The sequence below is a fragment of the Simochromis diagramma genome, unplaced genomic scaffold (assembly GCF_900408965.1).
Source record: "Simochromis diagramma unplaced genomic scaffold, fSimDia1.1 OVJJ01000386.1, whole genome shotgun sequence".
Lineage (NCBI taxonomy): Eukaryota > Metazoa > Chordata > Actinopteri > Cichliformes > Cichlidae > Simochromis > Simochromis diagramma.
In genome coordinates this window covers 525977-581386 of record NW_024387210.1, presented here as the reverse complement: position 1 = coordinate 581386, position 55410 = coordinate 525977, and the positions used below count along the sequence as shown (strand labels likewise).

The 55410-nt window shown below is 39.4% G+C and overlaps 1 protein-coding gene across 3 annotated transcripts; it reads right to left on the bottom strand.

The window, feature by feature from the left end:
• Positions 1 to 20396: 20396 nt before the first annotated feature.
• On the bottom strand, positions 20397 to 55130 carry LOC120746460 (adhesion G-protein coupled receptor G7-like). Of its 3 annotated transcripts, none has more exons than XM_040051869.1 (15): positions 54784 to 55130; positions 48114 to 48218; positions 47918 to 48027; positions 47609 to 47749; positions 47394 to 47482; positions 46108 to 46256; positions 34016 to 34129; positions 33645 to 33835; positions 30683 to 30835; positions 30444 to 30556; positions 29450 to 29808; positions 26022 to 26103; positions 25579 to 25737; positions 24981 to 25140; positions 20397 to 24273 (listed from the first exon to the last, which is right to left on the bottom strand). In XM_040051869.1, the coding sequence occupies exons 1-15, from the start codon at positions 54923 to 54925 to the stop codon at positions 24064 to 24066; spliced, it is 2277 nt and encodes a 758-aa protein (XP_039907803.1). In that variant the 5' UTR covers positions 54926 to 55130; the 3' UTR covers positions 20397 to 24063. The 3 variants fall into 3 exon arrangements, with proteins under 3 accessions (XP_039907803.1, XP_039907804.1, XP_039907802.1); XM_040051870.1 differs by lacking the exon at positions 54784 to 55130 and adding an exon at positions 48898 to 49016 and having other exon boundaries at positions 48114 to 48271; XM_040051868.1 differs by lacking the exon at positions 54784 to 55130 and adding an exon at positions 48898 to 52186 and having other exon boundaries at positions 20400 to 24273.
• Positions 55131 to 55410: the final 280 nt, after the last annotated feature.

Genomic DNA, 55410 nt, shown 5'->3' with positions numbered 1-55410 from the left:
CACACCTGTTCGCGCGATCTGAACCCTTATCGTAAGGGGAGCTACCAGTCCTTCTGTGGACGAGCTACTTTCTATTTTAAATTCCCTGAATTTAAAATACTCTCTAGACCCAGTCTAGACCCAGCTGGGGAGCTACCCAGAGCTCTAAACCCACTTAACAAACAGACAAACAAACAAAACAGTATATAAAATCAAAACAGATAAAATCAGAACAGTAGATAAAATCAGTAGTTAATGCAAGTTTTGAAGTTTAAGCTTAACTAATTAACAAACAAACAAAACAGTATATAAAATCAAAACAGATAAAATCAGAAATAGATAAGATCAGTAGTTAGTGTAAGTTTTGAAATTTAAGCTTAAAAGTGTGGATTTGGTGCTTTATTCAAATGCAGCTGAGAATAGGTGAGTCTTCAACCTGGATTTAAATAAACTGAGTGTTTCAGCTGATCTGAGGCTTTCTGGGAGTTTGTTCCAGATATAAGGAGCATAAAAGCTGAATGCAGCTTCTCCGTGTCTGGTTCTGACTCTGGGAACTGATAAAAGACCGGATCCAGATGACCTGAGGGATCTGGATGGTTCATACTGGGTTAGGAGGTCACTGATGTATTTTGGTCCTAAACCATTCAGAGCTTTATAGGCCAGCATCAGAACTTTAAAGTCTATCCTCTGACGGACAGGCAGCCAGTGTAAAGACCTCAGAGCTGGACTGATGTGGTCCACTTTTTTGGCCTTAGTGAGTACTCGAGCAGCAGAGCTCTGAATGAGCTGTAATTGTCTGACTGATTTTTTAGGTAGACCTGTAAAGATGCTGTTACAGTAATCAAGCCTGCTAAAGATGAATGCATGGACTAGTTTTTCCAGGTCCTGTTGAGACATCAGATCTTTTATCCTTGAAATATTCTTGAGGTGATAGTAAGCTGATTTTGTTATTGCCTTAATGTGTTTTTCTAAGTTTAGGTCTGCATCCATCACTACACCCAAATTTCTCGCCTGGTTTGTGGTTTTTAGATGTATAGATTGAAGTTCTCTGGTGACCGGTAATCGTTTTTCTTTGGCGCCAAAGACTATTACTTCAGTTTTGTTTTTGTTTAGTTGGAGAAAATTGTGGCACAACCAGTCATTAATTTCCTCAATGCATTTACCAAGAGCCTGTACAGGGCCTTGGTCTCCTGGTGACATTGTGATATATATTTGTGTGTCATCTGCATAGCTGTGGTAGTTTATTTTGTTGTTCTTTATAATCTGTGCCAGTGGGAGCATGTAAATGTTAAACAGAAGGGGTCCCAAGATGGAACCTTGGGGAACTCCACATGTGATACTTGTCTGCTCGGATGTGAAGTTACCTATTGATACAAAGTATTTCCTGTTTTCTAAGTATGTTTTGAACCAGTTTAGTTACAGTTCCTGAAAGACCTGCCCAGTTCTCCAGTCGTTTGAGTAATATGTTGTGGTCAACTGTATCAAATGCTGCACTGAGATCCAGTAAAACTAGGACTGACATTTTTCCACTGTCTGTGTTCAGACATATGTCATTAAACACTTTTGTCAGAGCGGTTTCAGTGCTGTGGTTCTGTCTAAAACCTGACTGGAAGGCATCGTAGCAGTTATTCTGTTTTAAGAAGTAATTGAGCTGTTGAGAAACTGCTTTTTCAATGATCTTACTTAAAAATGGGAGATTTGAGATCGGCCTGTAGTTTTTCATTTGTGTCTTGTCAAGATTGTCCTTTTTCAGTATAGGTTTGATTACAGCAGTTTTTAGTGGTTCTGGAAACACACCTGACATTAAGGAAAAGTTGACGATCTGTAACAGGTCTGACTCTAAAGTCTTTGAGACCTTTTTGAAAAAACTTGTTGGCAGGACATCTAAACAGCAAGAGGAGGAGTTCAGTTGACCTAAGATGTCCTCCAGGTCTTTGCTGTTAATCGGGTGAAACTGTTTGATGGTGTTTAAACAGTTTTTCGGTGGACACAGTACATATCCTGGATCTGCTGTTGATGTACCAACTGCTTGTCTAATCTTTTGGATTTTGTTTGTGAAGAATTTGGCAAAGTCATTGCAGGCCATGGTTGAATTAAGTTCAGCTGCCACTGGCACAGGAGGGTTTGTTAGCCTGTCAACTGTAGAAAATAAGACCCGAGCATTATGGCTGTTTTTAGTGATGATGTCAGAGAAGTAGGACCTTCTTGCACTCCTCAGTTGTAAATTATAATTGTGAAGTTTCTCTTTATAGATGTCATAATGAACCTGGAGGTTTGTTTTTCTCCATCTGTGCTCAGCTTTGCTACACTCTCTTTTTTCATTTTTCACTAGTGTGGAGTTTCTCCATGGAGACTTTTTCCTTCCAGAGATAACCTTCACCTTAATGGGGGCAATAGTATCCATTACATTTAACATTTTTGCATTAAAGCTATTGACGAGCTATTTTGAATGAAAGCGTTTCATTCAAAATAGTCAACAGGGTCGCAAGAAGCGTGTGGAAAAACCAAGGCGCAAAATAACTGCCCATGAACTGAAAAAAGTCAAGCATGCAGCTGCCAAGATGCCACTTGCCACCAGTTTGGCCATATTTCAGAGCTGCAACATCACTGGAGTGCCCAAAAGCACAAGGTGTGCAATACTCAGAGACATGGCCAAGGTAAGAAAGGCTGAAAGACGACCACCACTGAACAAGACACACAAGCTGAAACGTCAAGACTGGGCCAAGAAATATCTCAAGACTGATTTTTCTAAGGTTTTATGGACTGATGAAATGAGAGTGAGTCTTGATGGGCCAGATGGATGGGCCCGTGGCTGGATTGGTAAAGGGCAGAGAGCTCCAGTCCGACTCAGACGCCAGCAAGGTGGAGGTGGAGTACTGGTTTGGGCTGGTATCATCAAAGATGAGCTTGTGGGGCCTTTTCGGGTTGAGGATGGAGTCAAGCTCAACTCCCAGTCCTACTGCCAGTTTCTGGAAGACACCTTCTTCAAGCAGTGGTACAGGAAGAAGTCTGCATCCTTCAAGAAAAACATGATTTTCATGCAGGACAATGCTCCATCACACGCGTCCAAGTACTCCACAGCGTGGCTGGCAAGAAAGGGTATGAAAGAAGAAAAACTAATGACATGGCCACCTTGTTCACCTGATCTGAACCCCATTGAGAACCTGTGGTCCATCATCAAATGTGAGATTTACAAGGAGGGAAAACAGTACACCTCTCTGAACAGTGTCTGGGAGGCTGTGGTTGCTGCTGCACGCAATGTTGATGGTGAACAGATCAAAACACTGACAGAATCCATGGATGGCAGGCTTTTGAGTGTCTTTGCAAAGAAAGGTGGCTATATTGGTCGCTGATTTGTTTTTGTTTTGTTTTTGAATGTCAGAAATGTATATTTGTGAATGTGGAGATGTTATATTGGTTTCACTGGTAAAAATAAATAATTGAAATGGATATATATTTGTTTTTTGTTAAGTTGCCTAATAATTATGCACAGTAATAGTCACCTGCACACACAGATATCCCCCTAAAATAGCTAAAACTGAAAACAAACTAAAAACTACTTCCAAAAACATTCAGCTTTGATATTAATGAGTTTTTTGGGTTCATTGAGAACATGGTTGTTGTTCAATAATGAAATTATTCCTCAAAAATACAACTTGCCTAATAATTCTGCACTCCCTGTACATATAGGATCTTGGGGGTGGGCACGATACACGGAATCCAAATTACCATCAGGGTGTACACCTCACCCCTGGCGTCATTGCCCACCTCTCAATTTTAAATACACGTAGACATTGAGGGCTAGCAGGAGGGACTATGCGCTTACCTGCTGCTCTCTGGCAGGTAGCTCCATGCCCTCCTGGGTTTTAAATGCATCTTAGAACACACATGCATCAACACTACAATGAGCGGGTGGAGGGAGGTTTGGAGTCTTCTCTCACCCCCGTTCTCTGCGGCCTGCTGGAGCGGGGGGGCTAGGAGGAGTTGGCCGTCGACTGCGGTCTGGAGTGTGGGGCCTCCCTGCTGCTGCGGAGTCGGGGCGGTCTGCCTCTCCCCACCGCAGGGAAAAGGGTAACACCACCTGGGTCTGGGTGCAGTTCCCCCCTCCAGGGGCAAGGGTACCTAGACCCGGTTTGTAGAGTACGCTTGGGGAGTGTGATCGTGTGTACAGCGTCTCTTTATGTCTGTCTCCACGTTGGTTGAGTGTGGAGTAAGTGTATATGAGAGCATGAGGGTGGGAATGGATGTTTGTATCTGTGTGTGCCTGTATGTCTGTGTCTATATGTCAGGTTGGGTGTCAGACGACACCTCTCTAGGGACATCTCAGGCCCTCCAAGGTTTGGAGGCCTATCTCCCCCCACCACCACTTCCCCTGCCAGTGGCGGACTCCCTCAGACATCGGTGCATTGGTGGTTCTTTGTGTCCGGGGATGGGCGTCCAGGTACACACCGGCTCACTCCTTGGCGGCCACTTATCGGGGCCTGGAGCCTGGGGCTCGCTCGGACCACTTCGGAGGTGGGGTGCCCCCGGCCTCTCGGCCTGGGGCTCGGTCACTCAGGCACAGCTGGCTGCCGGCGGAGCTCACGGGCGCGTCACTGCAACCCCCCCTGGCTTCTGCTCCGCGGCTGCTGAGTGAGCCCTCATCTGAGACTCTCCTCAGCTCTTTCTGGGACAGTGGCGCGGCTGCCCCTCTGTTAGTCTTCCTTGGTCTCTTGTGTTCTGAGGGCCTCTGGATGTCTGGAGTTTTGATCTCCTCCATACCTGCTTCATGCCCTGGAGGACGGGGCAGTGGCCCCCCCACACCCTCTAGCAGATCATTACATGAAGGAACCTTTTAAAAAAACAAGCGCGTCCATGCTCACAGGTGTACACACGGGTGATCACACCCACAAACTACACCCTTTTTGGCTCCTACCTCAAAGCACACTGTGTTCTGTTGATCTTATGTGCTGCACAATAATGTTTAATATTTATTATTTACTGTCATATTCCCATATATCATTGTGATGTTGTTTATTCTATTACTCTTGTTCTCTTCTGCTTGTTTTCTTTTTTCTTTCGCAACAGGTGATCCAGGTGATTGATATATGCATTTTCTTTTTCTTTTTTTTTCTGCCCATTCTGTTGGTTTTTGTTTTTTGCCCTTCTCCCCCGTCCCTCTTCTCAGCTGTTTCTCTTTCCCTCTTTCTTTCTCCCCTTCTTTCCCCCAGTCAAGTCTGTCCTGTATTCAGCAAGTGAAAATAAAATATGTTCATTTTATTTTCACTTGCTGAATACAGGACAGACTTGACTGGGGGTGAATAAAAGATGAATCAAATGGACCATTATGGCAAGGCTGGGATGGTCAATTTGGTAAAGTAAATCCGTTGGGCATCTTTCTTTGCCTTTAGACAATAATTCTGATGGCAAAAGAGCCAAACGGGACAGGCAAAAAAAAAAAAAAAAAAAATCAATAAAGAAAAAACAACCATATGTGCTGTTAAAGATTTATCTGGGAATACAATATATGACCTTAAAAAATAAACAAAATTTTTAGGGATTTGTATGAAACTTTATATACACCACAAATAAACCCATCTAAAAACGAAAGTGATCAATATCTCGACAAGTAACTCTTCCAAAATTATTAGACACCCAAGCAATGGCACTGGATTCGCCACTGACGCCAGTTACTGGTGAACTCCAGGAAGCCCTGATAAGTATGCCCAATAATAAGGCTCCAGGTCCAGACGGCTTTCCAGCAGAATTTTACAAAGAATTCTTGACAATTCTAGCACCAGTTTTTCACAGAATGTTGCAGGAAATCAAAGAAAATGACAGACTTCCACCAAATATGAACTCTGCAAATATCAGTCTCTTACTAAAATCAGGCAAAGACCCTGTATATCCTTCAAGCTATCATCAAATATCCCTTATAAATGAAGACCTTAAAATAATCTGCAAAGCTCTCTCAAAGAGATTAGAGAAAATAATCCCCCTTTTAATTCATCCTGACCAAACTGGTTTCATAAAAGGTAGGAACTCATCAACAAATACACGTAGATTACTTAATTTGATAGACTACTCATGCAGTAAAAACATTGAAACCATAATATTGTCTCTTGATGCAGAAAAAGCGTTTGACAGAGTTAACTGGAAATTTCTATTTGGAACTTTACACAAATTTGGTTTTGGAAACTCTTTCGTAAGCTGGTTAAAAATATTATACAATTCCCCAACAGCTTGTGTCATAACAAATGACCAAACATCCTCCAGCTTCTCTCTCCTGAGGGGCACCAGGCAGGGATGCCCACTCTCCCCTTCACTGTTTGCAATTTTTATTGAGCCACTAGCAGCAGCAATTAGAGAGGCTACAACAATTAAGGGCATAAAATGCAACAACGCGGAAAATAAAATCAGCCTTTATGCGGATGATGTGTTACTTTTCCACAAACCAATCTCTCTGTGGTAATTGCATTGATAAACTCTTTCTCAAGAGTCTCAGATTATTCAATTAACTGGTCAAAATCTACAGTTCTTCCGATTAATTGCTCCTTCCACAATTCTTCATATACCCGACTGCAATCTGGAAATATTTAATATTTAGTTATCAATATCTCTCCTAAGCTTGCAGAATTAACTAAATTAAACCACATCCCACTTTTAAAGACAGTAGAAGGCGATCTGGCTAGATGGAAATCTCTACCCATATCACTCATGAAAAGGCATGATGGTTTTGCCAAAAATAAACTATTTATTTTCAAGCCATCACAAGATTGGTTCAGATCTCTAGACTTGTATATTTCTAAATTCCTTTGGAAAGATAAACCCCCACGTATCAGCTTAAAAACACTACAAAGGACCAAGGATAAAGGAGGACTAGATCTGCCTAACTCTAATCACTACTTTTTAGCCAACAGACTTCAGTTCATCTCTAGATGGTTAAAACACTGCTTCTTAGATGAACCCTGGATAGATGTAGATCAGGCACTATGTAATAATCTAGAAAATTCAGACCTACCATTTATCAGCTCAAACATCAAATGACATGTATGCTTTAAAAGCTTTCTTGGCCTTCAGACAACAATTCTGATGGCTACAGATCCAAACGGGACAGGCAAAAAAAAAAAAAAAAACCAAAAAACAAACAATTTCTTTGTATGGCTGGCAGCAATCTCCACAACTGTTTCACTATCCTTCCTGAGGAGGACCAACCTCTACACTTTCACTCTACAGCTACTGTCATCTGGTATTGACTGAGGAGAAACTCCAGCGTTTTGTTGTCAGGACCAAATCAGCTCAACAGTGTGCAAGTGGTTGAGTCACAGCGCAGACCAATGAAACAGAGGACACAGACATGTCCGACAAAACACATACACTGTGTTTTTTACTTCCTGGAAGCAAGATGACGCTAGTGTGCTTAGCGAGCCGTCTCTTTGAGCTTTTCCTACTATTTTCTCAGTGTTATCCTGATGCCTTTGCGCTTCTTTTACCAGTCAGTGGTTGCTGGAGTACTTTTCTATGCTGTGGTGTGCTGGGGGAGCAGCACAGCAAAGAAGGACTCATCCAGGCTGGAGAAACTGATCAGGAAGGCTGGCTCTGTGGTTGGCATGAAGCTGGACACTCTGGTGACAGTGGCAGAGAAAAGGACACTAAAAAAACTGCTGGACATTATGAACAATGCTGGGCATCCTCCGCACACGGCCATTAACAACCAGAAGAGTCTGTTCAGTGACAGGTTGCTTCTCCCCAAGACAAGAACTAACAGACTTAAAAACTCCTTTGTCCCACACGCCATCAAACTGTTTAACTCCTCTCTGGAGGGGAGAGGGAGGGGAAACAGGAGGACAAAGGAGGGGGGAACAACTAAGCTGTAGTGCCTCTTCACCTCACTGTGCAATACCTTTTGTGCAATACTTTTGTTAATAGTCAACGGTGCAATAGACTCCATACTTGAAATGTGCATTTCACTTGTATTTTTATTCCTATTTATTCTATTTATCCCCTTCGTATATTTTATTTATATATGTCTCTGTATTTATATATGTGTGTGTGTGTATATATATATATATATATATAATATTCTGTAACTGTAACTTCTGTCGGTGCTGTGCTTTTGGAAACCGAATTTCCCAGAGGAACCCACCCGAGGGATTAATAAAGTTTTATCTTATCTTATCTTCTTACCTATGATCGTCATTCTGAATCTCCAGCCACTGAGTCATCAAATGCCTGATTTAAAGTGGCAATTTTTTCTCCATTCCAACGGACATCCCTGATTACATACGCAGCCTCCCAGTTACCCTAACACCTAGGAAATGCCAAAGGTGATGGGGCAATTGGGGTGTTATACGTGTTCGCCTCAAGGGTTACTTAAACTCACTGGATGTGAGCAGCTATTATGTATTTTTAAATACCCTGCACCTTCCCATGCTCTCTGGGGCCACTTCTGCTATAGATTGCCTAGCCATCGCTGGATATGGCCTGAGTTTTCACCTGTTCAGAGCTGGGTGCAGCCTTCCAGAGGTGGCACGAACTACAGCAATCTTTGCCTGCTGGGATCTGCGCAAATCAGCAACGATCTGATTATACTCTGGATGGCCCTGCTAAATATTAGCTCGCTGGCTAACAAGACTTTTATTTTAAACAACATTTTCCTCTCCTCTGGACTGGATTTCCTATTTCTGATGGAAACCTGACTACTTCCCGCGGAGTCTTCTTTTTCAGAGCTTCTTCCTCCGGATTGTGCCTTCATCAGCTCCTCTAGGACCTCTGGCGGAGGTGGAGGATTAGCTTTGATTTTTAAACATAAATTTCGGTGCCGGGAACTACCACCTGTCTTTTACACCAGCTTCGAGGTGCAACTACTGGAATTAAACTGTGCCCCCTTGATTCTTTGGGCCATGGTGTATCGACCCCCGAAATTTGTTAAGGATTTTATTCTCCAATTTACTGACTTACTAGGGAGGCTGTTTCTACGCTATGACCATGCTATAATTGTTGGTGATTTTAATATAAATGTCTGTTGTGAGGCAAATACACAAGCAAAGGATTTTCTTACTCTTATTGACACTTTCTATCTCACTCAGTGGGTAAGTGAACCAACACACTCAAAAGGTCACTCGCTTGATTAAGTTTTGTCTTATGTTCTGGATATTCATATTAGGGAAATCAAGGACTCTGGGATTTCATTTTTTGGTTATGTTTGATGTTATGCAACGACATATGGAGCTGAACGGTGAGGGCACCTTGCATCAGATGCACTCAATTACTTCTGTTACCACTGCTAATTTCGACGCTCTTTTTACCAACTCTGCCCTTTATGACTCCAACCAACTCGTGGATTTATCGGTTGATGGGCTTACCAATCTTTTTAATTCCACACGCTCTTATATTTTTTTTATTTATATTTTATATTATATTTTATTTATATTTTATATTCCTCCTCTTTTGCCCCCTTTCACTGTGGGGTGCCTCGGGGGTCTGTTATTCTCTCTGTACATGTTGCCCTTGGAATCTATTCAAATCCATTCAAAATATATAATATTTCTTTCAATTGCTATGCCAATGACATTCAAATATATTTTCCTTTGAGCCTGAATGTCTTAGATTCATTGCACACATTGTCTTCTTGATGTCAGAGTCTGCTTATCTCAAAATTCTCTTACTTTGAATGAGAGTAAAACCGAAGTTATTGTCTTTGATAGCCATATCCCTCTGAACTGACTAAATGATACCCTCGGCCCCCTTGCTAGCAACCTCTCCCACAGTATAACAACCCCAGGGGTATTCTTGGAAAGCTCCTTTGCATTAGAGGAACAAGTATCTACAGTGGTTAAATCAAGTTTCTATCAGTTAAGTCAAATTTCTAAAGCCAAATGTCTGTGAAGGTTCTCAGTCATCCAGCTCATCGTAGTCTAAGGAGCTTGGAAAGACTTCTAAAGCCAAGCCTTTTCTTTCCCCCCAAGAACCCTGAAAAACTTTTTCATGCATTCATTACTTCAAGACTAGACTACTGTAACTCCCTTTATTTTGGCCTTCCGCACTCTTCTAAACGCTTGCAATTAGTACAGAACGCTGCTTCATGCCTTTTATCAGGTGCCAGAATGCATGATCATATTACTCCGGTTTTAGCTAACTTACACTGGTTTTCCTGTGAAATTTCGTATTGATTTTAAAATTCTTCTACTCACTTATAAAATTTTAAACAATATGGTGCCTAGCTATTTAACAGAACTTCTCCATTTGTATAACCCCCAAAAAGCACTAAGATCCTCTTACCAGATGCTCTTAATGGAACCTAGGTCTAGGCTGAAAACCAGAGGCGATTGTCCCTTTGCTATCACAGCACCTAGACTATGAAATAATCTCCCCACTTTGTACTTCTGATACCATTCAGTCTTTTAAATCTTGCTTAAAGACTCATCTTTTTACTTTGGCTTAAACTCACTGGAGTTGATTATCATTTGGTAGGCTTCTATGTTTGTCTTGTGTTGCTGTTGTCTTGCTGTTAGTAAATTATTTTACTCGCAGTGAAGCACTTTGATCGACATTGTTGTTTTTAAATGTGCTATATGAATAAATTTTGATTTTGATTTGATTTGACTGATAGAGGGGCAGAGAGAAAGAGTGAAAAGTTGCCCAGAAAGGACCATGACAGCTTTGCTTTCACTCACTTTTTACTTTTGCTTAGCTTGATGACATTGAGGCACTAAAACAGTTTGGTTAGAGTTTGGAAAATGCTTGCCTATTGTCTTTAAAGATGAATCCAAAGAATTCCTTTACAAGCTTCCAGGTGGCATCAGATGGGAACGAGATCCATCTCACTATTATTATATAGATTGAACATCAAAAGCCAAAGGACTTGTTGTGTAAACCTTTTTGACAAAACATCCGTTTCTGATGTTTAAAACAAGAGAGGACAAGGTTGAACTACACAAATTGCTTACTTGTCCAAATACTTACCGACCTGATTTTGTTTCATTGAATTGCATAAAATTGTAATAATCCAGAAGAAAATTCATTCATCATGGCGGTCGGCTGCTTGCACACACAATAAAATAATTATTTTCAATTCAGTTTTATTTATGTTGTGCCAACAGTTGCCTCAAAACGCTGAATATTGTAAGTTGGAGACCCTAAACCCCAACAATCAGTGAATCAAAGATATATATAAAGAAGACCCCACTCCTGTCAGTCCCATCAGGACCATGAAATGCTCCTGCACTTTTCTTTTCTGATTAATTTATAGCCTAGCAAAAAAAAAAAATAAATACAAAAAACCCTTCACCCATGTAAAACACTTAGGCAACATGAAGGCCACCAACGAAAACACACTAAAATACTTCCCCCATTAAGATTTGCTCTGATGCTGAAAAGATTTTGACCTTACAAAAATGTTCCCTATCAATCAGATAAAACTCTGCCACTAAAAGCACATTTTCACAATCCAGCATTAAAATCACTATTTCCATTAAAGTGATCTCCATCTCTAAAAGTACATTTAACCCACACATGCATATGCACCTGCCAAACAAAGCATTTGACCTATAAAAGCACACCAAATATAATTAAATTCAGTTCTATTTTTATAGCACCAATCACAACAGCAGCTGCCTCAAAGCACATTATATTTAAAAAAAAATACAGAGAAAACACCAACATTCAGATGACCTCCTTTGAGCAAGTGCTTTTGCGACAATGGGAAGGAAAACCTCAATTTTAACAGGAAGAAACCTCCAGCTGAATGGAGCTGAAAGGAGGGTCAGCCATCTGCCGAGACTGGTTGGGGTTAGGAAAGGAAGACAGGACAACGACATAAATTTTAGTGTTTACTCATGTAGAAAAGCATGACTTGTTAAGTTTTTCTACAAAAATGTTTGATTTTAGAAAGTGGTGATGCTATTTTTTGCGGAAAAAAATCCTTTGTCCTTACTACAGCGCCTCTTAGGGATGGGTATTGATAACATTTTCACTATTCCGATTCCATTTTCGATTCTGTTTAACGATTCGATTCTTTATCGATTCTCTTATCGATTCTTTTTAAAAAAGGAGAACACTAAGGTCGATTAGCTTAGAACTTTGTTTTATATCTTCTCTTTGAACAAGATAGAAATTTAGGAGTAACACGGCCTGTTGGGTTTGTAACCCAACAGTGAGATCTTAAGAGATCCACAGCCTACGGCTCTTCAGTGGGGTGTCACAGGGTCCCCAGGAAAAAAAATTGTAAATGCAAAATAATAAAGTAAATATTCTCCTGTAGCAATAACAAAGTATAACATAAATTGTTCTGTAGCAATTACACAAGAATATCCAGTAATGTCCCTGCCTACAATTAAACACATTCACTTACCGAAAATCGGGGGCATCTGCTGCGGCAGCCTTTTACCACAAACTTAGTCACTGCCCGGTGACATTCGTCTATCCTGGCCTGAAAGGAGACGCTACCAGTAGACTGCAGCGAGAACTGTCAGCATCTGAGCCAGCCAGACTCTGTCCGTCTCTCATCATGGTCACCTAAATGCACAGTAATGGCAGGTTTTGTAATAAGGCAGATCGCGCTAACATAATACGCACTGTTAGTTGATTATTTACCTGCCGCATTAACGGGAGAGGACGTGCAAACGTTACCACTGCTGCTGGGTTGAGATTCGGAATTAAAAACACAACATTCATTTAAGGTCATCGTGTGTTTTGTGAGCAAATGTTTTTGCATATTCGTAGTGTTTCCTCCCTTAAATGAAATATCTACTTTGCAAGTATTGCAAGTTGCCCTGTTGTCATCCGTTCTCGTAAAGTATAATCAAACTTTTTAGTGTTTGAGCCGCCATGTTTCCTGCCAGGTAAATGACGCTCCGCAACGTGATGACAACATTCGGGGAAACTGGAATCGATAAGGGAATCGTTTGCAAAAATGGCAAACAATTTCAAGGAATTGAAACAGTGAGAACCGGTTCTCAACAAGAACCGGTTTTCGATACCCATCCCTAGCGCCTCTTAAGTATAAATCAAAGTTCATTTATTTGTCAGTGTGCTGGTTTCACAGCTTAGTGAGGCCTTGTTGTGTCAGGAAAGATGAAACCCAGAAAAATAAGTTTGTGTGTTTGAAAGCTGTGTAAAATGTGAGCAAACTGCTTCAGTTTTTCCAGCGAGGCCTCAGAGGAAATCAGTGAATCACATCGGATCCTTTTCACCTGCTTTATGTGGAAAAATGTGCTGAAAGTCTCCTGCTGAGTCTGGATGTGAAGCTCGGAGCTCAGGACCAGTTTCTTTAACCTCAGTTTGCAGGTTATGTAATGCCGCCGTGAGGCTGATTCCTGGGATTTATCAATGTGGGTATGCTCTGAGATCCCTGGCAGGGCTGATGGGAGGTTTGGACTCTAAGGCCAAAGGAGAGATTTGTAGCAAAGCTGTGATCCAACGCCTCAGGCTTCGTTTTGTCATGTAGAGTTGATGGTGGGAGGCAAAGAGCCAGCAGCTTGATGCGTTCAAGTTTGTCAGATATTTCACCTGGAGACGCATAACATTTCTGCCCACTGCATGCTCTATGTGTTTGCACATTGCACAAGTTAAAATACCATTAGCATGTGAGGCCTCAGACCACACACAGCTGTGTGAATATATGTTTGTACAGCTGATAGAGACACCTCAGGTTCTGAGTGTTCAGATTCTGGCTCAGATGCCCTGCCTGTGGGTCTTCTTCCTCCGTCTTCTTGAGAAATGTCACAGTGAAGTGCCAGCTTTTAACCTCTAACCTGACCTACATTCTTCAGTCAGAGTTACTGAGTTGGGAAGCCATTCTCTTCACTTTCTTCTGTTTATGTGGGTTTTAAGTTTGAGTCTCTACCTTACAATATAAAGTGCCTGGAGGTGACTGTTGTTGAGATTTTGTTGTGTCGTTCCACCATATAAAGAATTGAATTGAAATATAATTTAAGGTTTTTAGGTTTTATGTGCATTGAGAAATAGTCATCACATGACAGCTTATGTGATCTGATCCATTTCAAACTGCATACAGTCTGTTTACCTGCATGCATCTGATTGGTTAAAAGAACTACAAATGGACACCTGAAAGTGTTGTATATCAACAGTTTCCTCCTCCCAGATTCTACATATTCATATGCAAGAGATTCTATAAGCATTTTTGCAAGAGGCCATAAGCATTTAATCCCTGGTTAAGAAGTTTTTCAGTTCTTATTTCAGCATTTAAAAATGAGTCTGTATTCCAAGGAAAAACATTGTTCATTATTATTATTATTTTTAATATTACTGTTATCAATTTTTGTGGGGACCCACAGCTTCAGTCTGGGAAGCTGGATCATTCTCATCCCACCACAGACTCCTGTAAGTGTACAATCTGCCTGGATGGATGACCCAGTCAGATTACACTTTACAGACAGATTGATGATTTGTAAGGCCTGGTGATATTAGAAGCTTTTGGACATTATTGATGATTACTGTTACACTCTAACCCTGTTACACGGTGACATGTGAGTGTCACTCATTTAATACTGATGGTGTCTGCGACACTGGGGTTGGTGTTGAACCATTAAACTACAGCTGACTTGAAACAGCCTCAATAAAGTTTGTCCTCCATTTTTGTTTGTTGGGTTTTTACAACATATTGTGAAATTAATTTCTCACCAAAGAATATTTGTTTAAAATCACAACATTTCATAGACTTTGTTTACAGCTGTTTACAGCTGTGCATGTCTTGCTAAACTTTTTGTGTGAGTGCAGTAAACCTTGCAGTAAAGTTTTGTAGCAGAATCTGAACCTATAACGCTGCTCTAGAGTTGGTGAAATTACAGAGTGAGTGCTTGTGCAAACAAAACAGATGTGCAAATGGAATATGATGACTGACAAAGCTGCAGCAATGCAAATGTTTGCTTCAGTTTCAGCCAATCAGCAATTAGTCCTGTCCAGCTGTTTAGTTATGTCCAAATGAAGTACCCACCATGATGTAAGAACTTTGCTTAGAAAACATTCTAAGAATAGTACAAATGATAAAACTTGTATTGTAAAAAATGTATAACACTTCACTCAGTCATGGTGCTACAGTTGTAGATGGTTGGGATCTGTTTTGTTTTCAGACTCCTCGGTGTTCTCAGATAGAAACATTTGACACTGATGAGATAAAAAATAAACAATTTGCCACTGTGAAAGAAGAAAGTGACTTAACAAAGATGTTGAGCATAATGAAGTACCTTACTATGACTCTTTGCTCAGAGAGCAGTGTGTTTGTGTTGTCAGTCTTTATTTTCATGGACAGTTCCCCCTCTCATCACTCTTCCCTCCACATGTTTCCAATCTGCTGCTCTCATCACTGTCATTAGAGAGAAAATTAGATTACAGCTCTGAGCTCTGTGCAGCTTGGGAGGCCACCGCCAAGCTCGGTCCCGGTCCAAACTGCTGGGATCAGGCTAGAAAATGCCACCGCCGATTGGCCCTCACATATATTAGCCACAGAATTGATTGGCTGAGAGTCTGGAGTTTGGGGTATATGACACACAGGAATGCGTATGAAGATTCCTACATACCAAGCATGGCACACATCGTTAATCAGTGGAACCAGCGACCAGCAGCAGGCTGGAGGAGGGAACGCTGAAGCACATCACCCTCTTGAAAAACCATCAGCATCAATCTGCTGAAACGCATTGTGTAGAGCAGTCAGCAGCTCAGAAGTGCAAATAGAGCTAAAATACACTACTTTGGTGACCTCTTGGCTAAATTTGTGTCATGTCATGTTTAGCTTCTGTGTCACTTTCACTTTTGAATAGATTACCATCTCTCATATACATCCAAAATAAACCTTAAGAAATACACCTACTGTAGAATACGGAGTAACTTTCCTAAGAATCTGTGTTTTTCTTTCAGTATCAGTGATCTAGGGATACTTAAGCTGTATATCCATGACACGGTACAGAGAGGAGATGCTAACAGCAAGATAATTGTTGCAAATTGATATCAATCTTACCTCTTTGGAAGCACTGTAGGAAGCTAACATTAAGCTCTAAATATATTTAGAGTGAACAATGTCGTACTCTAGTTTAGCCATCTGTTAGCAAACGCCTTCTCTGGGGTGCATTAAAGCCTAAAAAGTCAGGCCGTCAGGCCCGTTGATCCCGGTTTTCCCTGGTGTAAATCCTACATGTTCAGTTTCCAAAAGCAGCCATGAACCTCCTAAAAAGATTTATGGCGCTCGCTTGAAGACTGGAACTGAACGGTTAGCAATTTTACAAACAATAAATCAAGAATATTGTCTGGAGACTTTTAAATAAAAGAGCACTAATGAGCCCCTAGTTATTATTAAACTCCTTACTGGACTGGTGACCTGTGTTCCTCCAAAAGCTTGATAGGCTAGACTCCATTGCAGATAAAAGCAGGTTAATGAGATGCAGAACAAGAACACAGGGTGCTAAATGTGCTGTTTGACAGTAAACAACATGTTCTCATATAAAATTGAAGAGCATCGTTTGTCACGCTGGATTTACATCCCAGTTTGTCTCAGACGTCTCTAAGCTTTAACAGAGCCACACATTAGTGGAAACTTGAGTAAAACCACCAGACAGATGAGAAGATCTGTTTCTGAGCTAAGATCTGAATGTTCAGTGTGTGTGTGTGTGTGTGTGTGTGTGTGTGTGTGTGTGTGTGTGTGTGTGTGTGTGTGTGTGTGTGTGTGTGTGTGTGTGTGGTTAAATTCTGCTTCGTCAAAGTGGCCTCAGTACTCAATGTGATCCGACTCCACACACAAACAAGTTCACGTCCAGCACTGGAGGAAAACCCCGCGAACAGGGCTCATGAAGTCACCCAACCGCACATCTGCTTCCAGTCAGAGGAGGTCTGATCTGATCCCCCAGACTGTTTCTATGGAGGAGGTTTTAATCTGCTCCAGATTGCCCCAGCCGCCCTGCCTGCTCACCCCCACAAAAGGAAACAAACCACCCTGCAACAAAGGGGTCACATCAGGATGGATTATGAAGCAGAGATGTCACAGATCTGCAGAGGTGTGCTGGTGTGAATCTACAGGTACACGACGTAAAGAAGGGGATTTTAGGGATGAAATTTGGGACTAAATGTTCCCTTTTGTTTGTTGTTTACATTCAACGTCAGCTCTGCTGATTTTATTGGACCATTTGGAGCTTCATATGGCTCGTATAAAGAGCAATGACGCACTTTACAGACCCGATGAAGTTACATAACCACCTAACCATAAAGACCTGTTGTATTTTCCTTTGTAATGTACACTCTGTGCACTCTCAGTCTGTGGGGCTCAGTGTTATAGGTCAGAAACATAACCAGAATTTCTTTCTTTTCACATACATGAGGTTGGATGTGTTGATTTGAACTAAACTGAATATAAAGAGGACAACTTTTTGTCACTGTTCTGGGTCATTTTGACCCAGCATTTTCTGTTTCTTATATTTTGGTGTTTTTCTAGATTATGATTTAGGTTCTGATTCTTGAGGTGTGCCGTTTTGCTTATTTTTATTCTAGGTTTCAGTTTTGCTCTGGTCATGAGTTTAATTTGATGTTAATTCTTCTTTAAGTCTCTGTCATCTCTGGGTTCCATGTGTTATATTCTTTCAGCCTGCCTCTCAGTGTCAAGTCTACATCTTTGTGATTTGTTCCGTATTCCTGTTTTATTTTGATAGTCCCAGTCTGATGTCAGAGTGTGCAGTTTTACTTCTCGCCTGTCTCGTTAGTCTATTTCTCCCAGCTGTGTCTCCCTCCTGTTTCCCATTCCCTGATTACTCCCGGTATATATAAGCCCTGTGTTTTCTTTTGCTCTCTGTTGTGTTGTTAATGTCTGCTCATCTTCAATTTGTGCCTGTGTGTTTTGGTTCTTAGTATTCATTGTTCATGTTTTGTTTTCTACCAGCAATAAAGCTGAGGTTTTTGAAGTTGCATTTAGTCTCCGAGTCCTGCATTTGGATCCTCATCTCCGCCTGCCCGTACACAGAGCCCTGGCACTGTTAGTCAAATTTTAGTCAAATTTAGCAAATAACACTTTATTTTTTAGTGAATAGACCATCTTTTGATTTCTGTTAAAGGAAACACAAAACATCAAGCTGGATGATTTTGATGTTTGGCGCCTTGCTTATCTGTAGTTGGTCCCTTTTTGCCTTTTTGTGTTTGTACTGTGATTCTGGTGTGTCTGCAGTTATTTTGTGCACCTTCTTTGTGGTAGCTTCATGCCTCTTTGTGGTCAGGTCATGCCTACTTGAGGTCTTCCGGTACCTCTTTAATTGCATCATGTTCCTTTGTGATTGCCTGGTGACTTTTTGTGGTTTTTGCATGCCTCTTCTTTTAAGTTGCAGTTAATTTGTATCTCTGCGCTTTTTTTCTGAGTTCTCTCAGGTCCCAGTGTCCTTACTAAGGATTGCCATTCCGACCTGTTTGTAAGGAAACAGCAGATATGACCTTCAAGCATCTAATAAGGCAGATTGAAATTTCCAACCCATATTCTTTTCATTTTGAGCTGTTTATAAGTATTACCGTTCATTCCAGGTAGATGCTTCTCAGCTTCCCTTTGACATTTGATGCTTTTAAATAGTTTTGAGCTACTCAACAGATGTTGATGGACCTCTATAATGCTTAAAGACTAGCAGATGATTGGAGGAGAAATTAAATTCTTTGTATCTGTTTTTCACTGAATAATAAGAAATAAAAACATCATTTTTGAGTACTTTAGACATCTCAAGATTGAAGCTGCTGATGACAAAACCAAACTCAGATGAAATGTACTCTAAACCTAGAAATACTTTGGGTGAAATCGGCCACAGATTTGTCTTTTGGCTGATGAGCCCGCAGTGAGAAATGTCTGCTTGGGCTACTGTGAAATTTCAGCCTCAGACCTCCTTCAGCTTTCACAGTTTGGTGGTAAAAATGTCGGCACGTGGCCTCTGTGTGCAGTCACGTGGGGAAGTGGGTTGGAGGCATGTGTGGTGAGAAAACAAAATAACTTCAAACATTTCTCACCTCGAAGGAGACATCTGTGTAATGTCAGAGCTGCTGCTGCCTTCACGGAACACGGCAAACTCTGGAGAAATCTGTTACCAAGAGATTCAAACAGGAAGCAAAAAGCTTTTTAAATCATCTGTTTCTCCTCGTTACTATAAATATCTAACACTAATTTCATAATATTCACATATTTCTGATTTTTAAAAATGTTTTAGTGTTAACCAGACAGCTACCTCACCATTATCCCAATGCTAAATTCAACCCAAATCAGACATAGGCAGAAGGTAAAGGCGAGCCACACTGAAGAGGCAAATGAAATGTGTGTCATAAAATACTCGGCAGCTGCTTAAGGTATTTTCATTTCATGCCAAGATTTATTCATTACAAAACATATAAACTGCTCGTATAATGTAATGCCTTATTATAAATTAACATCAGCAGTGAATATGCGTGGAGCAAAACACTCTTTGGCCACTAATATAAAGGCAAAGATATATTTCCTCAACATGATTTAATCTACTAGAGGGCAGATTATTAGGGTTGCATCATTTCTGAAAAGAGAAAATTTTAATTTTTTGGAAAACAGAAACAGAAACTCACCTGTGTCTTCATGGGTTTTCTTCGGGTACTCTGGCTTCCTCCTACAGTCCAAAGGCATGCGGTTAATTTGTGGTTCTAAATTTTCCATAGATGTGAATGTGAGTTTGAATGGTTATTTGTATTTCTGTGTTGTAAGCCACTTCTTTACAGCGACTTTGCTGACTACACAGAAGAGAAAATGAAAGCAGACTAATTGTGGACCATTTCTCAGTTGGCTGAATCTTCTTCCATTGTTGTACTGATTCAAACTATTGCTGCCTGTCACTCTGCAGTGGTTGAACTGTATCTCTCAGACCAGTACCATTCAATTCTGCAGAACATGAAAGACAGCTCATAAAAATTAGCTGCTAATATGGAAAGTATGTATCTATAATGGTGATCTCATAATAAATTAAAAGAAATATAACAGGTAAACATACCTGCACTGTGTCTTGGCATTATGTTAGCTTGGTAAGAAATGATCTTGTTATATAATTTGATTTTGATGAGGCCCTGTCAAAGATAAACTCTCGATATTTCATAAAGCGCCTTTGAATTTTCCTCCAGAGCACGAGTGTTAGTCAGAATTCTACACGGATTATTTATTCACAGCACCATTCGTACAAACTGTCCTGTCATAAGAAACATAAGAAATTGGGTTTCTTATGTATTTTGATGGTGGATTGGCTGCAGCTGGTTTGGTGTTTCCAACTCTGAGAATCCACAACAAACAGAAAGTGAGAGCCAAACAGTGAGTCAGTGGGAACCCCTCTGAGTCTTGAGACTTTCCCACACCAATGAGTCATGATAGGACTCAGCTGGTCCAGAACTAGGGAATCTCCTTCACCAAACATCGTCAAAGGACCAGCACACAAGACACACCCAAATGTGTTTCCAGCTTATTTGTCTTTGTCATCAGCTGTCGATGGATGCTGCCAGGCTGTTACCATGGTCATCCTGTTGGATGACGCATGTGGGTGAATCTTACTTGGGTTGCAACATAGGAGTTTTACCTAATCAGAGATGAATAACAGCTTAAGTAATTAAACCTTTTAGTCAGATGACACCACTGGGACCAATGATCATTTATCTGATTCAGATCCATTTGTTTAAGTTTTATTCTTTTCAAAGTTGGGCAAAGAGAATGAGGTAAAGAGGTCTTGTTGTTTCTCTTAACTTGTTGGACAGCTTTTGGTGCACAACCCTTCAGAGACCTGAGGATGACTCAGATTCTACAATAAGGGAGAAAGGATGATAAAACACTATTGTTTCTGCTGTCCTGGTTAAACAGGAAACATTTGTACTCATGTGGTTCCAAATGGAACATTAGTCCATCTTTTTTACATCACATTGTGATGAATATCCACTCAATAGAAAAGTGATGTCCTTCAAAGACCCTTCATTGTCACTAGTGTATGGTGTAATGCAGCATGTTAGGGTTCTTGTTGTTCTCTCAAACCTGTTTGGGTACTGCAGCTCAGCACTGATTAAAAAATGCAAACAAAAGTCATTATAAAGCAGGTAAATAGAAGGAAATACATACGGTCATTAAACCAAAAGCTAGAACAGCATGTCCTCTGTAAAAAGCCACCTTCATATGACTCTGTAGGCTGTTTTGTTATGGTCAGAAATTCATTAACCAATCACGTTCATCCAGGATTGTGGGACCAAAAAAATTGTGCGGAGACGAAAAACAGCAACATGTTTGCTAGATTTTGGCAACATTAAAAAAGACAAATAATAACCAGTAACTTTAATAAGACATTTTGATTTAGATATTGGCTCCCAAAAACTTTGTTATTGCTGGTTAGGTCACCAGATTGATGGGTTTCTATATTTCTACCTATCTACCTAACAGGCAGTAGGTCCTTCTGTCCAACTCATTGAGATCTGGGCTATATTCTTGTTTTTGTGGTATCAAGTAGGATTACATTAGTAGCAAATGCTGCTTTTAATGCAGCATATCCACAGCCTAACATGTTCTCTTTTTTTTTTCTGGACATATGCATGACAAAAACCACCATGGTCAAAGCAACCACACTGCAAACAACCAGTTACCCATCAACAATGAGAATGACCAGCCAGGTACTTGACATATGATTCTTCTAAAACTGACTAACACTCCCTTCTTGTTGTAGCCCTGCTCTTCAACAATGCCCTCTCTAAAAAAACCAAAAACAAACAAAGATAAACAAGTGTTTTGCGTAATGTCGCAATCTATAGTCACATTTTGAGTGTCACCCCTAGTGGTTGTCTGAGAAATTGTGTGGTGATTGGACTTGTTTTTCTATATTTTTTTTCTGCTTGAGCACTCAGTGCTTGGGATTGTATATGTTGTGCTTTATGGAACATGCTACATTCATTTATTGATACAAGAACATTTACCTATTCTTTTTCTACTTAGTGCTTTCTATCTAATATTCACACTCCAGTGGATGCATCAGAGAGCAACTTGCCTACAATTAGTAGATAATTAGTAGATAAGCTACTTTGGTTGCCTGGAGCTCAGGAGGTAATGTAAAATGTACCCTTTTGTCATGACCTCTGTGATGCATAACTCTGATAACTGTAAAGCTTTCTCTACTTGTTTAGCTTTTCTTAACAGAGTCATTTCTACCTTATTTCAGCCCTTCTTCCAGAACAAAATGAGAAGTTGGTGAGGGTGATCTTTGCTTATGCAGCTTGCTAGTGCTTCTGGAAAAGCCCAGAACCAATTGTAACGGTAATCAAACAAAATCTTTACTGATATATACTGAGGAGTCATTAAGGGGAGGTCATCAAATTTCATTTTTGTACAGCAAAGAGTCAAAAACTGAGCTGTCTGAGATATTTAATCTTGTGAAGAGGCCAGTTTTTAAATGGGTGAAGATATTTTCCTTAACTCAACCAAAACAGTGAATGAAATTAAAATTAAAATGCTCCAGATTACAACTGGACTTGTAGACTCATGAGTCTTTTCACATGGTAAGAAAGAAATTATGATTGTTTAGTTGGAAAACTTTGTTTCAGTTCTTCAGATGGTACTAATTCTTTTATCAAATGTCTGTTGACAACTTTGCAAAGACACCTTTCTTATTTTGTTAAATCTCTTTGGCTTGTTTTAAGTTTCCTCTACTTCTTCATGAATCTGGGAACTGTTAAGTGGTTTTTAATGCGTTTTGTGGAAAGCTAAGGAAAGTTGAATTATGAGGAATCAATTGGTGACTTTTCAAGAAGAAATAATAGGAACCCTTACTCTTTTTGCCTTCATTATGACACCACAGAGCCTTTTTAATTAAATTTGAAGGACTCTTTAATTCCTCCCAAAATGATTTATCAGAGGTGACTCTGGATCAGCTGCAGCCACTCTGATGGATGAACAGCTGCTGCTTCTTCCTGGAAACCTGTTGTTTCCCCACATGTTGGATGTTTTATAATCTTCAGCCCTGGAAACAGTTTTCATAACTGCATCTGAATTTATGGAGTATTATTCATCTTTAAAGTACTATTCCACCATTTTTGTGCTCATCTCCACACATTTCTTCAATCGTTGTAAATATTAAAGCTGTATCTTAACATAAGGTTTGCATCAGGATTCAGCCTCCTGAACTTTCAGCACTGAGTTGCAGCTTTCCTCAGACTGAGGGTCCACACTGTAAGTGTAGGCAGGAGAACACTAATGACTGATAATAAAACATGGACATGTGGTTGTTAAAGCCTTTAAAGACCCTCATCAGCCTTTTCAAACAGAAAGGCTCTTGTTTCAGAAACACAGACTGGACATGGACTTTGCATATGTTTTAGTTCTTAATCTTCCATTTTTATTTAGCTGAATAGAAATGTTGGAATTGCTGATGCTGATTTAGACATAAAACTTCACACAAATTAAAATAATGCAGAACACACTGAAACAAACAGTAAGAGATGACGCAACCAAAGCAAAGATCAAGCATATACAAAAAAAGGGGGGAAATTAACAGTAATAAGGAATGTGAAATGGTTCCCTACTGCTGTCTGTTTGAGAGCAAACTGTGTGGAAGTTGGGTGCCCTCTAGTGGATCAGTGACGGCAGACACATACACAGGTTTAAATATCCAATGAATGTGTTACAGTATCAGCTACTGATAGCAAACATCAAGCTGTTAAACTGATGCAGATGTACACAGATGAACAATGTTTAAAAATAAAGCAAAAATAATGATTCAATTGCATTTTCTGCGTTAAGCTTTGAACACTGAAAAATTAGGTTAGTGGTTTCACTTTGTTGCCACAAGTGAAAGTAAAAGTCAGTAAAAGTTATTTTATTTTATTTGTTTTTGTTTTAAAAGACGAAAGATTATGGGAATCTTCCACGTCACTTTATAAATCATGAAATCATAAAACATTGATAATTGCAATAAAAAAACAAAATTAAATCACTATTTTTTAGTAACAACTGTCTATCCTTCACATCACCTTTGAGGAATTTTGGCCGACTTAAAGTCTGGACTTTGAACCATTGCAACAGCTTGATTTACTGTTGTAGATTTTCTGCTGGACTTAGGATCTCTGTCCTGTTGCATGAAAAAAAATCCTCCTCAGGTCCTACAGGGTTTTGCTGGTGGTCACTTCGATGTCACTCAGATCCTTGTAGGTCTTTGATTGGTTCATATTGCAGTTCTTCCACTTTCTCTGCAGATTGTACTGTCTGCTGTTGAGCGGGATGTTGACTGAGGAAATGTACTGCATGGACCGTGAAATTGTGGCTCTGAAAGCCCGTTTTCGGGCTGTGAAGAGAATGAAAATCTGTAAACCCTAAAAGACAGAATGTGAAGATGATGAGGATGGTGGAATTCTTAAATTCTTTTAGCTTTTTCATTTTTACTTGATAAGAATAAATATAAAAATAAACAAAAGTTCCACACTTCTTGTAGAACTTGAACCACTTTGCTTCTGTCATAGTTTATTTTTGAAATATATCTGTTTTATTTTTTGGAGTATTTTGACTTTTAAAAAACTACTGTTATTCTTTTTTACAAAATATATTAAGATGTTTTCAGAATATTACATTTAATAAAATCAGCCTTTTCTTATAATACATTTTATCAACTTCAGATTGCCTAATGTTACATTAGCACTAAAGAAGAAGAACAGTTGGACATCCCACTGCAACAAAAATGGTTGCCTCCATGTGCAGTAAATCCGTGTGCAGTTGCGTTGCCTTTGAAATTGCTGCTTTGAAGATGGGGACCAGATTTGCAGCAACTCACAGTCAGTTGCTAACTTCAAAGAAACTCTGATGTGTCAGGACCGATCATCAACCTATTGCTATTTAGGGGATCAAGTTGGCACTATATATATTTCTAAAAAAAAAATTCCTGTGGAAGAAACAAGTTTAAAGAAACTTTCAACAATTACCTCTCGTTTGTTTTGTTTTTTGTTTTTTTGTAATTTATGTGTTTATCGGAAGTCTGAGAAGCTCATGAAACCTCAGTTCTAAAATATGGTGGAAGGAGTCATACCTGTGTGGTCGTACAGATGCAGAACAAAATGCTGAAGAACTGGTATGCTTTTCCTGAATTAAGGAGAGTGAAATATCCCAGAGTCCAGGACAGACCGAGTAACACCGCCAGAGACAAACTGATGAGGAACCTACTCCTTAAAGACGACTTCTTGTTGCTGCTGTAAAAACAGAAAGAGTTAAAACCCAAATTGAAGCATGGCAGAAATGATTCATCTGTGGAAGTTTTTACATCATGCCTATTAAGATGCAGTTAATGCATTAATATACATTTTCTGAAAACAAAAATGGAACATTATAGTGGTATTGTTTACAAACATTTAAAAACATTTCTTTTCCTTAAAATTGTGTATTCATGTATTTCTTCAATGTTACTATTTTGACAAAATATTGAAAATATCAACTTAATATGAAAGTAAAAAAAACTTTGTGTCATGTTTTTTTAAACAATTAAAAAAAAACAACTATTTGCAAATTTTGTATTTCATGAGTTTATACTCAAAAGCCCACTAATATTCTGACTTTTTCTTTCTTCATGGAATCATTTGTAATTAGCTTGAAGTCAGCAGTGAGAGGACGACAGCAGCGTTAGATGTTACCTGGTCAGTCTGGTATCAACTTTGCACGTGGCCATGGAGGTGAGAACCAACAGGACGATGTTGTAAATCAGGATCAGACCGATAGGAAGAAGGAAAGCCCAAAACATTGGCTTCCCAAAGTTGAACTGTTGCTTCTTATCCAACGCTGCCAGCCAACAACTGCAATGAGAGGATAAAAGAAGCATTAAGAAAAATACTTTTTGTCTATGTTGATCAAAACTTTATAAATACTTTATAATTGAAGATGTAAAATTTTAGTACTCTGGTATGCTAACGCCACATCACACCTCAACAATAAACTGTTCTATAAATTAAACTGTGATGTGGCAAATTTCATAGAAATGTCAAAAACATTTGGACAAGGCAATGACTGAACTGGTAATCAAAGCACATATTAAATAGATAAATAATAAATAGAATTGATCACAGCAATGATTACCCACAATTCCTCTTGTCTGTATCCCAGAGGATTGTCCACCCTGTAGCTCACCGCCAGTGTGATGACCATGAAACAGCCTGGCACTCCTAACAGAACACAATAAATCAAAACAGCAGTTGAAATAGATTTAAAATTCAACATTTTAAGTGGGCTAGATATTAAAGTCAACATTTTTACTCACGTTTTTTTTTTTTTTTTTTTTAATAAATGTATTACTTTTTCATTATTTTTATGTAAATATTGAAAAAAGAACTTTAACTTTTATTTGGGGTGTTTTGATTGGATTTGATTTTTTTTATTTATTTTATTTTATTTTATTTTATTGCATGTCTTGTTTGGTATTTTAGCAATCAGAATTATTTTCTAAAGGCTAAGAAAGATGCCCACGGATTTATTGTACCAAGTGGATCATTCTAGCTTTGCCGTATTGGTCCACTTGATTTACCTTTGTTATTGGTTTATTATTATTATTATTATTTCATTTTACTTTAAGTTATTACAGATGGGACAGACATGACTGGGGGATAGGAAAGGGAGAAAGAAAGAAAGAAAGGGAGGGAAAGAAAAACAGAGGGGAAGAGGGACAGTGAGAGAAGACATTAAAAAAATCTGCTGGATCACCTGTTGAAAGAAAAAAAATAAACAAACAAGCAAAAACAGAGCAACACAATAGGGAGACTACAGAAATAACCTAGATAAGTGTAACTAACAGTAAATACTAAATATTGAATGTTATTGAGCAGCACCAAGTGCATGACAGCACACGCTGTGCTTTGAGGTAGCAGCCAAGAAAGAAATAGTTTGTTTCTGTGAGCACCCGTGTCAACACCTGTGTGCATGAGCGCGCTTGTATTCAAAAGGTTTCTCCATGTAACAATCTGTAGGGAGTGCATCACCACGTGTTATGGCAACAGCACCGCTTACAACCGCAAAGCTCTCCAGAGAGTGGTGCGGTGTGCGGAAGGGATAATTGGAGGTGAGCTTCCCTCCCTCCAGGACAGGAAGCGGTGCCTGAGGAAAGTGGGGAGGATCATCAAAGACTCCAGTCACCCCAGCCATAAGCTGCTCAAACTACTTCCATCAGGCAGGGGGTAATGCAGTATCCGGTCCTGAACCAGCAGACTGACAGACAGCTTTTTCCATCAGGCCATCAGACTGTTGAACACTTCATAGACACCTCACCTTCACTTACCTGAACTCCATTATGCACATCATACTGTAGACCACTTATTTTGCACATTTCCAACAACCGACCTCTGTTTATGTTTATTTCTATTTAATGATATATATATGTATACACACACATACGCGCGCACACACACACACACACGTATATATACATATTTAGCATACATATTCATATTCTGCTCGTTCTTATGTTATTGTATTGCATTTTGCACACCTCTGTTGCTTGTGAAGCTTACACACAAGAATTTCACTCACATTTGTTGTACCAGTGTACCTGCAAATGTGATGTGACAATAAAAGTGATTTGATTTGATTTGTACACACACTCCCCAAACACACTCTACCCCAGGTCCAGGTACCATTGCCATCAAAAGGGCAATCCACCCCTAGACCCATAAGACTTTACCCTTTTCCCTGGGGTGAAGACAGGCAGACCACCATCTGTCCTGCAGCAGAGTGTTTGCTTTTAAAATCAGTTTTGTTTTGGTTAGCTTCAAGAGTAGGTTTACTATGTTTTGGTTTAGGATTTATCACTGGAAAATGTTTCATCTCACTTCAGTTTTTATTTTGAATTATTAAACATAGATGTTATTTGTCAGTGCCAAATTTAAGACTCTTAGATAAGTCAAATAAGGATTCGGGTACAGGAAGATTGTGATAGACTGTCTGAAGCAGTTAGAACAAGACAATGCTATTGAATGGACCTCATAACACAGGCTATACCCAGGGGAATCTACACCAAGTCTGTATGGTTTACCGAAGATACATAAACAGGATGCACCTTTAAGACCAATTGTATGATCAACTCGGTCACCTATAACATCTCTAAGTTTTTGGCCTCGATCCTCAACCCGCTGGTAGGCAACTCTGAACACCACATCCAGAACACCTTGGATTTTGTTGAGAAGGTGAGAGATGTCATTATGGAGGCAGATGAAACGATGGTCTCGTATGATGTTACATCTCTCTTCACTTGCATCCCAGTCACTGAAGCGTTGGCGATAGTTCGTAGGAGATTACAGGATGACCCCAACCTCAGCAACAGGACCGCTCTCAGCATCGACCAAGTGTGTTTGATTTTGAAACTGTGTCTTCATTCCACCTACTTCACATACAAGGGTCAATTCTACGGGCAGAAACATGGGTGTGCCATGGGTTCCCCAGTGGAAAAGAGGGCTTTGTTATTCTACGCTGGAACACCACCAAGCCATTGGTTCAGATATGTAGATGACACCTGGGTGAAAAACAAATTTCAGGATGTACCACATTTCACAGATCACATTAACTTAGTGGACCGACACATCAAATTCACCAGGGAGGATATGAAAAGTGGCAGGCTAGCCTCCTTAGACTGTGAGATTTCCATCAGTAATGAGGGGCATCTAAAAGCTGATGTGTACCGTAAACCTATGTATACGGATCAGTATTTAAGATTTGACTCTCATCATCCACTGGAGCATAAACTGGGTGTCATCAGGATGCTACAACACAGCGCGAACACCATCCCCACTGACACAGCGGCCAGGGAAGCAGAAGAACACCACATCAAGAAGGCCCTGAGTAAATGTGGTTATCCCAGCTGGACTTTTGTCAAAGCTGGGAAGGCGCCTAAAGAAAGCTCCAGCCGAACCAGGAGAGAAGGACAACCGCTGCCTAAGCGAAAAAGCCTGTAGTGATCCCGTATGTGTCAGGAGTATCAGAACAGTTGAGTCGCATTTTTTCCAAACACCATGTCTCTGTTGCTTTTAAACCAAAACACGCTGCACCAAAAATTGGTCCACACCAAGAATCCACACCGAGGTCCCCCAACACAAAAAGAGTAACACTGTGTACGCTGTTAAGTGCCAGGAGGATTGCCAGGATTTATACGTCGGGAAAACCAAACAACCTCTGGCAAAGTGGATGGCACAACACAAAAGAGTTACCTCATCAGGCCAGGACTCTGCAGTCTATTTACACCTACAGGCCAGTGGACACTGTTTTTTCCTCAATAGTTTTTTGTCTGATTTTAGATCAATTGTGTTAATACAGTATGTCAAAATGAAACATAACTGTAAATTCAGACACGCGAGGTTGTGCTGAAAAGAATGATACCAAACAAGGCAAAGCAAATCGTTTTTAAAGGTGAAATGTAGAGGTAAAATTTAAAGTAGTCAAAAACAGCCAATTATACCCTTGTTGCTTTAATGCATTTTTAAAAATATTTCAAATTTGGCATTTTTGTTTTCTTTCAGAATGTCCTACCCCATCCCAGAGTCACACTCAGTGGAGTCCAGTGTGTTGGCAGGCTGCGGCGCATTGACCGGACCAGCAGCACCAGTTGAGTGCTGTATACACTGTTCCACATGAAGGTGGCCATCAGGAGGAAGTGCAGCAGAGCTGCTACAGCCGTACACGAGCCACGGTCCGGTTCTATGTGTTCATCAGAATTCAGGAGGTCGTTGGTCAAATCATCACCCTGCACCTTAGTGTCATTCTGTCTGCTGGAGTTTTGGACTCCAGAGAGGAAGGTGATGATGAAGGCCAGCAGGCTTAGGTATATGCACAGCAGAGCCAGCTTTGAATTCAGGTTACTTTGCTGCCCATGAGTATTCCTGAAGAAGCTACAGAGAGAAAAAAACAACAACGTTTTAATATTTTTAAACTTTTGTATTTCTAAAAGGAAAACACGAAAAAGAAAAAGAAAAATGTAAGCCCATTTGTAAAGCCCGTACAGTCAACAAAATCATTTGGTTTTAAGCACATCTTTTTGCTTTAAATGTAATGAAAAATATTTCTTATTATAGATATTTTTCTCTATATATAACTTATTTCTTTGATATTAAGGCTTAAAATCAATCAAACATGTTTTTCTTTTTAGCTGATAATATAATTCTTTTCATACTTAAACAAACTAACCTTAAACAATAAAAAATTATTGATTACTACTGGTTTTCAGGTCTTACAAATGGGAAAACATACTCCAATTATCCCTCCCAAAATTCTCCTGAATTTAAAATACTGCTTTTACTACAAACTCTACAGACACCAGTTTTACCAGTTTAGGACTTTAATTAGTCAGATAAAATAAGAAAATAATCAATCCTTATTGTTATTATAATTATACTGTTTGTTGGATCCAAGCAAGTTTCAGTTTGTGAAATAACAACTAGAAGTGATGAGTGGTAAATGTGATGAGAGAATTTAAATGCAACATAATTTAAAGTCATTTCTAATCTGTGAAGTAACCCAAACTTACTTTTCTTTAATGTGATAAATGATCGTCACAACCAGACCCAGAATAGAAAGAGAAAGTCCCACAATGGAGATCACATCCAGAGCTTTCGCATACTCGTAGTTCTCTCTGTATGACTGAAAAACAAACAGGATTTAATCATGCCATAAAATATAGATAGTTTACATTTGGAGCTAGTTCATGACCAAGGTTAAGCAAGCTGCAGCCTTATAGCTGTGAACCTGTAAACTTGTGATACTCACCCAGAGAGCAGCAAAGTTGGTGGTGTGGTTACAGAAACATCTCATGAGTCCATCTGAAGTGTTTCCTTTAGAGCAGCCGCTGGTGCTCCAGTCCTTCTGAATGTAGTTCCAGAAAACACAGGAGAAGTCGTACAGAGACGTCCCATTGATGTCCTAAAACAGAAGCACACAGGTTTAGAAATCTACAACTTTGATTTACAAAGTGTCTATTCTGGGTTTGTTTGTAACAATCATCTATCACATTATTCAAATTCAATTCAAAAGTGAGCTAAATCTGAGTAACGCCAGGGGGAAGCAAAGCTCAAGCCAATGCACACTGGTCAAGAGACTATGAAAATATGACAGGAAACAGAGACCCAGAATCCAGACACACAGCTTGATGCAGGGAAGGACGTAAACGCATAAAGCGATAACACTAACATGAGACTCACTTAACACTAGTGATGGCCAACAATTCTCTTTGGTGACATCTGGTGGCCAAAAATATGGAGAGTAGCTTGAATCTACAACTAATAATGAACTTCTTCATTATGATTTCCCACTCTACAGAACTGAGCCAATAGCTTCTGTTTAAAATCATGTGACAGTTCTGTCAGATATCAGGTTGATGTGATTTGAAAATGTAGTTTTTAGTAAAAAAATAATGTTATGTCTGTGTTAATAGTAAATCACTGTGATGAATGATCCTTACTTTTTTAAACATGTGCTATGGCGTGTTCCTTTTTTTTTTGGATTGCTTGATGTTTTTTTACTAATAATATCTATCTATCTATCTATCGAGAGAGAGAGAGATAACAATGTACAACACAATGGATTGGGATTATGCTTGTGCTGAGCTGTGCCCCTTCCTCCACGTGATTATGTAATAAACCAGCGGACAGGCATGTTTATATATATAATATACTATAACTTCTATAATTATAACTAGGGCTGGGTATCGTCACTGATTTCTAGAATCGATTCGTTTCCGATTCACAAGGTCCCGAATCGATTCGATCCACGATTCGATTCAATTCGATTCAATTCAATTAGATTTGAATCTGGGAAATTTTGACAGTCAGAAATATTATAATTCAGATCAGTACATTTACATATTTTTGTATCTATAAAAAGGAAGCTGACACACGCATGACTTTATCAAAGGTGTGAGCATCACAGCAGATGCCTTTGTGTCAAAATAGCTGAAGATAAAACACAGAAAAACATGAAGGTGGTTTTCCTGGCCTGGGATTTTATAAAAATATTCTGCAGTACATCAAAAATGCAAGAAAACCATTAATCAACATATGAACGTTACATCTGACGTTACAGCGGTTTTATTAGAGACACAGCTAAGCGTTTTGCATTTTGCATAATTTTAAAAAGTTTACATTTCTTCAGTATTGAACAGCAGAAATTAGGTTTTCTTTTCGGAAGTATGTAAAACGAAAAAAAAACAAAAAAAAAAAAAAAACAGCGGCCAACAGCGCTGCAAACAACGGTAGTCTTGTGATAGCAAGCAAGCAAATAATGAAGAAAACAGCTTTTTATACGGGAAACTGTTCTTGAACTACAGAGAGAGAGAGAGAGAGAGAGAGAGCGCTGTGCATGAAGTGTGATTTTATTGTGGTGGAAGCAAAACAGTAAAAGTCAGAGAGAATTCATGACGATGTTTATGTGAAGCGTAGTTTGGATCTTCTTTTGCTGCTGGTTTGGTCAATATTGTTTGGAGAGAGAAAACTAACAGCTTTAGAATCAGCGAAAAAAGGGCGTAAACACAAAGCGCGGACCCACCAACAGATCAGAATCAGCGAGCTGTCGGCTTTCAGCCCCGACCGTGTCCGTGCCGTCAGCTGAGAAAGGCGACATCTCACTGATTCTGATCCGCGGGTCCGCGCTGTGTGTTTACGTCTTTGTGCAGAATCTGTGTACCTGCTCTCATTCGAAATTTTGTGATCTTTCACCTGAGATTCTGGCATTTCGGGCAAAATAAATTTATATTAAAAAAATCAATTCAGGATTTTAATGAATCGATTTCACGTTATCCAAGCCAGATTTTAATCGATAAAACGATTGTAAAAACCCACCCCTAATTATAACTATATATATGTATAGTGTATTTCTTATATACATTTTTGACCTGGGAGCAGAATTGCTGATGAACTACTTTTTGTTTAGGAATAAGCAGAGTGTCCTCTCTTCCCAGCTCCATGTCTCTTATTATGTCACACACGTTTGCTCTCTCACACAAATCACCAAAATACAGCACAAATCGCACCAATGATTCAGTTCCTTAAATTGAATCAGGTTGTCACGGTCACTGTGTACCCGGCTGGTTGTGCCAATAAACTGATTGCTTGTATTTAAACTACTATAAATAAGTTGTTGGTCTATAATATCTGAAAATGTCAAATGCATCCCTCATGAATTATATCAAGTCATATTGAACCACCAACAACATTCCTGTCACAAGGCAGAAGCTACAGTCAGTTTTGGCAGTGACTTTATTATATCCTTTATTTATACAGTTAAATGAAATGTCTTCTTTAAGAGCAGAAAAAAATGCAACAAATAAAACAATAGTTTTGTAAACATATTTTAAGTGGCCAAAAAGGACCAGATTGTGTTACCTACATGTAGGTAACACAGAGTTATAAAGATACTTGAAAAACAGGTAATTGTATATATAACCCCTTTGTAAATCCTAAGTTAAGAACAAACTCAAACTACTGGATCAAAGACCATGAAAAATGTTTTGTTTTTAATGTGAGACAATGACAGTGCTTGAAGTGAAAAAAAAAAAAAAAAACACAACTTATTTCATGTATAAGGAAGTTATGTGGTTTAGAAACACACATTTGGACTTAAAGCAATCCTCCTGAGATACCCAGGAAATACCAAACTCATAGCTAGAGAAAAAAAAAAACAGTAGTCAATAAATGTTGTCACACTTTAATTATCATAGAAATACTGAATTTCTTACTATTGGCCTGAATAGCATCTCCACATGTTGTGGCACCATGTTGGGTTCCTGCCCTCTGACGCTCGCTGACAGGACCCTGATGGTGGCCCGTCGCCTCATGTAGAGTTTTGAACGGAAGAAACGATCGTTCTGATAGAGAACGAAACCCAGAGAGAGGTTTGGATCTGTCTGACGGCCTCTGACACCTTCGCCTAATATAAGAGAAAGAAATCCACTGTAGTTAGTAAAAACTAGTTGAAATTTGAAGCTTTTTACTAATAACAAACTAAAACAGCTCTCTTATAAATACCCCTTACTAATACAATGAGCTTCTTCAAAAGTTCTGTTGTTCTCTCCCAGGAATGCAGTAAGTGGAAATGCAGAAAACTCACCTTTTGGGAATTGTATGTAAATAAGGGCATCAGCTACGAAACCGTTTCCCACGACAACCTGTGTTGCGTTTGTGTTCAGCTGAATTCTGTTGGCTATAAAACTGTCAGAGTCCCCTGTTGCAAAACAAAAAACTGAGCTGTTAGTGATCACATAAAATCAATTTTAAAATTCCAAATGTAAGCTTTAAACCAACAAAATACTATTGTAGTAGTTGTAAAAGGTGTAGTGAAAGGTTTAGGTGTACTAGGAATTGTTGAGGAAGTAGTATCAGAAGTGTATGTAATAGTATTCAGCCACAGCAAAGAATACCTAAATACTAACTAATAAAAACTAAAACATTCCAAACACAATGAGTTCACGAAAGGACTATAATCTCAAAATGCTGGGTCACAGACCCAGACCCCCGACACCACCGTGCACATAATTCCTCAAGGCGATCCTTCACTTCTCATGTGCTTTCACTAGCACCATCTAAACCCTCCCTCCTTGACACAGTTATTCAAGACAGCTCTCAAAGGTGACTTGTGGTTCTGACAACATCAAAAATGGCATTATCATCTTCTATGAGGTTCAGCCGCTTGGCGGAATTGTATGTCAGGGGCTGGGTCTGTGACCCAGCAGTTTTGAATTTGTTTTCTATTTCTATATCTTATGTTCTTGTGTTGCCACTATTAGTTAAGATTAGTTGAGTTTTTTTCTAGTTTTACTTCTTCTATAACTCCTGATTTATAAGTCTTTTCTTGTCTTCAGTGTCAATATGTCATGTGTTTCTTGTCTGCATACTCCATGTTGTCAAGTTTGTGTGCCATGTTTAAGTCTCTCATTGTTTCTTGTTTTATTTTTATAAGGTCTCATGATCATTGTGTTTAGTTTTGCTTCCCCTGTGGTGTCACTATGTTCACTCTAATCAGCTGTTTTCACTTCCCTTGTTTCCACTTCCCTCATTACCCTTTGGTGTATTTAGCCCTTTGTCCTCCTTTGCTCAGTGTCAGGTCATCTGTTCTGTTTTGCGCCATGTCTCCATGTTACAGGTATCTTTGTATCCACATGAAGTTTCATGTTTAGGGTTTTATGTTTATTTTTAGCTTTCCCGGTTATTGTTTAGTCTCGTCTTTGTTTGCCTTGTGCATTGCTTTGTATTTCTCCATCAGCCATATTAAACATCTCGCTTTTTGTTAATTCAAGTTTTGATCCACGTTCCTTTGTTTCTGCATTTGGCTCCACTATTCACAATACATACAGTCTGCTTCTGCATACTGTGACATTATACTTGGCTCTCTGCCAGTTTTGTGGGTTATCTTTATGGAAAGAGGTTCTCCTCTAATCAGTCTTTCAGTTTAACCAACGCTTCCAAAACTGCTTACAAACTCATGTGTTCGCTTCAGAAATCGACACAGTAGTTATGGCTAACTTACCCAAAGTTAATTAACCAGCTAGGCACCCCCTCTCCATCTTCTACTCAAACACAAGTTCATGTAAGCATTTACGAGCTGTCAAGCCATTACCTCATGTCTTAAAATCCCTGCATGGGTCACTGTCAGAGCTTCAGTTCAGAGTCAAGCCACGTCGCTACCTGATCAAGGGTTACCCTCGATCATCTATCAAGGTCTTTTGTTGTCCGGAATATCCTTTGATCTCTTCTCTTGCCATTTATTTCTAATTTTCCAAGCTCATCCACTCTACTCTATGGAATTCTCAATCACCTTATTGAGGCCATGGGCTACTTATCTTCGCTAGCCTGCCTACCGGTTAGTGCAGATATCTTTAGACCTTCATAACACAGTTACTACTACAGGGTGGGCCATTTAGATGGATACACCATAATAAAATGGGAATGGTTGGTCATATTAAAGTCCTGTTTGTGGCACATTAGTATATGTGAGGGGGCAAACTCCTCAAGATGGTTGGTGACCATGGTGGTCATTTAGAAGTCGGCCATCTTGGATACAACTTTTGTTTTTACAATAGGAAGAGGGCCATGTCACACATCAAACTTATTGGTAATGTCACAAGAAAAACAATGGTGTGCTTGGTTTCAACGTAACTTTATTCTTTCATGAGTTATTTACAAGTTTCTCTTTGTTCTAAGCCATTGACATGTCGAAGAGGTTAACACGTGAGGAGTGGATCAAAATTGTGTTGATATCTGGTGAACGCAGTAACCGGGTCATTGCAGCAGATTTCAATGCAAGACACCCTCTGAGACCACCCATCTCCCATGCTGCAGTCTGCAAACTGCTTGCTAAGTTTCGTGAAACTGGTTCAGTGTTGGATTTGCTAAAATGTGGATGCAAGAAAACTGTCACTAATGAAGAAACATCAGTAGCTGTCCTAGCTTCATTTAGCAAGAGCCCACAGCGTAGCACTCGTCGCATGTCACTGGAGAGTGGCATTAGTCGAACATCCCTTCGGCAGATATTAACTACTCACAAATGACACCCTTTCAAACTCCAGCTACTGCAGCATCTCAACGAGGATGACCCAGATCGGCGCACAGAATTTTCAGAATGGGCAAAACAAAAATTGGAACAGGACCCTCAGTTCACGCAGAAGATTTTGTTCAGTGATGAGGCAAAATTTTATGTGAATGGTGAAGTTAACAAACAAAACCACCGCTATTGGTCTGACACTAACCCACATTGGATGGATCCCTCCAAGACTGTTGGATCAACAAAAGTGATGGTATGGTGTGGTATATGGGGTACAACGTCCATTCTTCATCATTGGAGACCTCAAGGCCACTGGATATTTGAAATTGCTACATGATGATGAGTTTCCCTCTTTATGCACTGAAGCTGGCACGTTCCCTGAGTTTTTCCAGCAAGCTGGTGCACCACCACATTATGGGTGCCAGGTTTGAGCATTCCTAGATGAACAATTTCCTGGGAAGTGGATTGGTCATCGTGGGCCAGTTGAATGGCCCCCAAGGTCTCCCAATCGGACCCTTTAGACTTTTATCTTTGGGGTCATCTGAAGGCAATTGTCTATGGTGTGACGATACGAGATGTGCAGCACCTGAAACTACACTGTTGCTATCAGTGTGCGAAGAGTGGGAGAAGAGGGTTGCATTGACAATCCAACACAATGGGCAGCACAATGAACACATTTTATAAGTGGTCAGAAACTTGTAAATAACTCATGAAAGAATAAAGTTACGTTGAAACCAAGCACACCATTGTTTTTCTTGTGACATTACCAATAAGTTTGATGTGTGACATGGCCCTCTTCCTATTGAAAAAACAAAAGTTGTATCCAAGATGGCCGACTTCTAAATGGCCACCATGGTCACCAACCATCTTGAGGAGTTTGCCCCCTCACATATACTAATGTGCCACAAACAGGACTTTAATATGACCAACCATTCCCATTTTATTACGGTGTATTCATATAAATGGCCCACCCTGTACTTCTAAGGGATGCCTTCTTTGGGATCTGACACACCAAAAGCTGGCACCAGTTCCCTTCAGGGCTTTCCCCAAGCCGCAGCTCATTCATGTTTAAGCCATTTGCCTATATGTACTTATTATACTTATGCTTTCAACTCTAACATGAAGAAGTTGGCCCAGCTAGTGAATTGGAGATAAATTATGTGAATTTCAGGAGCAGCACCACGCCTCGAAACATGCCCCTTCCAGTTGTTATCTATATATGACCACCCAGTTCTACAAGCTGTTCGTTCTCATTTCCATACCTTACCCTCCCTGACCTTTTTCCATTCTTTCACTTCTTCACTTCTCAGTAGTACATCAAGATCTGCCAGGCCTGGGAGCCACCACCCATCCCCTCAAAACCTTTCTTCAAACTGCAGCTCATTCATGTTTAAGCCATTTACATTTATCTACTAAAAAAAAATGTTGCCAAACCTAAAGTGAGGATGTGTGTCAAGCTAGTCAATTGAGACATTTGATCTCAGTAAGTCACACGATAGGGTGGGGCAAGGTCTCACAATGGGTTCATCCAGAACCTTGGCTGATAATGACCCACACCCATTTTCATAACTTGGCAAATGTCAGTAAGCAGATGATCGAAATTGGATTAAGCGACAGTTCCATTAGTGCTTAAATCTGCAACTCTCCACCAACTGGTCTTAGAACTGTTGTTTCAAGGTATGAAACTGGGTGTGGCTCAGGCGATTAGAGGATCATCAGGGGGTCCTTTTTGTCCCTCTGCGGGGGGATATTCCCACTAGGTTTAAATCTGGGACTCCCCACCATTTGACCTTAGAACTGAAGAAGCTTCTCGGATGAGAGGTGAAACGTCTTCAAGCAACTTAAAGAAGTCCAGACGCTTTTCTTTGCAAGCTCCTTTGACTACAATGACCTGGATGACTGAGAACCTTCACAGACATGTTAATGTTTAATGTTTTTTATGTTAATTAATGTTGAATCGATTCTAATTAGTAGTTATGAACAGTTGTTATGATATGGCAGGAAGGACTGTATTTAACTGCTGCAATCATTGTACATCCATAAATACATCCATACATTACATACATCTATAAATCTGGCTAAGCGGATGGCACAACACAGAACAGCTACCTTGTCAGCCCAGGCATCCAAAGTCTACACCTACAGGCCAGTGGACACTCTTTCAATGATAAAGATGTACACATCCTGGACAGAGAGTCAATCTGGTTTGAGTCAAGCTGAAGTCAAGGAGGTCATTTACGTGAAAAGGACAAGACCATCTCTGAATTGAGGAGGGGCCCTGAGGGTACATCATTCTCCATCTAACAATGTTGTGATTACAGCCATTCCCCAACTCTCTGTGAATGGTACTCATGCCATTGATAAATTGTCATTGATCATGACAATGGTCAGGACAATTTGCTTGACCTCATGCCCTATTGTTTGTCAGTGGTGCTAGTTTCAGTCATTATGCAAATGTACTATTTATAAGGTTGGGGAAACCTGCTATGAGGTGCCGTAAGGGATATTATTACTAAAATGCTCTCACACACACCCACACACACCTGAAATTTTATCTCTCACACACACACACACACACAACTGAAATTTTATCTCTCACACACACACACACACACACACACACACACACACACACTACTGATATAATGCATTTTTTTTTTTTTTATTTGGGGCGCCTTTCAGAAACCCAAGGTCAACTTACAAAGAACACAAAAAAGGAACAATAGTCATAAAATACATAAAAGAAGTTAAAATTGCAAAACAGAGCTTGACAACAGATAAAATCAGCACTAAAGTGAATAAACCAGTTTAAACACATGTGTTTTGAGCTGTGACTTAAATACAGAAAGGGAGTCAATATTTCTTATGGCTGGAGGAAGAGAGTTCCAGAGCCGAGGAGCAGAGCGACTGAAAGCTCTGTTCCCCATAGTAATAAGGCGTGAGGACGGAACAGTAAGATGAATATTAGATGAGGATCTGAGAGGGCGGGAAACAGTGGTGATATGCAGCAGGTCACACAAATATGAAGGATTTATGGATACACTTGTATGTAAGAAGCAAGATTTTAAAATTTATCCTGGCTTCTATGGGCAACCAGTGAAGCTGTTGAAGAACTGGGGTAATATGAGCTCTTAACGGAGTACGGGTTATGACCCGTGCTGCAGAATTTTGAAGAAGTTGGAGTTTATGAAGGGACCTTTTAGGGAGACCAAATAGGAGGGAATTGCAGTAATCAATATGGGACGAAATAAGACTATGGACAAGGATGGCAGCAGCATGGAGAGTAAGGAAGGGACGGAGTTGGTTAATATTACGTAAGTGGAAGTATGCAGACCGGGTTATGTAATTAATGTGAGACTGGAATGAAAGAGTATTATCAAGTATGACACCCAAACTCTTAACCTGAGGGAAGGGTAGGAGAATTTTCAATGTTAATGGAAAAACTGGGATTTGGTTAAGGTAGATGGTGTACCAACAAGTAAAACTTCAGTTTTATTACTGTTGAGTTTGAGAAAATTGGAGGAGAACCAGGATCTAATCTCAATAAGACAGTTTGAGAGGGAGGTAGGTGGGAGGGATGAATTGGGTTTAGTAGAAATGTAGCTGGGTGTCATCGGCATAATGCTCTCACACACACACACTACTGAAACGCTCTCACACACACACTACTGAAATGCACTCACGCACTCCACTGAAACCGGAGGCATTTCAGCTGAACAGGTTTTTTTCTGACAAGGAAACTAACGGAAAAAGTGGTACATTTCAAACCACTACAAGGATGTCTACTCAGCAACCTGCTAGTACAGCAGTCCCCAACCTTTTTTTGCACCACGGACCATTTATGGCTGACAATATTTTCACGGATAGGCCTTTAAGGTGTCGCGGATAAATACAATAAAATAAAACCAGTACCGGTACCAAAAAAAAAAAAAAAAAAGAAGATTTATTCATAACCAGTGTTGGTCAAGTTACTTGAAAAAAGTAATCAGTAACTAATTACTGATTACTTCCCCAAAAAAGTAATCCCATTACTTTACTGATTACTTATTTTCAAAAGTAATTAATTACTTAGTTACTTTTTAAAAACACGATTTAATAAAGCGATAAAGCGATAGATCTTTCAGCCCAATTCTACTTTTTCTACATAATCCATCATACAAAATGTAATCAAATGGAAAAGTAACTTTTTTTTAAACTTGTTTTATCAGTTTTAATCTTTTAACTTTATGCGTCAAGCAAAAAATTTAATTATATGCAACATTCTCTGAGTTTAATAAATTAGTTTAACATTTAAACCTATTTTCTACACATTCCAGCACATAAAATAAAATATTTTTTGTGTTTACACTCACTCTTTCAAATAGATGCAAGTAAAACACAGCAGAAAATAAATAAAGTCAAAGACTCAGCGGTCCTGTTGCTCTATTTTCACCTGTAAAGCAGGACTGCGGTAGGCGGAGGTTTACCCTGGTGCAGGTGTGCCGCGGTCAGTTGAAGAATCCGCGAGTTTCTCTGTGAGTTTCCCATTACGTCGTTGCGCACTCGGTGCTTGCTTGGAAGTTTAGGGTTTTTTTTCGCTGTAAAAAGAAGTTTTCTTCCCACGCACGATGGACGCTAATGTTTTTGTCACTTTTTATAGAATCAAACTCAAAGTAAGGTCAGTACTTCCACGCTTTAAACGCTGCACGCTCATACTCTCTCCCACAATCGATATGTGATCCATTGTTGATCTGCACACAGCTGTTGTCACTAACGGCGCACTCGCTTACGTCACTGTCGTGAGACATTCTCGCAAAAAAAAAAAAAAAAAAAAAAAAAAAAAAAAAAAAAAAAAAAAAAAAAAAAATCACGGTTTCAGTAACGCAGCGTTACTACGGGAAAGTAACGGTAATCTAATTACTGTTTTTGCAATAGTAATCCTTTACTTTACTCGTTACTTGAAAAAAGTAATCAGATTACAGTACCGCTACTGCCCATCTCTGTTCATAACACATGGAAAAAGACCCAGGGAAACCGAGTTAACAATATAAACGATATAAAAATAATGATTAAAAAATTATAAAAACCCTGAAAACCATAAATGTCAAACCGGAGCCTCAACTCTTGCGGCCCGGTACCAAGCGACTCACAGACCAGTACCAGTCCAGGGCCCGGGGATTGGGGACCGCTGTGCTAGTAGCCTAAGTGAAGCAGCCGCATTACTTAACATACTTACTTACCATATATATTAGCATCCTTGAATCCAGAAATGGATTCAAGGTGCAACACGGAATTTGGCAAGGATGTCCTATTTCCCCTAAGCTTTTTATATTGGCAACCAAACTGTTAACACTATTGATCAAGAACTCTAATGACATACAAGGAATTTCAATTTTTGATAAAGACTTCAAAATAAGTCAATTCGCAGATGATACATCTATTTTTTTGAAAGATAAATCAGTGGTAGAGAAAACTCAATTTTCTCTAAAGCTTATGGTTTATCTCTTAATATGAAAAAATGTGAACTACTCCCGATTCATGCAAGCTCTGAATCCTCAATAGCTTCGGTTAGAGTTGAATCTAAATTTAAATATATAGGGCTGATAATATCTAAAAACCTAATTAGCAGAGAATACACTAATATTTCTAACTGTAACATGGAGATGAAGAACTCACTTAGCCACTGGTTAACCAGAGACCTCACTATTTTTGGCAGAAACATCCTATCTAAAGCTAAAGGCATCTCCAAATTGATTTATCCTTGTCACTCTCTATATATCTCCTCTAAAAACATTAATAAGGCTAACACAGTTATTTTCGAATTTTTGTGGAGGAATAAAACCCATTACATTGAAAGATCTCAGCTTATGAAGGAATACAATAAAGGTGGTATCAAAGCTCCAGAATTTGAATCTATGGTTGGCACCCTTAGAATTAAATAGTTAAAATCCTGTCTGTCACAGGCAGACTCTATGTGGTTCCACATCCCATGATCCTTGTTTAATAAAATAGGAGGATTAGACTTTATTTTGAAATGTGATTTTGATGTAAATAAAATCCTGATCAAGATATCTACCAGTTTTTCCTTCAGTTTCCTTGTCAGGAAATAACTTCCTGTTCAACTGAAATGCCTTGGTTTTCAGTGGAGTGTGTGAGAGCATTTCAGTAGTGTGTGAGAGAGATAAAATTTCAGTAGTGTGCGTGAGAGTGTTTCAGTAATAATGTCCCTTACGGCACCTCATAACCTGCAGTCAGCTGAGACTGAAGAAGTCACATGAATGAGTGATGTTATCCCACTGAAAACGCTACATCCAGATCAAGAGAATCAATCTTTTGGGACTGACTTACCTGGATGATTGAGCATGCATCAAGACATATATGTCCTTATACAGAAATTCAGAACAATTCTTAAGTAATCATTCATGTCAATAAAATATCCTTAAATCATTATTAAATCATTAAAAAAAAGTCCCATAAAATCTTAAAAAAAAAAAAAAAAAAAATCACTGGAGGACATTCCAGGATCTGGTTATGAAGGTCACACTTTAATGTTTTGTCTGTTTCTCACATAGAAGTCAACACTATGCTTTTGCTTTCACAGTCATCTCGTTAGAATTGAACATTTTACTAACTGCTATCATGCAAGTCTATGAGCTTCTCCATTTATCACATTGCTGCTAGTGTCTTCTTGTTTGTAGAAGCCATTACTGTGTTAATCGTCTAACTGTATAACACCCAACAGGTACAGAAAGGACCGATAATAGTGACATTTGACGATATCCAGTGACTGGTTGTGAGCACGACTGCAGTTACTGTTGATATTTGGTCATTGCATAGATTACTCTGGTGTTGTTCGGACTGCGCAGCTGTGCTTATTTCCAGCTGTAGAAGAGCCTGCTGTTTTAATCTGGGTTTCTTGTCAGATATCACAACAGAAGTTTGAATAGAACCTTCAGCTAGAACAACTATCACTGCTCACATAACATGTGCATTTAGTCAGAGTCACACCTCTTAATCAAATACAGCCTGTCTCAGAAGAAGTCAGTGAGAAAACTTTATTGAGGCTGCAAGGGAGGAAACTTGTGTCTAACCCCTTTCCATGGTCATAATAACCCAGAGTGCAATCCAATAAAACATAAAAGTTTATCATAATACAGCTCAGACTTTCTCCGTGGGTTAGGCCTAGGCATCATTGTTAAGTTAAATATTTTTAGTTGGTTGCAACACTACATAGTAGACCACAGAATTATTGGTCTTGTTCTCCACAACTTACAGAAAATCATAGTGTTACTCAAAGAATCTCTTGCTGTGACATTTCATCAGCTCTGCACAAATAAATTTCAGTATTGGGTATATTTTAGTCATTTTATGCAGATCTTTGTTTCAGACTGAAAAACGTTGACCATTACTAATGAAATGTACTGTAATGATTTGAGTGGTTCTGATTTCACCTGTACTGCCACCATCAGATCATCATTATAATATACAGTTAGTGTATATCTGAATCAGCCTCAGCTAGTGACTGTTTTTAATACTACCAATGAAATATCTCCACTAGCTTGGCTAACATCCTCATTTTAGGGTTGACAGCATTTTCAATGGATGAAGGCAGATGGCTTGAACATGAATTAAGGCTGCAGTTTAGGGAAGGCTTAAGAGGGGACTGGCAGAAGCTCCCAGGCTGGGCACATCTCCAAATAAGACATCCCCTAGAAGCAGTAATGACTGTGCATTACTAAGGTCAAAGATGGTTGCAAAAATATAACTGGTAGGCAGGCTTGCAATGATAAGTGACCCATGCCTCAATAGGGTGGTCAAGGATTCCGCTGAGTGGACCAGATGAGCTGAGAAAATTAGGAATGAATGGTGTGAGAAGAGATCAAAGGAAATTCCGGATGATGAGAGAACCCTAATCACATAGCGACATGGCTTGACTCTGAACTGAAGCTTTGGAAGAATGAAGACCATATGGTTGTAAAGAAGGACCTTGAGCTGTAAAACTTAGCCATGTGTTACTGGAAGTTGCCCTGGTACCCCGGTCCCAACAGGACTGCTGCTGCATTTGCAAATGAGGGAATGATAATAGAAAACTGCTCTCAATGCCAGAAAAATTAACTGTTATATTTTTCAAAGGAGGGAATGATGGCAGAGAAACTGGCAACCCAGTGACAAGAAACATTTGCTGCTGTTTATTGGAAAGAAGGGCTAGTGGAGTGATTAACTGGCAGCACAGTGGCAGTAATGTTCATAGTTGCTCCATTTTGTAAATGATAGACAAATGGCAGATAAACCAGAAAGGTTTGCTGCTGCACTCTGCAAAGAAGGAAATAATATCGTAGAAAGTGGCATCCCAGTATAAGGAATGTTCGCTGTTGCATTTGCAAATGAATGGCACAGGGGAAGAAAAAAAAAAGAAAGTTTAATGCAGAGATGCAGAGAAAATTAACATCCCAGTGGTCGAAAAACATGCTTTTGCATTTTGCGAATGAGGGATAGAGAAAGAGAACCTGGCATCCATTTGCTGCTGCGTATTGCAAATGAAAGATGGTAGAGCAGTTTTTTTGGCAAATGATAGATGGCAGACAACGTGGCATTCAGGGGACAGAAAAGCATGCTGCTGCATTTAGGTAAGGAGGGATAGACAAACTGGCAACCTATTGTCAATAATTTTTTGTTTTTGCAAACAATAGATAGATGGGACTGACATCCTGGAGGCAGAGGGGTTCACTGCTGCTTTTACAAAAATAGATCCAGAAAAACTGGAAACTCAGTTGTAGAAAACCTTGCTGCTGGTCACACTAGGTCAACCAGCCACTCCATATCAACAAAATCAAACAAAATTGGTGTCAGTCAACTGTGCTATATTTGTGCTGGTTTGTGCTGATAAAATATTTGTTTGTGCTGCCATCATTTTAAAGACATGAATTAAAGTGTATACAGGTCATCCAACATCAACCAGCCCCTTTCTTTACTGTTGTGAGAAATAAACCAGCATTGGATATTTTTTTAAGCATGATCATACTCTTAAAACTAAAAAAAACTAACATATAATAGTTGAAATAAACTGCATTCTGTTGGAGAGAAAAACTTCGATTTGACCTCAAAATGATTTATTAGCTGCCAGCCGTGTTTCCCAGGTGTTTCCTCTTGCCCTGTGTCCCTCTTGTATTTAGTGTCTGCATCTCCCTCTGTTCAGTATCACATTCTCCCTCATCTCTGGCTGTCTGTTCTGTTTGTCAGTGAAATTCTTAGGTTTTCCCACTTTAGTTTCTATTTATTCTGTCCACCAATAAAGATGTGGTTTTTTGTAAAGTTCTGCCTGTTGAGTTTGATTTATATCCTGCCTGGCGGTCACAGCGACACTTGACAAAATCAAGGTCCCCATTTGTAACTCTGTCACCACTGTCCCATAAAAAAAAAAATACACACAGACACGGCATTCAAAGTTTTACAGTTTCAAGACTCCCTAAAACCACAATTGTTCCTTAATTTGACACACACCTGTGGATCTTAAATCTGTCTGAACAGATATGCCCCCAATGTTAAATGTATTAAGGTATTCTTACTGCTGTCAGAATGTGTCAAATTTGACCGAAACTGTATGTTGGGGTTACCTAGTGGAATATGCTGTGATAAAAAAGCAGCACACTTTGCTGGGTTTTTTGACACAGTTTCTCACTGACCTTTAAGAGAAGTGAACTGGACTCCCTGAGTGCCTGCAGCAGAAATCTGTGCTGACTGGACCACCAGGTTTGGCTGAACTATCTGAGATTGAGATGCATTGAGATTGAGGCTGAGGTTCACAGAGAGCTGATCCAGAGTCACTGTCAGCCTGGAGATAACATACAAAAAGCATTGTCATTTCTAATGTTCAGCTGCCAGTCCCTCTGAAATGTAATACTTAATCATTTTAAAGCACCAGGTTTATTTTTAGCAATTCTAAAAAACAAAAATAACAAACAAATATAACAAAAAAAACCCAAAAAAAACAAAAAACAAAACACAGTTGTTTAAAATTAGATATTTATACACTTTGAATCCTATCAGCAAATTATGATACAAAAAAAAAATCACTTCTTTTAAAACAGATCCCCCCCCCCCCAAAATTGCGTAATTTTGTTTTCGGTCGATATATTATGGGTTATTGTTTAAACTTTCCAGCAATGGCTTTCAGTATAACAGACCTACACTCAGAGGAGAATGGCCAGCCTGCTTTAATTGATTGGAAGTCAAATAACCAGTCATTACAACCAGGGTATGCAGAAGAACATGTTGGATGCCACTCCAGTCAGCTAAGAACAGGAAACTGAGGCTACAATTCAAAAACTCACCAAAGTTGGACGACAAAATGCTGGAAAGATCTCATTTGTTTTGATCAGTCTTGATGACATTTAGATGGCAGGGTCAGAGTTTGGTATTGCTACTAGTCATGACCATCCCTTTATGACCATAATATGCACATTTACCCCAAGTACATAGTTTCCTCTAGGTCTAATAAAGCATTCTGATTCTGATGTACCCATCTTCTGATTGCTGCCTATAGTAAGATAATGCGCAAAGCTCAATTCATTCAGTTCTCTGTACTCAAATGGCTTCCACAGTCACCATATATCAAACCAATATTGCACCTTTAGAATTTGCATTAAAGGTGTGAAACCAAAAACTCTTCACCAACTTTGTGATGCTGTCATGACATCATGGGCCAAAATCTCCAGCACCTTGTGGAATCTATGAAGTTTTTAAGACAGTCCAACCTGGTACAATCAAGCTATACTTAATGAAGTGTCCAGTGACTGTAGTTGTTTAAACAATTGTTCCACAAAAAGAGAATATTGAAAAGGGTCTAATTTAAACCAAACACAATAGGAAGCTTCATATAAGTAAGATAAGATGACACAGATACGATGAGACATGAGAACTTAGGAACCTTGTAACCATCAATATAGATTTTATTATTTGTTTGGTTTACCCCAGAGTTGCGTTTTTTGCCTTGGTATCATCTGGCACAGTGGCATTCAGCAGCTGACTTACTGTTGCTACTGCTGCCACCCTGACGTTCTGCAGAAACACAAATATGAACTAAGATTAACACGTTACATGATTATAAATCATGACCAAACCCTTGTTAACACTGATTTAAAGCTTCATTTCTTTTTTTTCTTAAGATTTGTTGAATGTTTGTACCTCTGTGGCATTTGCAGACAGCAGCAGTGTGTTGGCGATCTCAGCTGCTGCTGTAACATTTTCAGCTGTCAGCTCTTCTGGGTTGGATGTCAGAATCTGAGTGCTGGTTGCCAGCATCTCTAAATCAGCTGGACTTGTGAGCTGAAAGAAGACAGACATAATTTTATTCTTGTTGTTCTGAATCTGGATTCCTCTGCATGGGATCTCAAAGCTGCATTTCCACAGGATTGCCTCAAAGCAATATTCTTAAACCTCAGTTATACAAGACTTTCAATCTACCTTCAGATGAAAAAAAGCTGCACTTCTTACATTTTGTTGTATGTCACTGAGTGTCAGGTTACACTGGAAGATCTGTGGATGGCTGAAATTTGCTGATCCATTCATGAAGAAGCATCTGGTTAAAGCCCGAGGTTTACCAGCTGAGTGGGAATAGTAACAGAAAGAGAAGCATCACTACACTGTGCTGTACCTGATAGAGTGATGTTGGACTGAGGGGATGACTTACCGCTACTTGTTCCTACTTCACACTTTTCATTAGAATATGCAAACCGGCCACTGAGTGTAGAGTTGAACGTGAATTGTCCTAACGTCTGTTTTTTGCAGGAATTGTCTAATACAAATCCATAAAAATAAAAACTGTGTTTTAGAGAATTATGTCCGACTCTGAAAAGAAAACAATACGTAGTGATTTATATTTAAAAAAAAAAAAAAAAAAAAAAAAAATCCACAACAAATGGATGATGCATGCTTAAGAGCAAAAGAATATTGGCATTCAGATAACCATCTGTCATTGTTTGTTTACAGCTGAGATGGGTCTGTGCTAGTTTAAAAGCTGTGTCTCACAAAGTCAAGACAGTGCAGTTGACAAGCTGATGGTGTTTTCCTGCATCCTCACATCACTGAAATAATTCATGTAAAGTTTAATGAAACAACATTAAAACTGCTTCATTGGTACTGTTCTCACAAATATCAGATCTGTTATAAAACCATGTATTGGTCAACAGAAAAACTTTGGCTGCAGATAAATCCAAGATGACAGTAATGTAATCAGACTGAAGGGATTTTGAGTCATCTTTGTAGCATAAGCTGTGGATAAATGAGATTAAAATACAAACACAATATAATTTGTTACACTACATGGACTTTTAATTTACAAATCACAACATCTTGCAATAAAAGAGGTAATTTATTGCCAACAACCAGTTTCCAAATATTTTTAATAATGACACCAAAGTTATTGTCTATTGTCACCTTGTAACAAAATTCAGTCTTTGTTATTTTTTTCTTACTTTTTGAACATGTCTCTCCGGTCAATTCATCAGGACAGATGCAGACACCATCCAGGTTTTTCCCACCATTAGAACAATTCAGGAAAGTGGTGCTAAGAGGGGTAACCGTAGTTGGAGATGTAGTAGTAGTAGTAGTAGTAGAAGGTATAGTGTGAGGTTTAGCTGCACTAGTGGGAATTATTGGGGAAGCAGTATCAGGAGAGGTGTATGTAGTAGTATTTTCATGAGTTACAGTAGTATTAGCTGTAGGAGTTAAAGTAGTGTTAGTGTATGGACCTGTGTTAGAAGTAGTATTAGTGGGAGCATAGTAAGTAGTAGGCATTTGCTCAGTCATGGGGTTAGAGATAGTATAAGGGCTGGTAAAATCTGTGGTTGTAAGAGCAGGACTGGTAATGGTAGCAGAAGTAGTTTGTGGATGTTCTGATGTGACAAATTCTGTTATTAAAGTATGCTCCGAGTTAGCTGTTGGATCAGTGCCTGGTGGACTGGTACATACATTAAAAATATTACATAAAGTGGTATTGTTAGGAACTGTTATAGTTGTACCCTCTGTTCTAACCGTTTGTACTGTGGTAATATTTTGTGTAGTAGTAGAATGATCAGAAACATCAGTAGGAAGGAGTGCAGTAGCTGCAGTATCAGGGATGGCTGCTGTTGCAGTGAACTCTGCTCCTGCTGTGAAGGAGGCTAAAGGAATAGCTGTGGGAAACCCATCAGAATTACAATGATCAGTTTGAACCTAACGATATTAACATGCTTTTGTTTAGCATGTAGAATATTTACTGTACTTGGCATGAACTTATACTATCTCATCTGTAGTATTAAACACAATACCCAGCTGAGGCTGATTCAGATAGTTTTACAGGTACTGGACATTAAAATGATCTGATGGTGGCAGCGCAGGTAAAATCAGGACTACTCAAGTCATTACATTTCACAGTATGTCAATGTGGAGCCCCTGACATGTCACTGTAACTTGTGGAGAATGAGACTAATGATCCTCAGATCTTCTATGTGGAATTGCAACCAACTAATAAAATTTTACTTAATGATGCCTGGGCCGGTCCAATGGAGAAAGTCAGAACTATATTAAATTAACCTTTCATGTTTTATAGCGTTGCACTGCTGGTTATGACTATGGGAATGGGTTAGGCACAACTCTCCTCCCCTGCAGTCTCAATAAAGTTTTCTCATTGACTTCTTCTGAGACAGACGATATTTGATGAAGGGGTGGGACTCTGACTACAGGTGGCTTTCATGTGAGCAGTGATAGTTGTTCAAGCTAGAGTCAAATTCTGCTTTATTGTCAAAGACTATATGTACAGCCATACACAGGAATTTGAAATTGACATAGCCCTCAGTGTACACTAAAACAATATAAAGATAAAAAAATAAAAAAATAATAGGAGTCTTATGTACAACACAATACTATACAATTATATAAAGAGCAAGTTTGTGTGCAAGTGGGTGGGGGTGAGGGGTGGGGGGCAGTCAGTGAAAAGCCAATGGTGGTGGTTCAGTTTTGTATGGGGGTTCAGAGGGAAGAGGTGAATGCAGGTCTCGAGTTTGTGTGAGAGAGCAGCGAGAGAGCCATGGTAGCATTGCAATTTCAAATTCCTCTGTATGACTTGTAACAGCAGACTGGCGAAGAAGGAGTGGCTAGCAGGTCCGAGCGAGCGTGTGGTGTGGAGGTTAGCCGAAAACTCGAAGCCAGTCATTTAAATCAAGCAACAGACCTTTATTCGTTGTCAGCAACATAAGACCACACAAGCCAGGTCTCCACGGCTCTACTCCGTCCGTACATACATGTCGGTAGTCGCCGGCGCCAGGCCGTTACAAGTGTGAACAGAACACAAGCTGCATGAAATTGCTGCCACGCTATACTGACACACACACACACACACACTCACTAGGAGACTCTCCCAACTACTACAATAGTAGCCCCCAGCCCCCCCGCACAGTGGTGCTATAACACAATAAGGGTTGTTACAGACTGTATATATGGTCTTTGACAATAAAGCTGACTTTGACTTTAAAGGTTCTGTAGTGGAATCAGATCAGCAACACAGGTTAAAACAGCAGGCTTGCTACAGCTGGAAATAAGCACAGCTGCACATTCTGAACCACACCAGAGTAGTCTATGCAATGACCTAAATGTCAACAGTACCTGGAGTCGTGCTCACAAGCAGCAGCTGGATATTGTCAGAGGTCAATATTATCTGTCCTTTCTGTGCCTTCGGGATGTTATAGAGTAAAGTGATTAACACTGTAATGGCCTCTATAAACAAGGAAATATAGCACCAGTGTGATAAATGGAGAACATCAAACATCGGTGAAGCTCACAGACTTGTGTTGACTTTTATGTGATAAAGAGGGAAAACATTCAAGTCAACCTTCATAACCAGATCCTGGAACGTTCTCCAGTTATAGCAGGCAGCTGTAAAATGATGAGTGATGGATGCATTACTTTATGTGCAGTCAGTGGTCATGGAAAAGAAGTCCATAAAAAATACTCACTGTTCTAGATACTTTGATCATTACAGTATGATGTCACTGCTCCAAATTAATTGTAAACAAAACTATGAATGTTATAGACATAGTGCATGTTTGTAGGTTGTCCTCCTAGTCGAGTGGCAAATGTTGACGATACTTTATATAAACATTGCCTAGGGCACTATGAGCGCCGACATCTATATGCCGTATAAAATAATATTATACACACACACACACACACACACACACACACACACACACACACACACACAAACACAAATGTCACGATCTTATATGTTTGCACATTTGACAGTTCAAACAAGCACCACTTTGTTGTCTGCTGGGTGGGGCAGCATCAGTGCCAAAGATACCAGCAGGATCAACAAACAAATCCACAAGTTTGGAAACATCATTAATTAGAATTTGGAGGCATTTGAGAGAGGTCACTGAACAAACTGCTCTCCATCATGGATAAACCATCACACCCACTGCACTCCACACTCTCCCTCAGACTGACACAACCTCACTGCCAAAAAGAACACTTCAGGCAATCATTCCTACTATTTTCTACAAATCTGCATAACTTTTCATTCTGTTACAGGTGAGCACACCTGTCAGGCATAAGGTCCTAAACATATATTTGTATTATACCTTGATGCAGCTGTTGATGCATATTATTCATTAATGTAATTTGCACTTTCCTCTTGAAACAACGTTAGTCTTACTTGATTACTGACTGTTTTTAATTACAGTTTCTTTTAATGCTTTTTTTTGGTGGTGGTTGGGGGGGGGGGGGGGTATTACTGTTGTAAGTATATACAGTGGCTTGCAAAAGTATTCAGCCCCCTTGAACTTTTCCACATTTTGTCGCATTACAGCCACAAACATGAATCTATTTTATTGGAATTCCACGTGAAAGACCAATACAAAGTGGTGTACATGTGAGAAGTGGAACGAAAATCATACATGATTCCAAACATTTTTTACAAATAAATAACTGCAGCACTCTCTTATAGTATAGTTATCATTTGTTGTGTTTTCTTGACTTTAATATGTCCATTGTGGGAACAAAAAGTATCTATGAAAAGGTATGTCAGATTAGAGTGATGTGTTGTAGCACAATGTATCATAGCATACTACTACTACTACTGATACTAATTATAAAAACAATGACACAGTAAAAGAACTAAAACAATGAAATTACCACTATTAACATTCTTTTACTGAGATAATTATCATTAAAAACTGTATTATTAAGTCTGAAAAAACGATGACAAAGAAAGGCAATGCATTTCCTAAGTTATTTGATATGTTGTGCATATATTGCAGTTGTTTATGTGCATTAATTCAAACTTACCTATGAAAAATTAAGGAGAGTCGCATTTGAGTTGGTTCAGTTTTAAGTGACGAATTAAGGAACTGCCAGCAACAATCAGAAAAGCTCAGTTTTTCTTACCCAGAGCGAAAACAAGCCAGCCATCCATGATGATGAGCAGCTGCACATCAGGTTTCCTATTTGTCTAGTTTGGTAATATTTTAAAGACGCCACTGTGTGAGTCTGCGTGAAAACATTCAGCCGAGTTACTCTGCTTTACAATAAGCCATCAAATTATACAGCGCCTGATTGTTTTACTGCATGTTCAAGAAAAGGTTCCTTATCTTTGTCCATAAGTTACCTATAAAGGAATTCAAACTGCAGTCCAGCTTTGTAGAAGGTGCTCAATTAATAAATATGGTGTGATTTACTGTACAGAATGTGCACTGAGTGAAACCTGAAGTGTCACTGGTAAATCTAAGCTTCTCCAAACTTGTAATATTGTTTTTATTTTTATATTAAAACTGCCATCAATCACCAAAAAAGAAGCAATTGGAGCCATAAAGGTAAAAGTAACACGTCTCACAAAAAAACAAAAGTCTGCAGCGGAAATATCAAAGTTGTTTCATATTGTGTACCACGCACTACCCACTTCGACTTTAAGCGGGCCACATCAGTGAAACTTCCCTTTTTCCCCCCTCACTGTACACAAGTTTAACTTAATTACAATAATATGCCATTGATGCTCCTGTAGTGAAAGAGGTCTGTAAGCTTAATTGATGTTAATTAATTGATTCTTACTCTAAATTATTCATTAGGGGATGTTTTTTTTTTAAGGTTATGAAGGATAGTTTGAGCCATCATTCAAATGCAACTACTTCCCACGCCCCCCCCCCACGTGTGGCAGCCTGTTACAACAGCTCTGCTCATTCTGAGCTTCTTATCTCACAAACATCCTCCACCGCATTCAAGGCATGGACATTGAGACTGGACAGCTACAGATACCTTTGTGTTCATTTGAACAATAAACTGGACTGGACTCATAATTCAGATGCTCTCTACAGAAAAGGGCAGAGCAGGCTGTACCTGCAGCAAAGACTCATGTAACGCGGTTAAAGGACCAGGGCGCCTGACTGCCGCTTCATAGACAATGAGCTATCAGAATTAGTTTCGACTATGGAGCCTGAGTGTGTGAATAAAACACAGGAAACCAAAGTAGAGCTCAAAAATATATATATTATGTTTGTTTTGAGAAATGTATAGACAGATGTACAAAAAATATGCATATATATCACAAACAAAAATAATGTTGACAATACGAAACAGCTTATTAGGTTCCAAAAGGAGGTGGGATGAGGTGTAGTCCAGTATGAGATTTAGTTTAGTTACATGGACCTGTGATAGGTCATGTGTCACAGTTAAATTCAGTCCATAGGTTTACGATTCCTACCGCAACGTAGCGGTGGTCGGGTGGCTCGCCATCCCGCGCTGATCAGGGCTGATCGCGGGGGGGGGGGGGGGGGGAAACTGACCTAAACAAGGTCAAAAACACAAATTATCATTCACCGAAGAAAATGAAACAGCATTAGTAATTAATGCCATGTTTCATACACCAAACCATCTCTTATAATGAATTTCATTCAACATACTATTATGGAAAAACATTCTCATGGGTCCCATCAAAGTATATCAGCAATAAAGCTAATAAACATTATCCAAAGTTACTCAAGTATATTTACAAAACTCATTTAACCACAGGTGTTGCGCAACAGATTCAATAATCTCAATGGAATTTAACTCCATTCAAAATCTCATAGGCCGTTTTGGCATTTCACCAGAAAAGTAACAAAAACATCCAAAACTGACAAAACTACAAAAATCAAATGACTCGTTCAACTCTAGATACGTTAAGTCAACATTCGGCCATAATGGAATAAACAAAAACAACAATATTCAATAAATAAAACTAGTAGTTGCACTTACTGTCGCTAGCCTAGCATTAGCTTACCGGCGTTTTAGGATGTGCGATCGGGGCTCCGCATTTTCATTAATTGTGACAAAACAAACAAATAACTCACCGTTGAGTCGATTGTGAGGTGGTGTAAAGATGAATGAATCGGCCGGGTTATTGCACGCTGTCAACTGGTCTGCAGTGTAAAATTTGTCGATATCTGACAAGTACGTTAACCACAGGGACAACAGCAGCCAGAAAAGGGACATGCAGCTGATTGACCCGGAACTTATATAGGGTTCATTCCCGCCACAATAAAGGGACTGGCGGAAGTGGGGTCAGAAGTTACCGTGGTTACACTCAGGTCTTTTGGACTCTGTGGTGGCCTTAGCCATCTTTTACGGTGTGGTCTGCTGGGGTGGCAGCATCTCTGCTGGGGACAGGAAGAGACTGAACAGGCTAATCCGCAGGGCCAGCTCTGTTCTTTCAAATCACTTTTATTGTCACATCACATGTGCAGGCACACTGGCACAGCACATGCGAGTGAAACTCTTGTGTGCGAGCCCCACAAGCAACAGAGATGTGCAAACACAACAACACAAACGAGCAAAATACAAGAATGGCCAACCTGAAACTAATAAATATATGTACAATATATAATAGTGTATGCATTTCTGGATGTGTATACTAAATATTTTCCTACGTGTGTGTGTGTGTGTGTGTGTGTGTGTGTTTGTATACACATTTTTACAAA

Coding starts and splice junctions, on each gene's coding strand:
- LOC120746460 (XM_040051868.1), bottom strand. CDS start 49,231: ATGACTGAGCAAATGCCTACTACTTACTATGCTCCCACTAATACTACT. Junction 47,750..47,917: donor TCAGTGACATACAACAAAAT/GTAAGAAGTGCA, acceptor GTCTTCTTTCAG/CTCACAAGTCCAGCTGATTT. Junction 25,738..26,021: donor GGATACAGACAAGAGGAATT/GTGGGTAATCAT, acceptor CTCTCATTGCAG/TTGTTGGCTGGCAGCGTTGG.